The 62,361-nt window shown below is 32.7% G+C and overlaps 5 protein-coding genes and 2 pseudogenes across 7 annotated transcripts; 3 read left to right on the plus strand and 4 right to left on the minus strand.

Moving 5' to 3' along the window:
* The first annotated feature begins 7,187 nt into the window (after positions 1-7,187).
* On the plus strand, positions 7,188-11,388 carry LOC129309745 (acetate--CoA ligase CCL3-like). Its single transcript, XM_054951439.1, has 3 exons — positions 7,188-7,493; positions 9,483-10,070; positions 10,358-11,388. Exons 1-3 carry the CDS (start codon positions 7,281-7,283, stop codon positions 11,252-11,254), a joined length of 1,698 nt encoding a protein of 565 aa, XP_054807414.1. The 5' UTR covers positions 7,188-7,280; the 3' UTR covers positions 11,255-11,388.
* A 10,815-nt stretch (positions 11,389-22,203) lies between these two features.
* On the plus strand, positions 22,204-27,729 carry LOC129308767 (beta-D-xylosidase 1). Its single transcript, XM_054950116.1, has 6 exons — positions 22,204-22,674; positions 24,585-24,866; positions 25,262-25,431; positions 25,681-26,129; positions 26,209-26,622; positions 26,720-27,729. Exons 1-6 carry the CDS (start codon positions 22,264-22,266, stop codon positions 27,316-27,318), a joined length of 2,325 nt encoding a protein of 774 aa, XP_054806091.1. The 5' UTR covers positions 22,204-22,263; the 3' UTR covers positions 27,319-27,729.
* Positions 27,730-33,271: 5,542 nt separating this feature from the next.
* Positions 33,272-36,046, plus strand: LOC129309616 (uncharacterized). 3 transcript variants are annotated; one of them, XM_054951256.1, is made up of 7 exons: positions 33,272-33,469; positions 33,790-33,849; positions 35,247-35,309; positions 35,455-35,502; positions 35,606-35,668; positions 35,745-35,799; positions 35,895-36,046. In XM_054951256.1, the coding sequence occupies exons 1-7, from the start codon at positions 33,287-33,289 to the stop codon at positions 35,912-35,914; spliced, it is 492 nt and encodes a 163-aa protein (XP_054807231.1). In that variant the 5' UTR covers positions 33,272-33,286; the 3' UTR covers positions 35,915-36,046. The 3 variants fall into 3 exon arrangements, with proteins under 3 accessions (XP_054807231.1, XP_054807233.1, XP_054807232.1); XM_054951258.1 differs by having other exon boundaries at positions 33,331-33,469; positions 33,702-33,849; XM_054951257.1 differs by lacking the exon at positions 33,272-33,469 and adding an exon at positions 33,579-33,689.
* A 7,481-nt stretch (positions 36,047-43,527) lies between these two features.
* On the minus strand, positions 43,528-45,042 carry LOC129309866 (3-oxo-Delta(4,5)-steroid 5-beta-reductase-like; annotated as a pseudogene).
* A 7,131-nt stretch (positions 45,043-52,173) lies between these two features.
* Positions 52,174-55,447, minus strand: LOC129308461 ((S)-8-oxocitronellyl enol synthase CYC2-like; annotated as a pseudogene).
* Positions 55,448-55,701: 254 nt separating this feature from the next.
* On the minus strand, positions 55,702-58,773 carry LOC129308319 (protein trichome birefringence-like 4). Its single transcript, XM_054949397.1, has 5 exons — positions 58,040-58,773; positions 57,753-57,945; positions 57,460-57,665; positions 56,384-56,542; positions 55,702-56,308 (listed from the first exon to the last, which is right to left on the minus strand). The coding sequence occupies exons 1-5, from the start codon at positions 58,465-58,467 to the stop codon at positions 55,957-55,959; spliced, it is 1,338 nt and encodes a 445-aa protein (XP_054805372.1). The 5' UTR covers positions 58,468-58,773; the 3' UTR covers positions 55,702-55,956.
* Positions 58,774-59,425: 652 nt separating this feature from the next.
* On the minus strand, positions 59,426-60,628 carry LOC129310085 (uncharacterized). Its single transcript, XM_054951923.1, has 4 exons — positions 60,496-60,628; positions 60,137-60,417; positions 59,829-60,054; positions 59,426-59,706 (listed from the first exon to the last, which is right to left on the minus strand). Exons 1-4 carry the CDS (start codon positions 60,575-60,577, stop codon positions 59,582-59,584), a joined length of 714 nt encoding a protein of 237 aa, XP_054807898.1. The 5' UTR covers positions 60,578-60,628; the 3' UTR covers positions 59,426-59,581.
* Between the last annotated feature and the right edge of the window lie 1,733 nt (positions 60,629-62,361).

A 62,361-nucleotide genomic window follows, 5' to 3' on the forward strand; every position in this document is an offset into this window, starting at 1 on the left:
GTCACCAAACTCTTTTAATCTTCATAAAGATTATAAAGACTAAAATTTTAAAATAGTTTTAATTTTTATAATTTTATTAGGGACTGATATCTTAAATGGTTAAAATTATAAGAATTGAGTTATAAGAATTAAAATTTAGGGATGAATTATGATCAAGTAAAATTATAACATTGAGTTACAATGAGTTAAAATTTAGAGATTGTATTATAATTAGATTAAAATTACAGGATTTAATGATTAATTATTTCCTTATATCTTCAAACATCTTATCTTAGAAAAAAGGCCTCATTTTTTTGAATGGAGAGAGAATATGCTCACATATAAAATTTGATATTATGTCACTAAAAATATAATTATAATTTCACATTGTAAACAATAAGTTATTTAGTATAATTAAATAGAAAATATTTTGAAATTTGAGTACTATTATCTTTTTGTAGTTTTATTACTTATTTATGTGATTGCTATTTTTTAACAATTTAGTTTATTTTTAGAAACCTTATGTTGTCTTAGAAATTTTGAATCTTTAGGAAATCCGAAATTGGGTTTCCTGATTTCAAGCTAAGAATGCAAAATTGACAAGGCATCTATATTTAAAAAATTTCTTACGAACAAGAAAATGGAAACCCAATTCAATTGTCATCTTGTGGATGGCTTTGTAAGTTCACGGGCGTTCCCTAGACAAGTGGAGATGCGCCGCAATGATGGACGCTAAGCACTCAAAGCAAAATGCCAAAAATACGTAATGCGGAAAAAGATTGTAATTATTAATTAATCATATACAGTGATATTAATTTAAACACATCTTATGATGAAAAATTTCAATGACTCTTAAAAAAATCTAATGCAATATAATTTAAAATTTTAATTAAAATAATTCCAATTCAAAATTTTTAATCATAAAAATTAAAAACTTAAAACATACTTTTAATCCTTTAATTTTATATGAGATTTTAATTTAATTATTTAATTTTATAAAATATTTTTTTGGTCTCATAATTCTAACACCGTTCATGAGACTAACGGACATGCTGATTTTGCAATTTTAAATGCTTGCAAAGTATTCTCAAATACTTAATTATAAATTTAAAATACATGAACATTAAAAAATTGTTTAGAATCGTTGGCAAAAAAAAAATTAAAATAAACCATAAGACGTCAACAGAATCGATATCAAAAACTTCCATTGGAACTCTCATCTCTACAAACTGTTCTACATGTTCTTTTGACATCCACAGCTTTCATCTCTGTGAAGATCAGTCATCGGTGTTTAGAATCGTTGGCAATATATATAGATATATATATATATGTATATATATTTAAATAAACCATAAGACGCCACTCATGTGGCTCGGAATTTTTTTAAAATTTTTATTTTAAAATGTAAAAAAATTATATTAAAATAGTATGCTTTGTTTAGGTAAAAAGAATAAGAAAAAATTGTCAGCCAGAATTGCGTAATCAGCATGACGGTCATCATTTTCTGTTATTATAATTAACGATGTTAAATTTATAAGACTAAAAGGATGGTTTTTAAAAATAAATGATTAAATTAAAATCTCTTATAAAATTAAAAAAATTAAAATTATTTTCAACTCATCCCAAGCCTTTTGAAGAGCTGTCCTTGATTAAAATTTTCTTTTATCCACGATTGAGGATGAGACTCGAAGATTTGCTGGCAAGATTTTCAAATTATCAAGGGCACGTTTGGATATTCCTCTAGAATTAACTATGAAGTCCAAAATCATAGTTTTGAAAAAAACAAATTTATCTAAACACTCTTAATTTTCTTAAATTTTATTTAGTTTTTGAAACTTTATTTTGTAGAAGCTAACCAGATACCCCCATTTTTTCTAAACTCTATTTGGTCCCTGAAATTCCATTTTGCTGAAACTAATTAATTTTTTAGCAGTATTTAAAAATCTTTTGGTTCTATCTATTCTAATAATACCAATAATAATATTATTTGTTCATGGCTTTGCAATTGGTGACCCTAGGGATCTGTTTTCGTTACTGTTTTATAAAAAGCATCATAATACTTATTATTATTTATTATTGTTATTATTTTACTCTTTTAATTGTGAAGTGCCACTGTCCTGTTATTTTGTTTACTTTATTGGAGTACGTATGGAATCATTCGCTTAAATGATAAAGCATGTGTTTTTCATTCCTCTGCAGTAGCACTTATCTTCTTATTCTTTTCTTTTTTTTTTGGGGGGTGGGGGGGGAATTCTGCAGTAGCACTTATCAATGCATGTCCTCTCCCCGCATTGCAAGAGATGCAGGCAAAGGCATAGGAAATCAACATCAATACCAATATCAAGTTAGCATGCTTGCATGGGTGTGTAATTGTATTACGTTATGTTATTTACAAATTATAAGTAATAATGAGATTTATATTTTCAGAGACATTATGGGACTTATGATCTAATATACCACAAATTTTTAAAGAAACTGCCCTTAATTTTGTGCGTGGAACAAATTTGGTTGGGCTACTTTATCACTGAAGAGTGAACATATATTTTTGTTTTTAAATTCGCCAACGTTGTGAATAGAAAACCCAATACTTAAATTATGTTTAATGCAAGAGATTTACATGGTGAAAAAAAAAACAGTCATCAAGAAACGAGACAAACATATTATGATGCCTATTTTGTTTATACTTTTTGATTGATTGGTGTTTTCTTTTTTTTTCCAATTGTATCAATCAGGAAAGCAAGCAAAATAAAATCTAGGAAAAATTATATCTGTAATATTTAGATTAAGATATTTTAAAGCAACAGCTAGGATTACAATTATTAGAAATCTTGCAATATTTTTTTATGACCAGACATATTTCCTTATATCATATAGAATCCGGCGTGAAGCACATTGTAAATTATTTGAAAATAATAAGAATTTCTCAAATTTTAAATTCAATATAAATAATTTATATTTTTTAAAATAATGACACCTCCATTTATTGTTATAGGTGACATTATTATCATTTTTATAATAGTAAAAGGATTTTTAACTGTTTTTTGTATGAAAAACTTATATATTTTGGTTGGTGTATTTAAGGTATTATTGTTAATCAAATAATGGGCTTTTCTTATAATTTTTTTTACTCTATAACAAATTTCAATCATTAATATCATAAATATTTCATAATTTATTTGTTTTAATTTAATTGGATAAGCATATATCCCTTTCAAATCACAATATAGGTCATTGCTAATTAATTTATGGTTCTAAAAAAATTAATAGTTAAAGTCTTGATTCTTTAAAATTTTTCACATACTCCTTAAGTGGAATAAATTTAATACTCTCTGCATTTAAAATTATAATATATTTTTAGATAAAATCATACATGCCAATAAATCATATTAAATAATTTACATCTTTATTTTTAAAAAATAAAAATATAAACTTTTAAAAATACTTTCATTTAATATTCTATTTATGAAATAATATTGAAAAGAGAGAATATAATGAGAAGGATAATATTGAAAAAAATTTTTTAACGAAACCTTATTTTTATCAATGTATCTTATATTTTAAAAGTTAATTTTTTTTAAAAAGTATTTTATATTTTATGACGGAGGTAGTGGTTTTTTTTTTTTTTAATAACAAAGAAGGCTAGTTACAAAATTAGAAAAAACCAAGCCAAAAAGTTAAGTCCATCTGATCAGAGCCTCTCCCCTGACTTTGTCCTATGAAAATAAATTAATACAACCAACATGTCCTTCATGAAGAAGAGATACGTGATGAGGTGTTTCCCGAGCCAATTTGGCCAAAAAATCTACACACAGATTTGCTTCCTGTGGAGCATAACATAATTTCAGATCCTGCTATTCACAAACATAATTTTGTAAATCCACAATATTTGAGTAAAAATAATTATCAACATGCTGTTCCTCTATATATCAAATCTGGAGCTTCCTTATAATCTGATGCCAGAATGATGTTTCCATCGTGCACTTGTTTACATACTTCCAATCCATGCTTGATAGCTTTAATTTCAACAATTGTAATTGGAATATTTCCCAAATTACAGGTAAACCCAATTACCCAATCCCCATTTGAATCACTTAGTACACCACCACACGCAACATTATTCTGATGGTTTAGTAAGGCATTCACATCCATTCTAAGAGTCCCTAGAGTGAATCTTGTCCCATCATTTGGTCTGTAAGATTGAATTTTAGCTGATGCAAATCTCTTTCCTCTATTAATTGCCTTCTACAGGTTGAGATGATGTTATCCCTAGAGTGATATGTATTCTAAACAATGCTACTGCAACGGGGAGTCTATAAAAACCAGTAGATGTTTCCAAAGACTTTGATCCAAGGCCAAGATTGAAAATAACGTCCCCTTCCATGCCACCTAATCTTGCAAGTTGCAATAAAAAAAACCTATTATGAAAATTAACAAATATAATTTTCTCCCATATTTCTCTTACTTTCTCACAATCTCTCAATATGTGTATAACACTCTCCTCCCTATCACACTCAAAAGGGCGTGAGGCATCATTCGTAATTCCTCTCTGAGGTTTGAGAAGATTGCTTTGTAATTGCTCAGGCAGGGCTTACCAAATGAAAAACTTAATCTTTTTTTTTTTGTAAAGGCCATTTTCATAAATTGGTCCAGATTTGATGTTGACCAACAGGAACCCCATTATCAAGGAAATTATAAGCTGATCTGGCAGAGAATCTACCGTCACTTGCAGGCCTCTAGTAGAACTCATCATTTATGGCTAGTGGCGGGACAAGAGACCTTAATTCTTTCAGCCTTTGGAAGATAACACTCAACTTTGTATATCCCAACTTCCAAATTCTAGAACAAAACTAGCAACTTTAGCAAAAGCATTCAATATATCACCATTGTTCAACTTGTAATGTATCAAGGGCTTCTCCAAGGGTGCTCAATTGTCCCACCAAAAACTATTGTTTTTTTCCATTATTGACTTTTTTACTCACACCCTGAAGAAAAGTGCCTCAGACTTTAACAATGTTATTCCAAGTGTGGGAGGCAATTTTTTTCTTTACCACAGTAGGATTATCACCCTCTCCACATTTATAATTGGCTTTTAAACAAGTTACCTAAGGGGCTTTAGAGTCATTTAAAAGACCCCAACATTGCTTCATCAGAAAAGCTTGGTTTTGAATGTGGAGATTCTTAATCCTAACACCACCTCTTTTCTTACTTTCTTGGATAATTTTCCAGAAAATTAAATGCATTTTCTTTTAATCATTAACAATTCCTATAGGGATATGCATGGTTTGCATAAGGTAGGAAGGAAGAGCAAAAATCACAGCCTTAATAAGAACATTTCTGCTAGCCATGTTTAAAAAGGTACTTTTCTAGGATAATAGTCTAGAGTGAACTTTTTGAATAAGAGGAAGAAACATACCTTTTGAAGTACGTTTATGAAGAAGGGGAACTCCCAAGTACTTCTCAAGATTAGAAGTAAAGCCTACTCTAAGATTTTGACTAATCTTAAGAACACGTTGATAATTGACTCCTTTAGAATAGAGGAGCTTGGTTTTCCTTAGAATCATTCTATGACCTGAAGCCAAACAAAAATTAGCCATGACCTCTTTAATCAAGTTGATTTGCTTTACGGAAGCTTTAAAGAAGAGTATGAGATCATCCACAAAGAAAAGATGAGAAATAAAAGGCTTGAAGTTAGATAGCTTTAGGGGTTTTCATTTATGTTTTGCATAGAGTTCATGTATTTTCATACCTAATCTTTCCATGCAAAGTACAAAAATATAAGGACTAACAGGATCTCTCTATTTGATTCCCCTTGAAGGTTGACATTCCTCAGATTCCTCTACATTCCTTAAAACTTTCCTTGAAGTTGTAGCAATGCAACTTATGATGATATTGGGACGTGGGTCTATGCGCTATTGATCAAGCTCTAAAGGCTGACTCTCTTGTGAAGCAATATTTGGAAGTGGCACCAAGTTTCTATCCTCTGGCACCACGCGTGCTTAGTTTCCTGGATTATTTGAACGTCCCTTAAGCCCTCTCTCCGGTGTCCTCTTACTTTCCTTTATTGCTTTCATTCTTGTTTTGCTTTTTGCTTCCTCTGTATATAAAAAAATAAAAAATATTTTTATTATTTCAAAATATAATTAATATATTTTTTTAAATATCCTCAATAAATGAATAATTTTATATCAATAAATGAATAATTTTATATTTATTGTTACATAAAATACCCTATTAAATAAATATAAATATGAAACAATTGCGTCATTTTAAAATAATTAACTAATTTATTAGAGATAAATTTAATTTAAAATATTTTACATTTTTAAATGGAATGACCAGTAAAAGAGTATGTATTTTGGGCCAACGATGCCTTTTGGTATAACATGTTACAAATACCTTATTCTTTTTAATAAACGGAGGCATATGGAACTACAAATACCTTATTTTTTTTTAATAAACGGAGGCATATGGAACTACAAATACCTAATTCAAAGGGCTTGTCTGGTTTCTTTTCTCATTTTTTATTTTTAAATTTTTTTATAATACAGTTTTAAAAAATATTTTTCAAAACATAATAAAATAAAAATTCATTTGATTATGCCAATTAAAAAATAGTTTTATAATTAAAAAATAAACTAATAGTCATAATCATAGATAGTTGATGGTGGTGATAAATAATAAAAATTGATCAAAGTAATTATAATTTTTAATAATCAAATGTAGTGTATTTTAAAAACAAGAAACATAAAACAAAAACAACTTAAAATTATTTTTATTTTTTATTTTTAAAAACAAAAAATGAAAATAATTAAATAAAAATATTTATCCAAATGAATTTTTAAATATTTTTATTTTTAAAAATATAAAACAAACAAGTCCTCATTCTTCATATTTCGAGAAAAAAGTATTTATAGGAGAATGAGATTAGTGACAATGCATTTTATTTTTCACATTTAGTGCAATGTACCAAGAGCCTCGATGGCTAGACTTGATCAAGTTAAGGTCCAATTTAGTTTACATTTCTAAAATTTTAAAATGATCAACACTAACGGCTGACACACCGAGGAAGATAATGACGCCAAATTCGGAACACAGGAAAAAAAATGAAAATGAAAGGGAATTTTGCTTCGTCAGGCATTAACAGCCGTTGGATCAGCGTACAAGTTATCCGAGGCCTGCTATATATTCGCACTGGCGCTCTCACATTCATCGAGCTCAGTCGCAGCGTGAGGCAAAACAGAAATTCACAGACAGACAGACACAGAGAGAGAGAGAGAGAGGAGAAGCAGCAGCAGTAGACGATGGTGGGGCGCGACATCGACGATCTGCCAAAGAACGCGGCGAACTACACCGCTTTGACGCCGTTGTGGTTTCTAGAAAGAGCAGCTCAGGTGCATCCCGCCAGAAGATCGGTGGTCCATGGATCCCGCCACTACACCTGGCTTCAGACGTACCAGCGTTGCCGCCGATTGGCCTCTGCTCTTTCTCTGCGTTCCATCGGTGTCGGCTCCACGGTACCTCTCTTTCACCGTTAGTGTCCTTTTTTGTGATTTTATTACAGCAGCAACCGATGGAAGCTTGGACGTTTATCTGAATTAGCTTACTTCGTTTTTTTGAGTAAATGATTCATTGACTTTGTGGATACAATTTCTCTTTCATTAATCATTATACAAGTATAGATATAAATTTTGTAGGCTGAAGTATGATCATGTGGCTCTATGGCAGTAGGCTAGCCCCAGTGTCGTGGTATGTTTGCTGCGGCAGATTCGATCACCCCAAAGTCCACTTCTTTCGCTCCATCCTTTGATCCCTCTTTATTCTCTATTCTCTTCCTGTTTCTACAAAATGAATTTTTTTATATAATATTATTAAAAAATTAAAATTCCAATTTATTTATTTTTTTTAAAAAATAATTGCTCTTTTTAATCACATATATATTAAATATTATTTTTTTTTGTCGAAATTAATTTATTTGGATTTTTGTTCTGGGGACATTTTTGAATTTTAAGCGAGTGTGTTTAAAATTGCTTAGTCTAGGACTTACTGGCAGAAATATGGAGCTTATTTGTTGCTTGTTGATTTTATTTGATTTTTTTTTTTTTTTCTGCGGGAGGAAAGATCAGTTTAGTTTTATGGGGAAGAGTTGTGAATTGATGCTCATAAGCCGGACTGGCACAGCTCTCACCGGTTTAGCCAATTAGCCGGTAGTAAAAAAAATAATTAAATAAAAAATAATATATGTATGTATATGTATATATGTATATGTATATGTATATGTATATGTAATATAAATTGGTCAAAACGGTCTTGAGTTTTGCGTTTTTCTCCAAGTTTTCAAGGTCCACCCAGGTTAAAGCGGGCCAGTCAGAACAGGCCGAAAGGTTGTACCCAACATTTTTCTTTTTCGGGTAACAGTCCATCCGGGTCTAGTATATTATGATTTTTTTTTGGGCACGTGTATTATGATTTATGATTTTTAATGCTGAGAGTATTTGTTGTTTGTAAATTTAAGAATTTTTTTTTTTTTTTTTTGGGTGAGGTTTGTATTTGTTGGTGGGAAAATTTAAGATGCTTTCAATTTTTAATACGCCATATAAATTTCTTCCCTTTTAGGCCTTAAAGAAGCTTTTGAATATACCATATTATCTGTTGCCATATAAACTTTTTTCCCTTAAACCTTTGAAAGAATCTGACTGGAGTTCTTGTTTTTTTTTTTTTTTTCCGTCCCTAATGGATTCGACTAGAGACAAATCGCCGAATACAAATTCCTTTCTTCATTCATATATCTATTCATATATCTCCTTTGCTACGACTTCTTGGTGATTTTATCATTTGACTGACAATGAATGGCTTCGTTGTTGCTTTTCAATTTGATTGTTCATTCCAAAGTTCTTCGTGGGTCGTTAATGCCTAATGGAATCTAATCTAGTGTTTTCTTTGGATAAGACCGCCAAATCCTTATCGAGCTAAATTAAAGTAAGCAAGACTTGGTTTTCGCTGACTTAAGTTTATGTTACGTAATTTTGTAAAATTCCTTGGTACCATGTCATCTGACAAATAAAGGGGAAAAAAAAACTATTAAAGTAACATCGATAATCGATAAGTTTTGTCCCACGTATGCTATGACTTTTCAATTTTATTTCATAACAAAAGAAGAAATTAGATTCTCAAAGGGAGGAGAAAGTATAAAGGCAGATATAAGAATTCTTCCACTGTTTGGTGAGTAACAATAAAATCACTACCATTTAGCAATCGATCGCCTTCAGGCACGTCAGTTTCTGAATAAAATGACTCCCATGAAGTAATTTATGCGTGGAAAAATTTGCAGTTGTACTTGGGGACCTGTTACTTCACAATTTAGTGAAAAGATCTTGTTCAAATCCTTTGGGGCTTCTTTCTAGTCTGTTTACCTGTGTTAACTTTCAATACGATGGTCTTGGTACCCTGTCATGTTGTACTAGAGTGTGTTCAGAATTAATGTAATTTTCTTTTCCTCCCAACAGGTAGCAGTTATAGCACCCAACATTCCTGCCCTCTATGAAGCTCACTTTGGAATTCCCATGGCAGGAGCTGTACTGAATCCTGTTAACATTCGACTAAATGCATCAACAATAGCTTTTCTTCTAGGTCATTCAGCTGCAGCAGTTGTAATGGTTGATCAAGAGTTCTTTTCCTTGGCAGAGGAAGCTTTGAAAATCTGGTCTGAGAAAAGCAAAAATTTTAAGCCTCCAATTTTAATAGTCATTGGTGATGAAAATTGTGATCCCAAGGCATTCAGGTATGGTTTGGCCAAAGGAGCTATCGACTATGAGAAATTTCTAGAAAGTGGTGACCCTGAATATGCTTGGAAACCTCCAGAGGATGAGTGGCAGAGCATTGCTTTGGGTTATACATCTGGAACTACTGCTAGTCCTAAGGGTGTGGTATTACATCACCGAGGGGCATATCTCATGTCTCTAAGTGGAGCTCTCATTTGGGGAATGAATGAAGGAGCTATTTATCTATGGACTCTACCCATGTTTCATTGCAATGGTTGGTGCTACGCTTGGACACTTGCTGCTCTCTGCGGGACAAATATATGCCTTCGCCAGGTAAATCAATGGATTTGTTCTTGTTCTGCATTTCGTTGAGAGACTGAACAAATTATTGTTGACTTGTTATCCTTATTGTGTGATATGCCGGACATGCCTTGTTGAACTTTATATTGACCTTAATATTTTGCCTCGAGCTGCATTACTCCTGGATAGTATACTCATTGCAAAGCATGGTAGATGTAATCTTTTGTTATATTTCAAGTGACCAGTTCTTTGATTGCTATGAGAAGCAAAAGTCTCTATGTATGATTCTCTTGTTAATTAATGGATACTTTAATTTACAGGTTACAGCAAGGGCAGTATATGAAGCCATTGCCAAGTATAAAGTGACGCATTTTTGTGCAGCACCAGTGGTACTCAACTCAATAGTTAATGCCCGACCTGAGGAAACCATTCTTCCTCTTCCCCATGTTGTGAATGTGAATACAGCAGGGGCTGCTCCTCCTCCTTCTGTTCTTTCTGCCATGGCACAGCGAGGATTTCGTGTCACTCACACTTATGGTCTCTCAGAAACCTACGGCCCCTCCACAGTATGTGTCTGGAAGCCGGAGTGGGAATCGCTTCCCCCCGAAACACAAGCCCGGCTCCATGCAAGGCAAGGCGTTCGCTACATAGCTTTGGAAGGTCTTGATGTTATAAACCCGAAAACGATGCAACCTGTTCCTGCTAATGGAACTACCATAGGAGAGATTATGATGAGAGGTAATGCTGTGATGAAAGGCTACTTGAAGAACCCGAAAGCCAACGAAGAAACCTTTGCTAACGGATGGTTTCACTCGGGGGATCTTGCTGTGAAGCACCCTGATGGATACATAGAAATCAAAGACAGGTCAAAGGATATCATCATCTCCGGGGCTGAAAATATCAGTAGTGTTGAAATTGAGAATACTCTGTACTCTCACCCTGCAATACTTGAGGCTTCAGTGGTGGCAAGGCCAGATGAGAAATGGGGCGAGTCTCCTTGCGCGTTCGTGACATTAAAGCCGGACGTGGATAGTTCCAATGAGCAGCGTCTTGCTGAAGATATAATGAAGTTCTGTAGAGAAAAGATGCCTGCTTATTGGATTCCCAAATCAGTGTTCTTTGGACCATTACCAAAGACAGCCACTGGGAAGATTCAGAAGCATATATTGAGGGCCAGGGCAAAGGAGATGGGTCCACTCAAGTTGAGCAAGTTGTAATTTTATTTGCTAATTGTAGTGATCGGACTAAAAGGTTGCTTTATATGAGGTTTCTTTCCTTGTTGCACTGTTTGTTTAAGCTTGCGCTGTACTCGCATGTTTATATTTATTAAGAGGTTGGTGGGAATTTAATACTGGCAGCGACCTTAATCCTTCATCGAAAACTCTAGTTAGCTTGGGTTTCTTGTTGGGATTTTACTAATTAATTTTAATCACTTCATGGCAATTGGTGGTTGCTAATTTGGTCACAGGTCCATCCATTGTGGGGGTTTTTTTTTTTTTAAATCTATTTTTCCCTTGTTGGGTTTTTTGGGATCTGTCATTTTATATGTAGAATTCGTCGAGAATAAATGTGTCAAAATATAGGTATCCTTGTTTAGCATTTACGGTATAATTATATTAAAAAGTTCTGTGTTTCTTTAAGTAAAGTGATGATGACTCATGAATTTTAAAACATTCATTTATAATAGGCAATAGATCTTAATGCACACAACATGATCCCGAGTTAAGTGCATGTAACATGGTTGCCTAAAATTATTTGACATTTCCTTGACAACAATTGCCTACAATTATTATTGCAGGAAAGTCAATATTGTAGATAATCTAATAGGGTCCCAAATCATTTGTTTACAAAATCACGACTAAATAGTCACTTTTAATTATGTCATTGAAAAATTAATAAATATATGGATTGATTTATTCATCATGAGTATCTATTATTATAGAACCTCCATAAACTGAAGGATATTTTGATTATGAATGACTTGGTTTTTTTTTTTCCCCTTTCGACAGGATCTCATTGTCATTATTTTCGGTACATCAAGCAATTACAACAGAGTTATCTAAATGTAGCCCAGAAAGTAGACTTGAAAACCTTAATAATATTGAAGTATAAAGGCGAGGCGAGTTAAGACTTCTCAAAAGGCCCAAATGACTAAGTTTGATCTGAATTCATTTAGGCTTCAAGCGAATTGAATACCCATATTTTTTTTAATTGCTTTTAATTTTATTTTTTTACTTTAAAACTAATTATTTTTATTTTATAAAAAATATAGAATATATTTTTTGGATACCTCAACAATGATAGGACTCAAATTTTATATGGGTCTTAAAATCTAAAAATGAATATTAAAATATATTTTAAATATTATTTTGAAGTATTTTATAGATGAAAAATAATAAAAAATATGATAAAATAGATATTCTTAATTTTTTAAAAAATATTTATAATAATGAAATCAAATATATAGTATTTTAGTATAAAATGACTTAAAACTTAAATTTTTTTAAAAAATATAGTTTTTTGTATTTGGATTTTTGTGCCTATTTAAGTTAGCCCGAATTTGCCTGCACAATAAAAACTTATTATCTTGCTGGTCTTAAATATTTTTAGATTTATTTAGATTAGCCTATTGAATTTAACTTGAATTATTGACTTTATTCTTATCCTATGACATCAATCATGATCTTATTATCGCAACCTTTATTTAAAAGGTCACTCACGTGTGGACTGCTAATATTAAAATTATATAATTAATATTTAATCTTTTTATATTTTTTACTTTAATAATTGTTAAATATAAAATATAAATAACTTTATAATGTTCACCTTTTTTAAAAAAATGAACTTGTCATTTTTAAAAACATATTTACAAAATTAAATTTAAATCTTTCAAATTAATAGTAAATCTCTAATATTTCTTCTCGACTATGAGCATCAAATCCAAACCAATTGTGACTACCTAAAGCTGGAAAAACAAGCTAGCCTACAAGATGCATGTTGGCCATGATGCGTTGCAAGTTGGCAGCCACAAATTTGAACGGTTAACTTTCCTGGTGAGCTGGAATTTTCACAACTTAACCCACTTGTTTTTTTTTTTTATTATATGCATGCATGTATGTATGTGTATATGTATGTATGTATTACCAGCAGTGGTTTGTGGTTGGGAAGTAATGATTATCGGAGGATCCTAACTAGGCGAGGTCCTTTTGAGAAGGTAGGATTTATTTGCCCATTAAAAGATAAATATTAAGTCCAAAATAAATTTTAAATAGAATAAAATCAATGATCATTGATATCAGCTTGGTTATTTACCAGGCCGGCGTTTGGGTTGTTTTGTTTTCTCTTGGCTGTGATATTTCAATTTGTCTCACATATCTTCACGTATTTGCATTGATATCATTTGCAATTCTGATATTCATCAATCCTTTTTTATTTGTATCAGTAAAATATTGAAATATTATTTTTAATTTTAAAAAATAATTTTTAATATATATATATATATGATATTTTTTAATTGTGAATTGGTACTTTAAAGCTGATATTTTAAAATTATTTTTAAAAAATTAAATTTTGTTAAATATTGTGATATTAATTTTTGTTTGTTCCTCTTATATTTTTGTGGCTTGCTTTTAAAGTCAAATATTATATTTTCATTAAAAATAAAGTTTAGATATAATAAAAAGATAAAAATTATATTTTTTAAATTAAAAAAAGGTAGGAATAATATTTTTGGCATATAAACCCTACGTAGGGAAATATAAATATTAGCAAAGATAATATGGTAGCCAATTAAATAGAGGTGGAATAAAAGTACAATTAACGATTATCATGTTTTGTTTGGTATTACTATAAAGGACAACATATAGATGCTAGTTTGGATATTTTTTGAATTAAAATTATATTTTCAATATTTGTATGATTTAATATATATATATATATATATATGAATGCAATATTTTTAAAATAAAATTATTGACGTATATGCAACTCAGTATCTGTACATCACAAAAAAACCTCACTGCACTAACGAAAAAAAAATTAGAATATTCAATTTTAAGGTGAGCAGATGGTGGATTTGGATCCTCTCATTTTCTTCTCCTCGTCCCATCCTCACCCTTGATTTAAAAATTAAATGATTAAGATTTAATGTTTTATAAAACTACTGTAATAAAAAAACAAACAAATAGATAAACAGGTCTAAACTGTTAAAATCTGATCTAAGCAGTTTACAACTATAAAATAATTATAGATTATAATTAAAATAAATTAATTGATTTGATTAAATCTCAACCATTGAATTTTTAATTTAAATGTAAGGGTGGGATGAGGATAAAAAAAGTTGAGAGAAAGGATGATGAAAAATCCAAATTCGCATAGGGCTATGATCCAGATCACCTAAAGAATCATCCCACGATGTGTGTGCTAGTGTACCTGCCGATACTGATGCTGGCTCATGACTATATAAATTTTTGGGCCAACAATGCAAACACATCGTTGGTCCACGAAACATTGGGCTTGTGCCCATCTGAGTGTGGATCAACAGAGGTCCAGTAAAGATAGATGGATAACCAATGTTTTTATCTCCCCCAGAAAAAAAATTCTTGATCAGCCATGCCGACCATTAACTAGCAAATATTGATTCAACCGGTAAGAATTTGATTCATAACATGAAAAATCATGAGATCAAGTTTCGCTACCAGTGTGAGGAACTTGTTGATAGGTTCAATTTTTCTAATGAACACCCAAAACCTAACTCATCTATATTTTTTTGTAATAATTAAAAAAAATATATGACACCAACACCGTCGTTTTCCGTTTTGCAAGTGGTGGTCAAATTATACCTACCAAAATAAAAGGTGAGAGATTGATCATGATGAAAGTATCAAACATTAGCATCTATCTTAACAGTCGAACAGTGACGTGAAAAGTCAATTCACTGAACGCCTTGTGGAGGCGACAAAGCAAAGCAACTTGTTGCTTACATCCAAAAAACACCATTAATTATATCAGTGTCTAAAGTAGAAGAACCATTGAATCGAGAGTTTTTCACTGTTAATCTTGATTTGTCTTGGTGATTAGACTAATGACGACGTGTAACGTCTAGAAGCTCGGGCATGTTGATAGCCATTTTAAAGGGGCATAGCAGAAAATCAAACAACGTAACCTCTCTAATCAATGCAGATAAGCCTCCTGGCTTGTTGTGCAAACTATATATTCTTTCATATCTTGTGTGTAAATCACTTTTAAACACTTTATCAAAATCAAGAATAAATAGTTAAATTAAATTATTGATATCATTTAGAAAATAAAAAAATATTTTACCTTTAATAAATGCATCATCTTTAAAAACATGTTTTCCTTCTTACATGTAACATTTTATTCTATTAGTAGAAAATATCGAAATAAAAAAATTGAAAAAAAGTAATAAAAAATGCATCTTTTTATGTAAATTAATAGCTTATGAAAAAGTCAATCAATTATTACTAGAAGGTGGCTTATATATAACAATAGAAGGAGTGTATGTCTATATATATTTATCCTCCATAGGAACTTTCATTGATGTGATTTGACCGACGCTTTGAAACCAGATTGCTTGCAATTTTGGTTTTGAATTTTTCATGAACAAGGACCCCACTGTATACGCTTCAGGATTTAGAAGCAACTCCAATATTCATTATAATCTTCAATCTTGGATATGTCGTATTTACATTTATACTCAACAAGAGTAGTTGGACTGGTTATTGGTATGATTTGGAAAATGGGGCAAACCGTTCTTTAAGAGAGAGAGAGAGAGAGAGAGACTAAAAACCAAGAAAATTGGTGGTTAAATCGGCTCAAAATGTCAATTTTTAAATTTTATTTTTAAATTAAAATAGTATTTTAAATAAAAGGGTTAGTTAATACTTTAAAAATGAACATTATCAATTTCCAATCAAAACAATTTTTTGTCTTGTTGGCAAAAAAATCTTATCTTAATTAGATCAAATTACAACCACTTGAATTATTAGTTGAAACATATAGCATATAATAAAAGTCCATATGATGATTCCTGTTGTCCGAAGAAAAAAGGCCCATATTATGATTTGAACTTGTTCAAGTGTCATTTTCTTCAACGCTATTATATGGCCTACTTTTTAATGAAATTATCATTTTGAGTGTGGTTTAAATGAAAGGGTTTTATTATTTCTTTAACTATGCAAATATAATTTTTTATTACAAGCAATCTTGTTAGAGTTAGGAGTAATGGAAGCTTTTTTCACTAGACTCAACAATGTGGGTGAAAGAGTTTTATTTTTGGACAAATGAATTTAGGAAAACTCAGCTAGATTTTGAAAATTTTAAGTATAAATTTAGTCTAAACCAAAAGAATGAAGTAATTCCAACATAAAAGATTCTAAATTACTTTATCTCGTCCACACTTTTCTGGTTGAAGATATAATATTCAGATATCTCGTGTAAGAATGACCAAAAGAAAATATCCCGTGTAAGATTTTTCTATTGTAGTTTTTTGAGAATTAAAAAAAGTGGGAGATATTGCTAGCTCCGTTCACAGTGAATTGTGTGCGTGCGTGTGTTGGAAAGCATAAATTATTGGACGTTGGGCAAAACAAACTGATTGGAACGTAAGTGTCGTCTAAGATAAGAATGTTATGTTATGGCTCATCGTCAAGGCCCATACACAGAGCATGCCCCTGTTTGTTGTATCTCACTGTCTCCTAAAGAGCAGCTTCGTATTTCTAATTTCTTCTCATTTTGTTCTCATCCCTACGAGTTTGTTTATTTTGATCAGGCCGGTTTAATTTCCAAAACCTGATTTCCTCAGATCAACTTTCCTTTTTGCCATTTACAAAACCTCGTTTTAATTTCATAATATTCTATTGAGCAAAAATATGATTTAAAATCCCCCAAACAAACATATCAAAACTAAGCTTTTCAATAGTCAAACGCACATTGCCCATCTCAAAACAATGAATTTGTTTTCGGAGAAAACTTATATATTTAATGTGCTTATTTTTAATTAAATCAAGAAATATTTATCTTTTATACATAAATTACTTATTCTATAATAAATTCTTATTTTTAATTTTACTAAAATGTTGAGATCATTAGTATTGTGCAATTTATATAGTTAATCCCATCTAAAAAAAATAAAACTTCTCGTCGTCGATGTTGTATATTTGGTTTCAAACCAAATATACTATTATGGTTTTTAAACACATAGTACAGTTTTTTTGTGTAATTATAAATTTTTACATTAGATTGAATGAGATTGAAGTAGACTTGTACGGATAGGCACGAGCCCGTTGCTGGCAAATAAAGTTGGAGATGATTTAAGTTGAGGCAAGCATCCAAAACAGATAGGAATGTTATGATCCAAAGTTGCCAAGAGAGATGGAATTTGTGGTGTGGACCCATTTCTTCTATCCTCCTCTCTTCATCAATATCTACATCCTCTCTCTCTCTCTCTCTCTCTCTCTCTCTCTCTCTCTACATACACACACTTAGAACCAGAGACGTCGTGCTTGAAGGCTATGTCACACTCAAAGTAGATAGCCTCCAGGTTGGCATTCCCACAAGATATATCTTATTCTTACGTGTAAATTCAATCACACTTTTTCTCTTTACACACACCAACGTCATTACAATTTGAGCATCTTAAGTTTACATAGATAACTTAAATATCATGACTAAGACCAAATGGTGAAGTTGATATGAGTGGTATTGAGCTATCGTTACTCATTAAGCAAGTGATTGGATATTCAAGTCATGTTTTTTATACATGTTGCAATTTAATTGGGAAGAGTATATCATTTATTCTTAGTATTTTGTAAGAGAAAATCTCTAATATTATCTTTAGTCATGGGTGAGTTTGAAATTTTATAAAACCATCTAAAGTTCTTATTTGATGAGTATTCATTTTTAAACATTAAAGAAGATCCCCTAAACAGCAGGAGCTAAGGATGAATTATTCAAGAAGATTGGTTTAATTTATTATTAGTATTTGTATCATTATATTAAGATAGGATGGTGTACTAGAACACCCCAGTACTTATCACCCTCGGACAAAAGGTAGATTGATTGTTTGTCTTTGTAATACTGATCGTTTTTATAAATATCAGTTCTCCTAGTTTCATAGTTAGTGTTTGTTTGCTCAGTGAATTTTTGATCAAGTTAGCAAGATAAATTGCGATTTGGGTAATCAAACTGGTGCAATAATATTCTAAATGGGCCTCTGTGAGTCTCCCCAACATGCCAATGTCATTTTGGCCGGGCCTTCTACTGCTTATTCTCAGCCAAATAAAAGAAAAAGGAAAAAAAATGAAATAAAGTTTGCTTATAATAAGAGAGGCATTTGGCAGTTAACAATATACCCAAAACTACCATTATTTGAAGATAGCAATAAATTCAAGTCAGACAAGCAAAAAGAGATCCCAAATTGTCACCAACAAGTTACAATGAAACCGCATCAGTAATCACATCGATAAGCTTATGTTATGTCCGATGTTGAGTCAATATAAAATCTGTTACATTGTCTCTGTGAATTCCGTTAAAACGACACTGGGTCCCACAGACATCTACCAAACAGAGCAGATCAGATCACCTACGAGTTTGATCCTCCAAGGAAAGTACAACCCCAACATGCTCACCAAATTCAAACATTTTTCAACTATTTAAAGTTTAAATTTTTGTTAGGAATCGCTTTTCATAGGAGGGCATTGTCAGCAAAAAAAAAATTTTTTTAATTAAACTTTATTTACATCAATCAATTAATAAAAATTACTGAACATGAACATGTGTGTTTGTACGTATGTCTGCCACTAAAAATAACCCCAGCTTTTATCTCGTAAAAGTTATATGCTCGTAGTTTTTATTTAACCCAAAGATTAATGGTTAATTGATTTGGGCTATTCGTTGAGAGTTTGAAATCTTGGATTCATTGTACTGTTTAACGATCAAATTTCCTTCGAATAATAAGTCAATTGGTATTTAAAAAAAAAAGAATCAAATTTGTCTGAGACAATTATTTGAGACTGAACTGATGGATTTATTTCAAGATAGTGCGTGGCATATATAAAAAAGGGTTCTATCACATTAATTGATGCTTCGAGTTTAAGTTTTGTCCCAAAAATTGGTTGGTGCTCCTTTCATATTATGCCCAAGTTTGTCCTCATTCACCCAATTATACCTTCATGATTGGTGCTTAACTAAAAATTGAAAACAACACTGTATATAATAGCTACCTGTTTAGAAGCCCCCCCCCCCCCCAAAAAAAATGGAACTACTCTGTCTGGACAAAATGCCAGGTAAATGACTTAAATAATTAGTTCTATTTAAAAAATGGTGAAAACTAAAGAAAAAAATTCTTCTAATGACGTTGTACTTAGTGATTCAATAGCTAGTTAGCAGGTCCTATCTCAAAATATTCCATTAATTTTGATTGTCAGTCCTTCCAATTATTGCGATTAATAATCAGCAGAAAGTGGGCAAATCCCTATTTCTAGCTAATTTTATATAAGAAATTTTTAAATAAATTCAGTGCACCATGTCATTCATGGTTTATTTGATAAAATTACACTTATTCAATCAAATAAAATTTTATACATCATTAATTTAAATGTATTTGTTTTCATAATAAAATACTTATTTAATTTCTTATATTTTTTCTTTCTATCATCATTAATGTTAGAATCAATATATATTTAATGTCATATGAATTAATGGACTAAATATGAATTAATGGACTATGTATGACATAATATACCAAGTTCAGCTAAGAATTTTCCCTCGTGATAATCAATAATAAGTCCAAAATCATGAGTCATAAATTAATTTATATTTCTTGTACTAAAGAAGGGTTTCGCCCTAATATTGAGGATTTGGAGAAAGGGAAACCACCACGAGTTTTTCTCAATTTGCGATTATCATTTATTTAAAAATGACCTTACAATTTTAGTCGTTCTCCTTAAAAATGTTGATACACATACTTTGTCTGATCCCTAGCTATATCATACTATATTCTGTATATTTAAATTTATATATTGATATCTGAGTATTTTTATTTATGATTTTTTTGTCGTCAATAGTGTAACTCAGTTAGATGACAAAAAACTTAGTTAAATTATAAAATATATTGTTATGCCTAAAAATATCTAAATAACATCTCATGTTTTTCTTTGAGAGAAAGTAGTGAATATATATAGTAGCACTCTGAATTATATATGGTTTACTAAATTTACAATAATTTTTTTTAAAGGATCCAATCTCTATCTATTTTTCTTTTTTTAAAAAATAATTATTTGATGGAGCTTAGATTTTTGAGAGTTATGGTTGCAAAATCACGTAGAATCTAGAGTGAGAAGAAAGAAAGACTATTGATTGTTAAAGAGACAGAAGAATATGAATTTTGCACGAACTTTTACAATTTATTTAATTTTTTAACCCTGTATATATAAGAACTTTACAATAAATATTTATAACAATTAAAACTCTACAATCAATAACTTGAGAGGATTTTTACGTCATGGAAAAAATATTAGACCAGAACCAGACCAGAGTGGCCATGTACTCTGGTGTTGACAAAGTTTATGAAAAAAAGAAAAACCAAACCATTGCGTATACTCGTCTCACTTTTTCGTGATTTAATCATATCTCACGTAGCCGTCACTAAAATAAATATATATTGGATCGAAATTGTGTAGCCTTAATTTATTTTGAAATATTTCTTATAGCACATGAAAAGATATACAAAATGGATATCTTATGCTTTGCCACCCTTATCCAGTCATGCATTTGTGTTTATCTTATAATTCGTCTACTTTCTCAATCAAAGCTTGTGTGGACCCTCTAAGAAAAGTGGCCCAGATTCTTTTGAATAAATGAACATGTACATGTATTTGTCCATAAAATACGCAAATATAAATAAATAAATATATATATATATATATATATTTCTGATATTTGTGAGCTAGGCAACTTGACAGGAAAAAAAAAAGATATAGATCTAAAGGACAATATATACAACTTAATTAAATTCTCATTTCTCAACTTATATTCAAATCAGAACTCGTATATAGATTATTGGGTTAGCCAAATAGTTTTTCGATCAGTCGGTTTCACTTTCAACTTACATTACATCATGTACGAAATTGGTAGTCTGGGTCATTGGCAAACACCAAAAAGTGATTTTTATTGGTGTCTGAAACTCGAAAGTCTCTGTATTTGGTGAGAGGGAATTAAGTTCTCAGAAATCGTCAGGTATTTGGACTTTCATTGGCTCTTTCACTTCGTATTTAATTTTCTCCTCCTAACTTGACGGTTTTTCCCCTTATTTAATAATTAAGATATCGAGAATCAGGACGAAGAGTATTATTAACAATAAGACCAATAGCAGCTTGTGATAATAATATAAACATGTTTCCCGTCCACACAAAAAAAAAGAGCATCTTGGTTGAATTGTTTAATAAACGCCGCACATGACTCAGCCAGCTGTGCTATATTGAAAATATCGTTCAAATTCAAACCCTTTGTTTCTTGTTCCTTCTGTTTTGTTTCTTTTTAACTGATACGAGTCATGGCGTATACTATATAATAATAGAAGGCACTAGGTAGCTAGCTCTCACAAGTTTCAGATCAGCTAAGCTACTAAACTATTCAAATTTAGATCACCACGAATAATAAAGTAGAACGAATTTCAATCTGCAGGCAAAAAATCAACGTTTAACTGATGTAAATAAGAACATATTGCAGCTATAGGTATAAGGTGATTCATGTTTAATTGCTCCAGATGTTAAATTCTTCTGAGTCAGATTTAAAAAGGCACTTTTAATATCTTGGGTCACCCGCAAGAAAACGAACTAGAATGGGTAGGAGAGGCACGAACCATATCCAACCCACTGAGCCTAACTGCGTGTTACACTGATAAACTCAGTCTAAAAGTAAATAACAACAACAACAATTAATAATAATAATAATATATACCTGAGTTTGGGATTTTAGTTTCTGAGTCGTTGTAAAACTGCATCGACGTGGAAATCTAATCATGGATATATTCAACTCACTCTTCCCTCTATATTATTCTATCTCTACCCAAACCCAAACCCAACCAAACTCATCTACTTCCAGACGCAACTTTCATATCCCCTGTGCATATATATATATATAGCTATAGCTGTCACCATATCCTTCAATGCTCTCTATCCCACTCTCCTTCATTTGATGATAGAATATGGGTGATAACAATAAGAGAGGCGTGTCTTTCTTCTTCCTCCTGGTTCTGGTTCTGTGGTGTTCGTCGTCGTTTGGGTTGGGGAGGGTTCCGTTTGCATGCGACCCAAAGAACGGGTTGACGAGGAGCTTGAAGTTTTGTAGGACGAACGTGCCGATCCATGTGAGAGTGCAGGACCTGATCGGAAGGCTGACATTGCCGGAGAAGATAAGGCTGGTGGTGAATAATGCGATTGCGGTGCCGAGGCTGGGAATTCAGGGATACGAGTGGTGGTCGGAGGCGCTTCACGGCGTCTCCAATGTGGGCCCAGGCACCAAGTTCGGTGGGGCCTTCCCTGGCGCCACCAGCTTCCCTCAGGTCATCACCACCGCTGCTTCTTTCAACCAATCTCTCTGGCGCGAAATCGGACGGGTAAGATTTCTCTCCCTCTCCCAAAAAAGAGCAATTAAAAATAAAAAACGGAAGATATTCCTTCCACTCCATTGGCCGCTCCTTCTTCTTCTCTTTTTTCTAATCCAAATATTCGTCCTTTTCTTTTCAGCCATACATAATTTATTAATTATCCATTAATAAATATGCATCATATTCCCATTGAATGCATGCACTAGAACCAGATGGCAACGATTTTCCCCTTTGACTACTATATAGATGTGTGTGAAAAATTGTATTTTTATTATATGTTTACAGTTTAACATTTTATATATGATTGAATTGTTCAAGTTCAGAATTTTGTTTTTGTCAATATATTTGTTAAATATGTGGCTAGTTTTACTTCGTTACTTATATTTAGAATACTAGCTAGGACAACATTTAATTAATTAAATCAATAAAAATTGGTAGAATATTCTCAAAATTTTAATTGTATAATTTAAAAATAACATTGATAAAAAAGATCCAGTTATAGTGACTTTAAAAATGAAATGAAATTATGGCTAGAGGTCCAAACACTCACACACAGTGTTAATAATAAGCGGCATATTAAATTTAAGCATGAAGACTACCTTGAGGTGTAAATTTAATTTTTAGAGTAGTTTTTAAACACTGAATCAGAGATAAAACCTAAAAGCAACTTTCATGAATGTGCGCGTGAAAATGAAATAAAATGAAAGGTTGTTAATTAATATTTCGTTCCATCCCATCCCCACGTGTGATGTGAGCCATGCACATATAGGAGAAAATTGATTGCGAGATTGTTGTAACTTTTTTTTTAATTTAATTTCTAGGGTTTTAATAAAAAAACGAGATTAGAGGTTGAAAGTCTATCAACGCAACAATAAAAATAACAAAAGCAATCAAAAACAAGACAACAAAGTATGCGTGGGACGGTTAGTCTAGGTTCGTGTGTGTTTACAGTACACTCACTTGTCCTTTCTGTTCAATTTCTTGGGTGGTTTGGTCTCTCGTGACATCATTACATTTATTATATAATTGATTGACGTCTTAAGAATGGTATAATACTAAGCTATAGGTGTACATGCTTATACATGCCTTCCTTTCTTATTTCATTACAGAGCTGTGGCGATACAGACAAGGTTCCCCCTTGGTTTATTATTTATCATTTATTAGCAAACTATTAAAATAAACCACGTCATGTGCAACCAACCAAGTTGTTGAAGTTTGAGCTCAAGATGCTTATATGAATTATTTAAATATCTCCTCACAGTTAATGATCATTTCTCTAACAATCAGGCATACTGCTGTACTGAACATTTTTATATACCCTCTCGATTTATTAACTGTGAGGAGATAATTTTTTTTTTGTTTTCATATCTTTTTTATTACGGGAAAGTCTTCAAGTTGCCCACTCAACTTGCAAAAAAAAAAAAAAACATTTGAATTATACGGTTTCCTTTGGAGATGTTTACGTCAGGCCATCAATATTATGGATCCTCTTTTTTCCTACATAATGTTATTTTGTTGAAAATCTATGATTGAACAGTGTAAGCCTTTTATGTATATATAAATATATATTTCCAATAAAGTGGAGTCATGACTGTGATATTCTTAAAAGTGATTTTGGTTGCCTTTGCTTCAAACGAGCTACAGCCACTAATAAGCTTATCACTTCCCCTGAAAGATGAGATGTATATAGTTATTGGCCAATCGGAACTTCTTTCTCAAACAAAAGGATAAATAATTATTGGAGGGACGTCAATATATATTCTGTAGCTGGAGAGGTATTATTAAGAAACACGCACGTTTTCACATTAACAAACACAAGAAGTTTCTTTACAAAATATTCGGGCGTTTGGCTAGACGACAATGAAAGGAAATGAGAAGAGAAGGTTGACCGTTGACGAAGACTCTGATGGATGTCGCAGGTTGTATCTGATGAGGCGAGAGCAATGTACAACGGAGGAATGGCTGGCTTGACATACTGGAGCCCTAATGTGAACATATTCCGGGACCCACGGTGGGGCCGCGGCCAAGAGACTCCCGGCGAGGACCCCACTCTCGCCGCCAAGTACGCCACCAACTATGTCCGAGGACTCCAGGACGACGGCCCCGGCAACCGGCTGAAGGTTGCGGCCTGCTGCAAGCACTACACTGCTTATGATCTTGATAACTGGAAAGGCATTGACCGCTTCCACTTCAATGCCAAGGTATGCGTACGTACCTACATATGTATAACGTATTCAAGCGCCGTGCCTTTTTTCTTTCTAATAAACTTGAAATGCATCTAGATGTATGCTCTGTGTGTGTGTTTAAAAGAAAAAGGGAAATGGGTTTATTATGTTTTCTCATCATGACACGGCTTGTGCAAGTTGTTGAAAGGGATGTTGGCCCACAAAACTTTTGAGTGTCGTTTTGTGCGAATTTGATGGCTTGGGAGGGATGGCGTCTACTTGAAAATGTTAATGAAGTTTTTTTACTTTGAATTTGGAGAAATAATGAAGCACAAGTTGGGGCGAGGGACGTTGAATTATGGTCCCGATGAAAATTCAACGATGGAAATTATGGTAATATGGAGTGTGGGGTGGTGCGTGATGTGATGCAGGTGAGCAAGCAAGACTTAGCGGAGACATACGACGTGCCGTTTAAAGCATGTGTTGTGGATGGAGGAGTGGCCAGTGTGATGTGCTCCTACAATCAAGTGAATGGGAAGCCCACTTGCGCCGACCCTGATCTCCTACGCAACACCATCCGTGGCCAGTGGAAACTCAATGGGTCAGCCCAATTCTAACTTGCCCATTTTATTATTTTAAATATTAATTAATTAATAATAATTTTTGCGTAATTGTGCTCATGAGAGATCTTTGCAAATTTTAATAATGGATTGATAAAAAAAATTAAAATTAAAATTTAAGTCTTGAAAAATCAAGAAAACGTTGTATAATTAATAATAATTATGGGTAGGCCATAAGTTTAGAAATGACATTATAGGATATGCTTGACATTATCTTACCTCACGATCAGGTACATAGTTTCGGATTGTGATTCAGTTGGGGTTTTATATGACACCCAACATTACACACAAACGCCCGAGCAAGCAGCCGCTGGTGCAATCAAAGCGGGCTTGGACTTGGATTGTGGGCCTTTCTTGGCACTTCACACAGCAGATGCCATTAAATTGGGCCACATCTCAGAGAATGATCTCAACCTTGCCTTGGCAAACCTTCTTACAGTCCAAATGAGACTGGGTATGTTCGATGGCGAACCCTCGACCCAACCCTACGGACACTTAGGCCCAAGAGATGTTTGCACCCCGGCCCATCAACAACTTGCCCTTGAAGCTGCTAGGCAAGGCATAGTTCTCCTACAAAACAAGGGCAACACTCTGCCACTATCCCCTACGCGTCACCGCACCGTAGCAGTTATTGGGCCCAACTCTGACGTCACTACTACTATGATAGGAAACTATGCCGGTAAGAAAGTAAAGTTAATCCAATTAAGTCGAGAACATATAAAATGCATACATATAACTTAACACATGGTTTAATGTAGGTGTGGCATGCGGCTACACGACGCCATTGCAAGGGATTGCAAGATATGTTAAGACTGTTCATCAAGGAGGATGCAGGGATGTGATGTGTAAAGGAAACCAGCTGTTCGGGTCAGCGGAGATAGCAGCAAGGCATACGGATGCGACAGTCCTAATAATGGGCCTCGACCAATCCATAGAAGCCGAGTTCAGGGATAGAGTTGGGCTTCTCCTGCCAGGCCACCAACAAGAGCTTGTTTTAAGAGTGGCCCAAGCTTCCAAAGGCCCAGTTATCTTGGTCCTCATGTGTGGTGGGCCTATCGATGTCACTTTTGCCAAAAATAACCCCAAGATCGGTGCCATTTTGTGGGTGGGCTATCCCGGTCAAGCCGGAGGAACTGCCATAGCCGATGTCCTATTTGGCACAACAAACCCAGGTACAGTATTAGCTAAGAACCAATTATACTTAAATATTTTTTTGAGTTTTGAAATTGATTATATAGTTATGAGGTCTTTATTTATTTATTATTTTAGGAGGGAAGCTTCCCATGACATGGTACCCAGAGCAGTATGTGGCGAAAGTGCCAATGACAATAATGGACATGAGGCCGAACCCATCAAGGGGGTACCCGGGTAGGACCTACAGATTCTACAAGGGCCCAGTGGTGTTCCCTTTTGGGCATGGGCTAAGCTACACCAGATTCAGCCACTCCCTATCCTTTGCTCCCAGTCAAGTGTCTGTTCCCTTGGCCAGCCCACAGGCTCTTACAAACTCGAGCACCGTTTCAAGCAATGCATTGAGGGTCAGCCATGCGAATTGTGATTCCCTGGAATTAGGATTCCACGTGGATGTGAAAAATGAAGGTGAAATGGATGGGACTCACACTGTTCTTGTATACTCGAAGCCACCTCCTGGGAAATGGTCTGACATGAAGCAGTTAGTAGGGTTCCACAAGGTTAATGTTCCTGCTGGGTCCAAGCAAAGAGTCAAGGTTGGAGTCCACGTGTGCGAGCATCTTAGTGTTGTGGACGAGTTTGGGATTCGAAGAATCCCAATAGGCGACCACGAGCTTCACATTGGTGATCTCAAACATTCCATTTCTGTCCAAACTTCCCAAGAAACCAACCCTTGAAACAAAAACACTACATTTGTCAACCCAACTGTTGATAAAGTTCTTACATGTTATTCCAGATTTGAAATGCCAAAAATAAATGTCATTCTCAAGTGTAGCATAGTGTATATGTGGCAGTTTGCAAGCAGTTTGTAAGATGGTCAAGTACGATGTCCACCAATAAAAAAAGAAAAGAAAAGAAAAGAAAGCGTGGACAGGTGTTGTTATTGTTATGTGCAGGTGAAGTAAGTCAAAGTATTTTTACTGCAAATGTAAAATAGGGGAAAAGAAGGTAAGTTTGTGAGCCAATAATGATGCAACAAATTGCATTATTGGCAAGTTGATGTGTTGATGAGTATTGATTGTATTTCAATTGCACTTGTGTATGCCGAAGCCCAAACAAATTAACAAGGCTGGGTTTTTCTTTCGCTATCTTGCATCCTTATTCTTGGACATCTGAACTTTCCTCTGCAAACCACGGCCAATAATGTGAGCACTTTCCCCCATGGCTAGAAATTGTACAATGTACTCATTAAGTCATTCTTATAGAGTGTTTTATAGAAATAAAAAGTGATCTCAATTATGAAGTGTCTTATAAAAATATGAAACAATGTTCCATTTTTTCCCGTTAGTTCTAATAGTACTCTTGAAACTTAAGAAAGCATAATAGCCTTATGCAAATATAGCAGTGTGTCTTTTTCATGTTTTAATTAGTAAGTGTCTTTTTACCCCTTTTTTTTTATAATAAAGTATTTATATCCCTTTAATTAATAAGAGTATGGTTGAAAAGTTTTAGTTTTTTGACCAATAAAACAGCACAATAACTTTTCATAATTTGCGCGAAAATTGATTTGAACACTTTAGGAGTACATGGGAGGATAACCAAGGTGAAATTAGTAAGTTGACCCTTAAATAAATGACTGTACTCCTTTTAATCTTATATATCAATCACTCCCTCAAATAATTTAATATTTTTGTATACTAGTGGTTTTGGCTGGTATTTGAGATGGAAGGACTATTCTATTATCTTCAATCTTATCCCTCGCACACTTTAAAATGTTAAACTTGTAGGTCACGTCATTTATTCATCTTGATTGGTTGTTTTGGCCACTTAATGTTTTCCCCCTTATGGGATTGTTCGCTTGTCCATCTTTCCATCTCAATTATTTGATTTTTTTTTTTTAAAGAGGACAGTCGTCCAATAATACTTATTCACCCACCCACATTTGTATTCTTTTTTCACGGAAAGAAAATCTACGCATTTTTCACAAGTTGTCCACTCTGAGCTCGAACGTGTGCCTCCTTTACTATAAGAGGAGTGTTGGTGCCACTGTAACACAAGGCCACTGGCTATCTCAATTATTTGAGGGCAAATTTAGACGAGAGAACATCGGAGAGGATAGTGTCATGATGCCAACTTGCCCAATTGGCACCAGTTGATTGGCTTATATGGTGTCCAACTAAGCTAATCTATCATGGAGAGTTTAAAATCTTTTCACTACAAGTGAATGTTTGATTTGACAATTTGATGCCTTCTTTTTGGGCCAACGTCCTTCGACTAGATCACTATAAACAGTTAAAATTTACAACCTCTAAGATGGACCGTTTGATATATATATATATATATATATATTTGTTTATATATTTGAGGGCAGTGCTCGTAATGGAACTGCGGCTTCACATGAGAGTTGTCATCCTCATTGTTGTACCTAATTTAACCTTGGTTAAAAAAGTAAATTGATCTTGAATTACTCATCAGTCAACGTCTAAGATTTTGTGTAATTTTTTCTTTTAATTTTTGAATATGATATAATATGACCTTTATTGTTAATAAAATATTAACTTTGACTGTTAATTAATTAAAAAAATACAAACAATGACCTCAAAATTTATAGAAAAAATATCAATAAATTTTTCTTAATTCTTTTTTATAATTGTTTATCCTTATCTGTAATTTTTGAGTGCTTTATTATAATTTTTTGTTATTTTCTGTAATCTTTGAGTCATTTTTTGTTATATTTTAGTCAACTAATGGTTAGTTAATTTTTTTAATGGTAGGAGCTAGATTATATTATTTTTAAAAATTAAAAAAAATATATTACATAAAAAATGAGTATAAGATTTTAGATATTTCTAGATTGATAGTTTAGGGGTTAATTTATTCTTTTAAGTTTCATCCTTTAACCTACATTATTTAAAGTTTTCAAAGTTTAACATTAACTTGAGTGATTTACTATGAAGGGGAAAAAAATAGCTGGATCAAGTCATGTCCAACTTACGTTACTGACTTGAACCTCACTTAAAATTTATTAAATATTTTCTTTAAGGTATTTGATGCTCGAAATATCTCGATATATTATTTTTTTTTTTTGTACGTATCTTTTTCTGGCCAACAACTTTATGTATCTTGTTGTTAAGCATGATTGTCACTTTTCGGATACTTCATTAATTGAGAAGATGAGAGTCCATGAAAACTTAAATCTATTTTTGTTTTTTTGGGCCATACTTTGTGTTTTAAGTGTCGGTCATCTTTCTCCCCAATGTGAATGTCTGCCCTCGCAATACAGGAGGACCTTGTTCTTCAATATTGTGCTCACGTCTTTCCAGCTCATGATTATGACATAAATAAAATATAACAATAAATCTGTGAACGGTTATGATCCAGTATGATCAGGAAATACTCAAGCTCTATTCTAATTCCCATCTCTTAATTATGATAAAAACATTATTTTTATTTTTTTCTATTTTCAATCTCTTAATTATGATTAAAAAACATGGTTTTTGTTAATTTTTTCTATTTTTGATTCTGAAAGCACATTAAAATAAAACAGCTTAGAGTATAAAGAGTTTTATTATTAAAAATAGTGACACTTATTTTAAATTCTGTGTTTTATGTGACTCACTAGTTGTTTTAAATTTGTTTAGCTCATACTACCCAAAAAAATTTGTTCATTTGATAAAAATTGAACTTGCACTGTTCTTAGTTTTTTAAATTATTTTTTTAGTGTCAAACTTAGGACCTCTAAATTAAATCCTCAAAGATTTATCATGAAGATGACATTTGTTGGTCGTTTTTTAAATTGTTTTGATCACGAAGGTATGTTAAAGGTATATTCTTAATTGTTTTTGTAAGAATAAGTCCATATATAGTATAGAATAGATAAATTATTCTTAATTGTTAACAATAAAGATGAAATTGCACCGTTTTCAAATGCTAAAAAAAATACTATATTAAAAATGAGTTTAGAATTTTATAAACTCTTAGACTCATAGCTTATGAATCAAATTGCCCTTTAACCTTGATGTCATGGATATTGGTTTTTAACAAGGTCATCATAAACATTGAGTCCAACATCAAAATAGATATATCTTAAAATTATGAAATGCTAACAACAAAACAAGGAAAAAAGTACGCATATAAAAGTACAAATTAATTAGAGTCGGTTTGGATTACATGGGTAAGATAAAATTACAAATCAATTAGAGTCAGTTTGGGTTACATGAGTTAGCTTGAATGACAAGTCGCAAGAGTTAAGTTGGGTTGGAAAAAAAAGTGATCCAAATAAAAATAATTTTTCCCCCCAAACCATATAACTTGTAAATCATATGGGTTAACTCTGATGGGTTATTGTTGGCTTGTTTAACTCATTATTTTTTAAAAAATGAAAAAAAGAGGAAAATTTTGTCACCAAAAGGGGGCATAAATCATATGAGGCATGGCTTGCTTAGCTGGCTTAATTCATATATTTTGTATAAATATTATGGGTTAATATTTTGAAAGAATTTCAACTAACAATCAGGGATATAATTTAATTACTAATGGGTTTTAAAAAAATCTAAAATTTCAGTTTAATATAGGAGGACTAAAATGAAAAAAAATTGATAGTAAAAAAATCAAAATATTCTTTACTTGTTATATAAAATTATTAATTGTTAACTTTCTTATTTCAATTGTTAATTTACCAATATGTGTTATAAATTAAATTAGTTTGTCAGATAAGCAGTAATATTAGTTGTTAATTTGCTAATTTTATTTATTAATTTACTAACATTAGCTATAAATCACAATGTTTGTTAACAAGTAAACTTAGCAAATTAACAACTAATATTGTTGCTTGTAATTAAACAATTCATGTCAAGTCTTGAATAATTATTAACATGTCAATTCATGAAATTTACAACCTATTTTAGTAAATTAATAAGTGAAATAAAAAAATTAATAATTTTGTATAATGAGTGAAGGGTGCTATGATTTTTTTTTTATTGTTGAACTTTCATATTTTTTGGAGATCAACTAGTAATTAAATCACATCCCCGATCCTTGATTAAAATTCTCCCAAATATTTTAATGTACTTTTAATAAATCATGAAAAAATACCATATTAAAACTCATCATTTAAATATATTTTTTAAAAAAATTCATAAAAAATAAATTAAAAAAGAAATAAATGAGTTGGTGAATTACTCATTTAATCCATCAATCCTCAAAAGTTAGGTTAAAACTTTTTTTTTTTTTGTAATGCATGTAAAGATAAATTGAATCTAACTCAATTCAAATTTTCCTTAATTTATATGATTTGAGTTGGTTCGTATGTACGACTCTAAAATCAACTATGAGGCAAATGGAGTGTGCTCGAGTTATAACAATGACACGGCTCCGTAGTCCGTAATCATTTGGGGATGCTCATGTAAATATGTGATCTTCATGTGGGCAACATCCTAACTCTACACGCAAAACACATGCTCGGGCCAGCATTATTGCATGCTGTACAATGTACATAAATAATTGAATAAACGTAAATACACCAACATGCATGTACTCATTGGAATCTTTAATATAGGGTAAATTTTGACATTTTTTAAACTTTTACTATATGAGGTAGGGAATTATTTTTTTTGTGGGGGGGGGGGGAAGATACTATGGGCAAGGTTAAAGTAATCAATATTTTTTTAAATTTTAGTGCTTATTTATTTACTATCATTTGAATTATATTACAATAATTTATTATAGTTATTAATCATAAATAAAAAATAAAAAAGTATATATTTTTTAATAATTTTAATAATATAATTATTACTTTTTAATATACATGAAATTAGTTAAACTTATATTGTATTAAAAATCAACATGAGTCCTTACATACAAGAGCTGAAAATTTACACAAATAAGCAGTTGTGAATTGTGAACGAGCGAATGTATGGCAGTGGGGACAGAAGAGATAAAAAAAAAAATCAAAAAATAAGGCTTATATAGACAATTAAAATTTGTTTTTGAAAATTAATATGTAATTGTAAATCTAAAACATTGCATATTGCAGACAAAGTAAGAGATAATTTATAAGTATTCATATTTAACACGCCTTCAGGTAAGACTATCTTCAATAACAAGAAGACACGCGTACGTGGGAAAAAAAAAAAGAGAAAGATAATTACTGATGGGAAAAGAGGAATAAGTGGGCGTGTTAATAAAAAAGAGGGAACTTGGAAGTGTCGGTAGCGGGATGATTGGCATGTGTGAGGATGTACGGTGCAGGCTAGGCCACGGACCAGCCGATGTTGATATCCTAACGGCTCTTTTCATCTCTCCTCCAATTCCAATCCTTTTTTATACAATATAAAAATTCAAGTTAATCCATGGGCAAACTATTAAATTAATATTTTATTTATAATTAATTTAATTATAGTTTAATTATAATTTTTAATCAACTCTTAAATTAATATTTTAATTAATTTGATAATTGATCTGGTTTTCAGTAACTATTTTTACCCTCTTCCCCCATTCTCTTTCTGTTTTTTATAAATTCAATTCTAGTTTCATTTTTCTTCTGCCCAGTTACAAACAAATTTTTTGAATAATAATAATAACAATAATTAAAAATAGGATTATAGAAGTCTATACTATACTGTCCACTGGAAATCTTCCACCTAACTCCTAAAACGCTTGCAAGATTGGATTTGTGTTGATAATATCCAGTCTTAAATATTTAATATGCAGAGTATTAATGCAAGTCCATTCCCGTTTCTCAATAGCTACTTAATACATTCAGGATTCATTCATATTCTTGTCTTACCATCTTACTCAACCTCCCCTCCTTCTCCTTCCTCTTCTTTCTTCTTTCTTTCACTTTCTCTCTCTTGCTCTGCATCTCAGATTCCTTCCTCTAACTCCAAGGTAATTTATCAACATCCTTTCTTTATGCTTCTTCTCCTTTTCTTATCTTTTATGTGATTCCCAATTCCTCTCTCTCTATCTTCCCCCTCTTATAAAAGCAATCACTTCCTGCTATTGTTTATTCCTTTCTTCATCGGGACTGCTTTGCTCTGTTCTGCTCTGTTCTTTCTGAGATTTTTTATTCCCACTTGCCGTTGCTTTTTACTCATCCATTTCCGAGGTTGTCTTTCAGGGATATATTGTAATCACAGAATTGAAAATTAGGGGGAATTTCTGAGCGTTTTGTTCTGGTAAAGCCTGATCGTTCGTTACTTCCACAGGTAAACGCTGAGATGGCAGGCTACAACAGAGACGAGTTTTTTGCTTCACAGGACCCTGAGGTACCACAACCCAATGCTCTCTGATCTTTCTTTTTTAATCCCATTACGCACATTCTCTAAATGGCTCACATGAAAATGATTAAATCTCCAGACCATGAGAAAGAAACAATCTTTGGCATTGAAATGAGGGTTCATTTTGCAAACTTTCAATTATGTTTTTGCGTACTTTGTTTTTAATTTTTTGGCCTGAATTCTTCATTTTATATATATTTCATCATAAATGATGTATCTTTAAAAATAATTAGATTCGTTTAACTTCGACAAAATTAAAAGAAGAAAAAAATCATGTGATTTATTCTTAGAATAATTACCAAAAACTAGACATCACCGACGGAGTGTGGGGATTAGGAACATAAAGTTCCAATACTCAGCGGAAAAAGGAAGTTTGGTTTTGTTTGGTTTGTCACGTTTGTAGCAATGCAGGCTACCACACGTTTTTTAGATTTTTTTTTTCCGCCACGTTTTATAGGGACACGGATGTTATTTGATATTATAATTTTAGTTTAGCCTATTAATTCATTTCAAATTATTAAATAAACATTCACTGTGTTTTATTCGGCACAATATGACTTTGTTTCCTCAAGTAGATGAGCAGTGCAGGGAAACGTTTTGAAATTGAAAATATATAAATAAGCAGAAAGCAGTTATGGGGTCGTTTAAAATATTATTTTACTCTGTTTTTCTTTTTTCAAAAGGTAAGTAATGCCCAAGTTAATTAAACATTTAAATTCTTGTCATATGGCCTGGTCCTAGGAATTAGTCATATGCAAACATTTGATTACAATTTAGAAGAATTTCAGCAAAAATAAAATAAAATAAGTGAAAGTCGCGCCCACCAATAACGTGGGAATTGATTCGGTCCGATTCCATGGACCAGGAAAAATGATCATCGAGGTCGAGAAAATAATTTTGAATTCTCTAACTTAATTTATCAAAACAAGGAAAAAAAAGAAAAAGAAAATCATTAATCAATTTCGATAAAAATCAAATTAACATGATGAGGGGAAGAATCACATCGTCATGTTCTTCGTCTCCCTTCGGAGATATTATAGATACTTTTTTTGTTGCATTATACTCCAAAGAAGATTGTTTTTTATGTAGATTTTTCTTTTTTTAGTAGGTGTTGTAGATTTTCTTTTGGAAAAAAAATCAAATTATTATGTTAATTTTATTTTTGCGGGGTAGATTGTCTTGAAAACTTCTAGAATGTTGATGTTGCAGTGTCGTGTTCTCCTTCTCCCACAGTTCAAGACAAAAAGCATGGCATGCGCAAATTAGTTGAACGTTATGATTTCAAAATTGAACTAAAAAGGCATAGCGTACCAATCATTGTATTTTTGAACTAATTTTATTAAATTAATTGATATTAATTTATGTTGGTGCTGAACAAATGGCAGGAAACGTCCACGGGAAACAAGTACGGTGGTCTTACTCCCAAGAAGAAGCCTTTAATTTCCAAAGTAAGCCAAATACCACGTTCTCATTCCTTATCAGCTCCCGTGCCATGCACGCGACGCCAACATTATAATATAATATTTTAAAATAGTTTTGAAATGTAGAGAAGATACTGATTAAATTTAAATGGTGTGGTTATTGTGGATAAAGGATCACGAACGAGCATTTTTTGACTCGGCAGACTGGGCATTATGCAAGGTTTGCCAATCTTCTATCTAACTGAAATTCTTTTTTTTTTTAATATTTACCTCTCATATTTTGACCATGAAAAAAGGAATGATTTTAATATTTTAAAAAACAGCAAGGCGCTGGAGTGAATAAAAAATCCACAGCAGCCATAGAGACGTTACGACCGAAACTACAGGTTCGAATTTTAAACTGCTTTAATCCTTAGATGTTCTTCATTCTTTATTTATTTGCTTACTATTGGACTTTTGCAGAGGACACCTCACCAGCAGCTTCCTCCGAGAAGACCAGCCTGTACCTCTGGACCAGGTAATATGGTGATCTTTAATTTATTAGTCGATTTGATTATTGATAGTAATTAAGAATGTTGTGAGTTAAGACGTGTTTTAATTTGCGATGATCAGGGGGAGTAGAGGAGACCTGAGAAGAAGTCAAGAGGAGCTGGTGAATGCGGTTGATGACGTGGCTAATCTCTGTGTTTTTGTGGATGAAATCATGTGCGTACATTTCCCATTGGGGCTTCCATGCTTTCAATAATCTTACTAGTTTCGACGAACTCCATCCTTTTTGCCTTTCCAGCCAATATAAACACTGACACGACCATTTTTAATCTCCCGGGCTTATATCTTAATCACTTCATCGAGTAATGACCTAAGACAAGATCAAAATTAGTAATCGGCTGCCCAAATAAATAAATAAATAAATAAGTAAAAACTAAAAAGTAATGGCCTGAGAAAACAACAACCAGGTGGAGGGGTAAGAGGGAATCGTAAGGCCCACACAACTACTTAGCCCACGGAATATATCGCAATTTGTTTACCAAAACAAAACTGTTTTCCTTGATACAATTGTTGTAGCACCAGAAAAATTGAGATAGTCATTAACTTTTCCCCCTGATCTGTTATGCATATCATGTATTTAGTTTTTTATTGTCGTTGTGTGGGAACTTGGCTTACTGATGCATGTTTGGATAAGGAGAAATATTTTTCATGACGGAAAGAAAAAAAATTATCAAGAAACATATGAAATAATAAATATGAGCGTGTTTGAAATTATTCTTATTTTATTATTTCTAAGAACTGATATTTTATATAATATGTTTTGAGAATAAAATAATAAAAATCAGTATTTTTTTTATTTTTTTCTTTCAAAACATTTTTGAAAACATATTACTAAACTAATTTTTTACTTTTTTAAATATAAAACTATTCTCAAAACAATTATCAAACATATCCTATATTTCTCTCTGTTTTTTTTTTGGAAAACACTTTTCTATTTACTGAATATTAAATACATTAGTATTGTCATGGTGTTTTAGTATTGTTATAGTGTTTGATTTTGATTTTGTTTTACGATGTTCAGCAGGGTGTTGTAGTCGGACCAGTTCTGTGTATTTTTACCTTTTACACTTTGTTCATAGGTAAGTGTGTGTTTAGTTTTTAATTTATTAAAAATTAATTTAATGAAAATTTATTTGTAAAAATTAGTTTGATGAAATAAGTTATTATAACAAAATTTATATTTGAATATATTTCTTAAAAAATTAATTTGACAAATTGAAAGTTATTTGAATTAATAAAAATTTGTGCTTTTGAAATATACTTTTTAATATGTAATAATCAAAAAGATATTAGTTTATGATAATTTATAATTTTTATTATACAAATATAATATATTAGAAATGTTTAAAAAAAGTGAAACAAATTTAAAATAACATAAATTTAAAAAAATATTGACTACTTTGAATTTTAAATTTGAAAAAATAAAATAAAAATCTCCTAATTGATATTTCATTTAAATTAATTTTATAACAAATAGACAATGATATTTTATTGTAACTTATACTAATATTTTAAAGGTTCAAAGTTTGAAACCTTCTTAGCAATAGGTTGATTTTGTTTTGTTTTAATAATGAAGAAATTATCAAGATGCTCTTACCTTTTATGATGTAAAAAGAAAATTTTGGAAACTTCTCTATAATTTTTTCAATTGTTTTTTGTTCAGATCTTTTTTCCCTTAAGTGACACGCACACAGACAAGAGAGAATGAGGTGTTCTGAAAAGCACACTAAGCAAGCCGAGCACGAGAAGACAAAACTAACGAGGGGGGTATCATAGTCAATTAAAATAATAGGTATCAATAATTAATGCATGTTGTCTAAATTTTTACAAATCTAGCTTTTGAATTTCTCCATTACAAGCTCATTCTCAAAGGCCATATTTGGTACGATGGAAAGTTTTTCAAATGGAATCAGAATCGGAATCGAAATCGGAATCGGATTTGGAATTGGAATTGAATAGAATTGGATTTAAAAGTGTGTTTGATTGATGATGGAATCCTGATATAATTTTAATAATAGAAGTACTTAAAATAAGAAAAGACTAAAGTGTCTTTTAAATTAAAAAAAATTATATTGGAGGAGAGAGAAGGGGCAAGTGGAGAAAAGGACCATGATTGGATTCCTGATGATGTGATAGAATTAAATTCTGCCAAATTTTCTTGAATCCTGATTCCAAAGAATCATAATTATTGCTACCAAACCACAATGTTAACAGATTTTATGTCCAATTTTTTTCTTTCTCCATGATTCCAAGCTACCAACGGGCCAAAGTTTTTTTTAGAAGTCAATTCTATGTGATTTTTAATTTCAAAACAACATTTAACTTTTTAAAAGTAAAAAGCAACTTTTAAATGCTAAAAGCAGTGAAACCAAATGTACCCTGAGTCTTGTTCGTTGACACCAAGCATCTCATAGATATTCATTAATCAGGGAAGTTAGACTAATTAGCTCTCATGGCTATAAGCATGACCACGACACTACCTTACCCAATAAAATGTCAGTCGATTAGTGAGAGTTGGTCTAGCAACTATCTAATCTTTCTGTGTTTAGAAGAAGTGTTAGCATTTAATATATGATAGTATCTCAAATAAAATTATCTTTAATAAGAGAGTACCTATACACATTTATAAAAAAATACCACATCTTACAAATTAAACAAATCAACCTAATCATACATGCTCAGTAATTAGAAAATCTTGTGTGGTAGTACCTCAAAAATAAAATTGTCTCTAATAAGATAATACTCACACACATTTAAAAAAAAAATATCAAGTCTTGCAAATTAAAAACAAATCAGCCTAATTATACATGCTCAGTAATTAGAAAATATTGTGCATGGCATGCGTGACCAGCCTAATTATATAATTTTTTAAAATAATATTTAGATAGAGAGAACATGATCTGAATTAAATTTAATTCGTTGTTATATGTTGTGGACCATGGCCACAAACCCATCCCTCTTTTCCCCCCCTCTGCTTGGTATTTTGGATCTGGAAACTCTATCACGTTTGTTGTGTGCGCGGTTGGATGCTTTTAATTAATAATTAGTATTGTTTGGATTGAAAATAATTTATTGGGCCAGATTAAAATGGAAATATGAAAAGAAGCCCAACTCGACAGGTTCCTAGAAGCACATTCTCTCGCTCAGGGTGGGATGAATTCACCAAACATTCTAGAGGTATCTAAGTTGTACCTTTTGTAGTACTGGATCTTGGATTCCATCTTTTGCTCTTCAGGTGCCATGCCTGCCCTTAAAAAAAAAAATCCAAATAATCGACTGGCTAACGGCAGTTAACGATCATCGACATGTCCATTTTTGCAAACCAGAGAGACATCCGTTTCATTAATTTCATTTCTCTATGCTTAAGTGTCATTCACAAAATATTTAACATTATACGTGTTCATTCTTACCCACGATAAATGGATCCATCTTAGGTGCTCATCAGTGTAATATAATTTGGACCCAGATTTTTAAAAAATTAATTTAATTTTTTATTTATATTTTTTTAAATAATTTTTTAAATAAATATAACAAAGTTTTAATAATTCTTTTCACGTCTAATCTAGTCCATATTGGATCTGGAAAGGTTCAATTTGATATTACATTTTTATATTTTTTTATATATTAACTATTTAGATGTATTCTTTATATTTCAGATTAAAATTTTTGACTTGTAATTTTTTAAAAAAGTTATAGTTAAAATATTATATATTTTATTTTTTAGCACTGTATTTATTAAAATAAAAAAATAAAACTTTAAATTTGGACCTTGCAGATAAAAATTAACATTAAATCTAATTGTTCAGAATATATAAAATAATCAATTTAAAGAAATTATAATATTAAATTAGATCATCTAAATCAGATAAGCAATATTCAAATTAATGATGAGAGCATATTTATAAAAATTATAAATTTTTATTTTAATAAATATAAAATTTAAATTTAAAAAATTAGGAATCTGGATGAACCCACTTGTTTCGATTGATGAGCGCCTCACCGAAGATGGACTCACATATATAATATATTGTCTGGTCAAACAACATCCCTTCTCTGTGTTTGGTTTCAGTACTTATCAAGTCATGAACATCTAAAAAATTTGGACGATTTTTAAATTTAATTATATATTTTTAAAATATAAAATATAAAATTTTAATAAATATTTTATCATTAATCTAAATAATATAGGTTTAACTTGAATGGTTTCATTTAATATAATTTTTTTTAAATTTTTATAAATTAATTATTTAAAATATATCTGAATAGTGAATTTATAAATTTTTTTAAAAAAATTAATATTAAATTAATTAATTATATTTATTAAATTTGTATTGGTAAGATTGATAATAAATAAATTTATTAAAATTTTACATTTTATATTTTAATAAAATATAAAAGTAAAGTTGATAAATCTTGGCGGTCCAGATTTTTCAGACTGCTCTCCTCTCGTGCTAATCACCGAAACCGAACGCCGATAACCATCAGCAATGGCTCCCACACGGCACAATTTGATTCGTTCTCACCACGCTGCCCCCGCAGGCTCATTTTGTCTATTTTCCTGGCCAAGAATCAAGATTCCATCACGCGCCAACAATACAAGATAATTTGAGATAAGCTAATACATATAATATAGTTTAATAATGATATTTTATAAATTAAACTTATTTTTTAAATAAAATAAACTTATAAAAATGATCTTCATTAAATATAATTTTAAATCTATACAGTTAATTATTATATTATAATTATTTTAAATCTATTTATTTAAAGGATACTATTAAACAAATACTATTAATGAAATTTTTTTTTTATCAAATTATTTTTATATTTGGAATAATCAAATACTTTAAAAAATATTTTATAATTTAGGATGCAATGACTAATGAGCTTATAGGATTAAAAAGTCGCAGGCAATTTTAGTTACTTTTCAGAGGACTATGAACATGAGTATCACTACTACAGAATATATCTTTAGGTGCGATATTTAGAAGTGTTTCTTTAAAAAGTGCTCTAAAAATGTGAATGCAAATTTATCAGAGTACTTTTCTAAATAAGCGCTCATATATGTCAAGGTTTCTCATAAGATAACGCTCCTAATTAATATAAATAAAATATTATAAAAAATTAAAAAGACCTTTGGGAGCGCTCGTAGTTAAGCTCTCCGGAAGAAACTATCTTCCGGAGCGCTCTTGGAGAGCCCTCCGGAAGAGAGATATAGGGCGCTCCGAAAGAGGTGGTCTTTTATTTATCTACCTCCCATAAGTTCTCTTTTCCCTATTCATGAGTTTCTTTCAAATCTCTCTCTCATTTGCTGAGGCCGTGCGTTCCCAACGAGTTCCAGATCGTCGCTGTATCAATCTATCTTTCGCCATTGTTCACTGTTCCAAATCGTCGCTTGATGCTGTTCGCTATTCCAGATCAGTGTCTGCCGCTGTTCGTTTATTTTTGTGTCATGTTGCACCATCTGTCTCTATTTTTGCACAGCCATCACCGTCACTGCCATCTCCTGCGTCACTGTTCTAGATCTACATCTCTGTTCTAGATTTGCATTGCTGTTCCAGATTTGCATTGCTGCTGTACACTGGAGGAAGCGACGCCATGAAGACCTCTATTGCAGCTATGTGTCGTTGCTGTACAGCTGAGGAAGCAATGTCGCAGAGACCTTTGTTGCTGCCGTGAAGACCGCCGTTTTCCACCATGAAGACTACACTATGAAGGTATTTTTAATAATTAATTTATAATGTAATATATTGATATATTTTTATATTTGAGAATAAATTTCATATATATATTTTTAATAATCAATATTATAGATATATATGAATTGAAGTTATTTATCTTAGAATTATGGAGTATTTGTAGTTAATAATTTAGATTAAAGTTGAGGAAACTACTTGAACATTTATTATTTTTTTATAAAATATACTTTTAAGGGAGATTATTATTAATTAAATTACAATTGATTGACAGAATTTAGATGCATTATGCTACTAAATTTTTTTTGATAAATTAATTTTTTTAGTTTAAATGTATTGTGTTGTGAAATTTGATTGTTTGATCATTTGAAAGGTTCTTCTTTTAAGGAAGATGCTGTTGATTTTTTTTAGAAATCTAAGTTTTTTGTTTATTGAATTCTGATAATCATATTAGTGATATGGATCGTAAGTGGATGTCGGTTATCGACTATCGAGAGAATATTGGGATGGTGTGGATGAATTCATTGAATATGCATTTTGTCGTGATCAAGACCCCTGTGAGTCATATGTCATTGTTTGAAATGTTGTTATGAAAAAAGAGTAAGCTAATAGAATTAAAAGATCAGTTAATTTATAATCGGATTGATCCACCTTATACTTATTGGACCATGCATGGGGAGACAAGGAATAATGCAAATGATTGGAGGGATAGTGCGAGCTACTCAACATTTGTTTATAATAGTGGGACATATGATGTTTGATGAAATGATTCATATATATAACTTTATCGCTGAAGTATTTTAAATTAAGTTAGAATTTATTTCTACTATATTTGATAATGACATCTTTTATTATTTTATAGATACCTATACAATTATAAAGTTGGGAGTGTGGATACTATGTTATGAAATTTATGAGAGAAGTAATCACACAACAAGAGTTGATCATTCCTAAAAATATAAGTCAAAAGCTTTGAAATTAAGTTGATATAATGTTAATTACTTATATATTATTTCATATCTTGTATAGTATTTTGTTGGAGCAAGATATTTGCATTTTACTATGGAACAAATAAAAAATTTAGTTGAAGAGTTGTCAGAATATATTATTGGCTGTTTGTGATAGGAAGTTAGATTTCAATATTAGAAAAATAACAATAGTTTCACTTGTTAGGCTTGTTAGAAGTTAAGCTAGGTTAGTTAGAAAATCAAAATTATTGTATCAGTTTCAAATTCTTTTCTTGTATATAAATGTTTATGTTGATATTATTTTTAAATTAGTTTTTGATATTATAATTTGTTATTATTAAAGAGACGTAGCCATTGTTAAAGAGATGTAAAAGGAGAAATTTTAAAAAATTAAAATAATATACTGGAGCGCTAAAATAATATACTGGAGCGCTCATTGAAGAGTGCTCCTGTAAAGTAACATACAGGAGCACTCTTCCAAAAAGTGCTCCTATATGGTTCATACGAGAGCGCTCTTTAATAGAGTGCTTCGGTATGATCGAACATACGGGAGCGCTCTCTCGAGAGCGCTCCCGTGTGTGATGTGTGGGAGCTCCATTACGGAGTGCTTTTCGGAAAGCGCTCTTGTATGTTTTTTAAGCACTCCTATACATTTCAAATTTTGTAACTTATTTTGTTTAATATAATTTTAAATCTATACAGTTAATTATTATATTATAATTATTTTAAATTTATTTATAAAGGATAATATTAAACAAATACTATTGATGAAATTTTATTTTTATCAAATTATTTTGTATTTTGAAATAATCAAATACTTTAAAAAATTTTTTTATAATTAGGATGCAATGACTATGAGCTTATAGGATTAAAAAGTCGCAGGCGATTTTAGTTCCTTTTCAGAGGACATATGAACATGAGTATGACGATCACTTAAATGGATAGTTTCCCGATCAAATCTATTTATGGGTTAAAATTGTAAATTTAAAACTTGAAATCTGGACTGTCTGAAATGAATTTAAACGGTGCGGATACCATCACAGGAGGGCTCATCGAAGCAGGACCTCTTTGCAAATCAGTATCTGTAAACCCTAGACTACCTGGGATTAAGCTGAACAATAACGTTATTTTTTGCAACATCAGAAAGATAAAACATGCGTACTCATTTTGCAGAAACACAAGCTATGAATGGTCTGCAGATCAGCAATATAATGAAACGGGAATCCAATCTAAGGGATGATTTTCATTCTGCCTGGCCTTGCGACCCACATCCTGACGCTCTTGAAACTATCAATCAGCAAATCCGAAGAACCCATACTCCCTGCTCTTATTCATACTGGAAACGTGCTGGAACTTGAAATTCGCCACCCCGCTTAAACGGAGGATAGCAAGCTATCTCCTCCAGTTTGGTCTTGTAAAGCCCATGCTTTTCTCCACTATCTCGTCCCAAACCTCACCTTTCTGCCTCATCATCTCTACTATATCAAACTCTTCCTCTTCCTTGTATCCACAAACTCCACCTTAAACTCTTCACTCAGCACCTTCCACATCCTCTTCCACGTAAGAAATCTCCGTTCGTGCAGTTGAACGCCTCTCGTTTTTTGCCTTCGCCGTCACCGCCGCCCACACGTGTTGCTCCCGCCAGCACCCCCGCGTCAATCATATCGCAGAAATGCTCCCAAGTGTACCTCGGTCCCTGGGTACCGGAACGGCAGCCCTTCGTGGCGGCAGACCGCCGCGTAAGCCGCAAGCATAAGCAGGCAGTTGTGTGTGCTCCTCGATGACGCGCCTATGATGATGGTGGCACGGTGAACGAGTAGGTGAGGGACGGCTCGTAGGAGGCGACAAGGTCTTCCAGAGCGTAGTAGAAGTTCGGGTAGGGAAGGCGGGGCATGCACTCGTGGAAGGGCGGGTCGTGAGAGGCGAGTTGGGCGAGAACGGATTGGGTCGTTGATGGGGCCCATGTAGTGCTTGGTGCCGGTTTGGACCGTCACGTGGTTAAGCCGAGACGAAGAGATGACTTGAGGATGTTGAGGACGTTGGTCAACATGATTCCGTTCAAGGCGACGTTGGTTTCTTCTTCGTCGTCTCGGATCTGGAAGGTGACCCAGAAAACATGGGTGATCTCGTGGGCAATTGGAGAGAGCTTGGCCCGCGTGTTTTCGGCGTCGAGAACGTCCAAGGTAAGGTAATGGTGGAGAAGGGAGGGAGGGAACCAGGAGGGGAGGGGGCGCCGAGCAACACCGTAAACTTTCCAGGTCCGCCGAGACAATCAGGGCGGCGCAAGGTTTCGGCTAGACTGAGGCCAGTCAATCCGGTGACGCCGGCTATGAGTGCTACGAAATTGTTGTTGTGAGGCTGTAGGTGCAGGTCCATGCTGAGAATTCGGGACGACTGGCCGGCCGACACACTCTCGAACACAGACAGTAGGAGTGGGAGAGGATGATGCTCTTCGTGGGTCAAATTAGTGGGTTTGGGTTTCGAGCACCGGGGGTGCTCAACACCAATTGACACGGAGCCGGTTTCGGTGCTCATCGTCCAGCAAGATCTGTCCGGATTTTTTTAATTTTTAATTTTATATTCTATAAAAATAAAATTTATATTTTTTATAAAATATTCATTATGACAGCATTGATTCAATTTAAGACTGAGTAATTTAATTTAATATTATAATTTTTATAAACTGACTATCTAATGTACTCTCGATAATACATATTATTAAATTTTTTAATAATTTTTTATTTTATTAAATTTTTAATATTTTTTATTTTAATAAATATAAAAACAAAAAGAAAAATAAAAGCTTTAAATCTAGACTTTGTTGATAAAATTTAATATTAAATTTGAATTATCTAGAATACATTTAAATAGTCAATTTATAAAAATTATAATATTAAACTGAACCATCTAAATTAAATTAGTATTATCTAGATTGATAATGAATATATTTATCAAAAATTTATAACTTTATTTTTAATAAAATATAAATTAAATTTAAAAAATCTGGGCCATCCGGATAAATTAAATGCCCCAGATCTTACTGAATGATGCGCACCACGATTCCCACTTGACACCTGCCATTGTAGTGTTAATTTTTTAAAACCCCCAAAATGATGATGATGATGAAACACTATTTTACTATTTAAGAAATAAATAAATTTAACTCGTTAAAATTGATCTAAACAGTTTAAATAAAAATTTTTGGTTTTGAACTGTTAAGAATTGTACTGAAAAAATTAAAAAACTGACAAACATAGAGAGTTTAAAATAAAGGTTGAATTAATAAAATAAGCTTTTTATTAAATTTTTAATATTTTTATATTTTAATAAATATAAAACAAAAGAAAAATAAAAGCTTTAAATCTAGACCTTGTTGATAAAAATTTAATATTAAATTTGAATTATCTAGAATACATTTAAATAGTCAATTTATAAAAATTATAATATTAAACTGAACCATCTAAATTAAATTAGTATTATCTAGATTGATGATGAATATATTTATCAAAAAAATTTATAAACTTTATTTTTATAAATATAAAATTAAAATTTAAAAAATCTGGGCCATCCGGATTAAAATTTAAATGACCCAGATCTTACTGAATGATGAGCACCAGTTCCCACTTGACACTGCCATTGTAGTGTTAATTTTTTAAAACCACAAAATGATGATTGATGAAACAACTATTTTACTATTTAAGAAATAAATAAATTTAACTCGTTAAAATTGATCTAAATAGTTTAAATAAAATTTTGGTTTTGAACTGTTAAGAATTGTACTGAAAAAATTAAAAAAATGACAAACATAGAGAGTTTAAAATAAGGTTGAATTTAATAAAATAGCTAATTTCTCATAATACAATAAATCAATGTTTGAATTTTTATTAAGAGAAGTGCTTATATTTAATACTTAACTGTATCTTAAATGATATTATCTCTCATAAACAACAGCTGTTCAAAATTAATAAAATAAATGTTTTATAAAACATTTTTAATTATAGTTCTAATTCTTTTAGTACAGTTTAGACTAGAATTATATATGAATTATTCAGATTAAATGTTAATGAGTTAAAATTTATTTATTTATTAAATATTAAAATAATAATTTTATCATATTTATTTATTATTATAATAATAATTTTTTGTTATTTAAAAAAAAAGAAAAATTAACACTGCAACGGCAGTGTTCTCATCAACCGAATCCAAATTAGTGATGATTGTTTTGAAATCTTGGAGGTGGGTAATTTTTAAATATCAATAAAATATACTCTTTTTATTAAAAAATATAAGAATATTTTAATTAATTTTACCTCTTAATAAAATAGTTACTTAATTTAAACTAACTTTATTTTTTTATATTTATTTTATTAATACCTTATAATAAATATAAAATTATTATTAATAGGGATATTAAAAAAATAATAATTATATCTTAAAAAATTAAAAATATTTTATATTTTTAAATATTTATTTTTTTAAAAAATATTTTATATTTTTAAACGAAAGAAGTATTATTATAATTCACACATTCATTCAATGATTGGAGTAACATCAGTTACTGTTTGGTCAAAAAGAAAAAAAAAAAAACCCACTTGCTGAATCCTAACACTCACAATGTCTAGAAAGTGTTCCGTCCTTACATGGTAATTAATACGTTAATTTCGTGTAACTTGGACAGAGAAGACAAACGACCGTACTGGACGCCAAATACAGTGTAGAATTGCACAATATGGGGGCTCCGCCGCTCTGGGGAAGGGGGCTCTCCTTTTCTTTATCTTATTTTCTCTGCACTTCTCTAACATCTAAATTATTTATTTTTTTTATTAAATAATTTTTTAAAATTATAAAATTAGTGAATGATTAAGATAGAAAAAGTTGGGAAGAAAGAGGTAAAGAAAAGGAGATAATACTTTCCGGTCAATCTCTTTTGCTTATTTTTTAGTTTTGTTGCTTTTTCGGCCGTCCATGGGCAAGTGAAGTGGGTGCGTGAAACTTAATTTAAACGGAAGTGGGAGAGGGTGATGTTCTTTGTCGCTGCATAGGCAAGTCCACATATAATATAATGCAGACTAAATATTCCTCCTTATCCTCGAGCATATTCTGTTTTATAATAAAGCAGGGAGAATGACATAGAGATATCAAGGACACCAAATTTTAAGTTCAATTCTTAATTTTATAATTTTATTATGATAAATTTATAACTTGTACTCTAAATTTTAATAAAAAACATTTATTTATTCTTTTAGTTATGTTAAAATTTTAAAAAAAATTACAAATTTATTATAATGAAGTTGGAAATTAAAAGATAAATTTGCAAATTTTTAAAGTTTAGGATTTGAGACTAAGTTGAATTAATTGAGGACCTCTCTGTCATTCTCCTGATAACTGACACTTACTAATATAATAAGGGTTACAGTATAAAAATACCCTCGATATTTCCCTTCAAGTGCACCTTATATTCTAAACTATTTTTTTGACACAATTTCAGCTTCAATGTATTCTTTCTATGTATAATGTCACCCTCCTATTAAGTTTCATCTAATTTGACTGTTTTCTTTCAGATTTTGACCATTTTTCTTCCACTTGGATTGTTAGCTCATCATCCACACAGGGCAATCAAGTCTTCATGATTTCACCATAACCCCTTTCACGGCTTCCTCCTCCTCCAAACTAACCAATGAAAGAATCAAGGAGCATATCTATCAGCTAAAATACCTGATGCCCTTATTACTCCTCCCTTCATGCTTACCTATTAAGTATATTAATTCTCTTTGGCTCCTAATAGTTTCATTAGACCCTCACATCAATAGCCTCCCAGCTGAACCTAACCACCATAATAAATGACATTTTCAGCCAGTAATGCATCCATAACCACCAAAACATGTAAACCCATTATCCTTAAGTTTAAATGCCTCAACAAATCTCATTAACTTTATTTAAGTCAATGTGTATGAATTGAAAAATATCTCCCGTTATCAAACATTAACCAAAACTTACGAAAGTAGCTTGGAAAGAAAGAAGAATAAGTTAAGAGATTTACCCTTAGGATTTAGTAGCTTCAAAATTCCTCTAATCTTCTTGGAATTAAAGCCCTAATAGGGCTCTCTTGGTTCTATTTGCTTTCTCTTTCTCTTTTCTCTCTGTTTTTTGAGTTAGTTTGCTTCTCTCTCTCTCTCTTTTGCAGAAAATACAATCATGCACCGCGGCATATAGTACAGAGAGGGATCTTTGCGTTTTGAAGGCTCATGCATCACGGCATGGGACACAGAATCATTTCTCTTTGTTTTTCTCACTTTTTTATGTTTGGGTGGCCTGACTTTATTTCGGACTCAATGTTAAGACTGGAATCACAATCTAAAACATCCATTAGCTTTTTACAACCACACACCACGTTAACTTTAGCCTTCATTAACTATTCACTAACTCCATTTAACAATTATAATTATTCCTTTCTTCTAATTATTAATAATTATTTTTCTAAATCCAATCTCTCTCACTTCTCTCCTCCTAAACTCAAATTGCATAATATTCTCAAATCACCGTTTCTCCTTCCTCATCCCATGCCATATCACAAACCACCGTTTCTCCTTCCTCATCCCAAATCGCACAGAAGCACCATCGCAAACTCTCATCCTCATCCTCACCCTCACATCTAAAATTTCTGAAGGTCTCAACCTTGTCCTTATCAACGCTGCATCAGGCTGCTTGTTCAGTCATCCTTCACCGTACTCGTCTTCGGCATTCTCTCTTCCTCCATTCCTGAACTCCATCTCCCCATATCACAATGTCAGACCATTCTCATCGATGTCACTGCTTAGACCTGACACATAGGAGAGCAACGAGCGATCAACGGTGCAAGGAAAAGAGCAGTGATGGGAGTTGAAGGTAATAAGCAGGAGAGAGAAGAACATGACAACGCCTAATGTTCCACAACGCTCGTTGAAAAACTCTTGGGGATAGCTTCGAATAGAATGCTCGTTAAATTTTTTTATATTCAAACATGATTTTAAATCTGTTAATGAGCTTTTGTATCATTAACTGAGGTTAGAGTCCCTCCAAACCTCAGTTAGAGGCTAATCCAAACATACCCGTAGTAAAAGACAAAAGTATTTGATGCCAATGACACTATAGCATGTGGGGCTTTGCTAATTGGTTGCAGACTCGTGGCGCTCAGGGGTGTCGTCTTATGCGCTACTCATCATCATCAAGGTCATATAAGCACCATATGATGAATCTGTGACGAGCACAAGTCTAAAGGAGAGCTCATCCCAAAAGACTAGCCTGTTGGGTGGGAGAGCCCCTCACACTTATAAACCTCACAATACTTGTGAGGCTCTCCGATGTGGGACTCGTGACAATGCCACCCCGTCAAGAGCCGACATCCCTGGCGGTTTCACTCCACGGCACTTCATTCAGCCTTCTACCGATCAGAACCCTCCGTGGGTAGCTCTTTCCGTGACACCAAACTCTCAATGAAAGCACCAATGTGACGAGCACAAGCCTAAAGGGAGAGTCCATCCTAAAAGACTAGCTTATTGGGTAGGAGAGCCCCTCACACTTATAAACCTCACAATAATTGTGAGGCTTCCCGATGTGGGACTCGTGACAAAATCATCATCTCTGGCCATTCAATTTTTGTTTTGAATGAAGGGTGCATACAAACCAAAAGTTTACATTTTAGAATTAATGCTTTTAATTTATATTCTTATAAAATTTATTTTTTAAACCTAAACCATCTAAATAAAATATAAATATCTCAAATTTTATGAGAGGTGATCAATGAAGATGATTCCATGGTCCTTGTCGTCAATTGGTCCATAATCAATGGTCGGAGCTAGGACTTGCAAGTGAAAGGTGCAAAATCTTAAAACTCAAGACATGGAGTGGAAAAATTGTAAAATTTAGAGGGTATAAAAACAACATATTAAAACTTAACACTAAATTTACAATTTCCCCCAAAGTGAAGGGTGCATTGCACTAATGTGATTACAATCCAAAATAGAAGTGCTCTTTTACAATCCAGAATAGAAGTGCTCTTTTATGAGAGAGAAAAATACTTATTTTAATTTTATTTGCAGAGTATTTTAATAAATTGTATTCATTCTTATCCTTTTTCCCTATTAAATGTTTGGAATAATGTTATTAAAGGTTAGAGCATTTTATTTTTAAAGTATGTATATTTAATATAAGTAAAAAATTTAAAAACTTGTTGAATTTTTAAAATAGAATTAATGAAATTTAATATTTTTCTTGATTCAATAGATATGCTGCCCATAAGTATAACTAGGCCGGATCAAGGATTAATGTTAAATAGTTTTTATTTACTGAGGTTGCAACTTGCAACATCGACAAAGCTAGATATGCCTACTTTACAGTTTGCAACAAAAAAAAAAAAAAAGAACTAATATAACTCTTAAAATTTAACTCTTTATAATATTTTTCCCCAATCTATCTAACTTTTCTATAGGTTCAGCTAACAACACTCCCGACTAACTACCTCACACGCCCATCTAAAATGGTCCACCCATTTATAATATTTAATGTCTTTGGATAACGATAAATTCTAGCTATAGCATTCTCTTAACAAACCCAAATTGTGCCTAATTCTTTATACGCCCTTCTCGGTTGGGAGCAGAGGAATCCGATTACTTCATGGAGGCGAAGAAGAGGTCTACCGAAAAACCAAATTCATTTGCCGTCAATAATTTGATTGCCTTTTGTATTCATAGTTCATAAACGTCCCCAAAAAAAAAAAAAAAACATGCACGACAGCACGGTCATTTGTCTTCTACTTCTCCTGGCCCTCATGTTCTGCTGCATTTCGACAATGCGAAAAATCTCAGGTGCTTTTGTGTATCTCTAGATGTTACCTGGAATTAAACCGAAAGATTGTGCTTTTACGATGCATATGAGATACACAAAGTATGGATGCTCTTAGAAACGCCGAAACATGCAAGCTCATTTGCAGATACACAAAGTATGGATAAATCTGCGGAGGAATAAAATAACATGAGTCTGGTTATGATGCTAAGCAGCTTGTTGAGCACCGCGGTGCTCATCATAAAAAAGAATCTGGGTCATCCAGATTTTAACTTGGATGGTCCAGATTTTTCAATTTTTATTTTAATTTTAATTTTATAAAAATATTCAGATTTTTTTAATTTTAATTTTATAAAAATAAAATTAATAATTTTTTGATAAATATATTCATAATCAATTTGAACAGTACTAATTCAATTTGAGACTTTAAATGGTTCAATTTAATATTATAATTTTTATAAACTGATTATCTAGATGTACTCTGGACAAGACAGATTTAATATTAAATTTTTTAATAAATTTTTATTTTAATAAATAAAATAAAAACAAAAACTTTAAGTCTAGGCCTTGTATATAAAAATTTAATGTTAAATCTGAACTATTTAGAATACATCCAGATAGTTAATTTATGAAAATTATAACATTAAATTGAACCATCTAAATTTAGTCATTACTGTCTAGATTGATGATGAATATATCCAGATTGATGATAAATATATTTATCAAAAAAATTTATAAATTTTATTTTTATAAAATTAAAATTAAAATTGAAAAAATCTGTACCATCCAAATTAAAATCTGGATGGTCCAGATCCTTTTTTACGACGAGCAATTCGGTGCTCAGCAGCGAAACCGGACTCAATATAATATGATATAATCAACGTGGAGTTTTAATTCAAGGGATGATGAAACTATCAGCAATCCGAAGAACCCATACTCTCCACTCTTATTCATGCTGGACAGGTGCCGGAACTTGAAATTTGACACAACTCTGAAAGGAAGATAGCTGGCTATCTCTTCCAATTTGGTCTCGCAAAGCCCATGCTTCTCCACTATCTCTTCCCAAACCTCACCTTTCTTGCTCATCATCTCTACTATATCAAACTCTTCTTCCTTATATTCCACAAACTCCACCTTTAAACTCTTCGCTCAGCACCTTTCACATCCTCTTCCACGTAAAGAAATCCCCGTTGGTGCAGTTAAACGCTTCGTTTTTTGCATTCGCCGTCACCGCCGCCTACACGTGTTGCTTGTAACACACCAAAATTTTTTTTTTAAATAATTTAACTCAACCATAGTTGGGTTACAGCCACCCAACACATTTTTATATCAATAATTTCGATATAAAATATTTTATAATTGGCTTCAACTCACACACTATAACATTTCAGATAAATTTTTACCTCCCACATGCCATTAGGCTAAATCACATTTGTCCATCCTTATACTCCCAACAAGTAAACTAAATCACATTTGTCCATCCTTATACTCCCAACAAGTAAAATAAGCAATTTAGTCAATTTTCAATACAAGCCAGTTATTTGGCCTTATAATCATGCCATTTTAACCAATCCAAAGTAAACCAAATATTAAAATTACAGTCATCCAAATTGTACCAAAAATAGAAATAGTTTGAAAGGCATGATTACATTTATATATTCATATAATTGACAATAAACAAAAAGCCCTAATATTGGCAATATAACACATTATAAATCATAAATTAAATACCCAAAAGAGACAGTGGATCTATACCACTAAGCCTCTAGGACTCTTCCACGTGTCACTCGTGGCTCTTTTCCTGAAAATTGTTAACCACATAATGAGACTCAAAAGTCCCAGTAACCAAAGCCAATTTATGATAGTGTATACAAACAGTTAAGTGTGTACTTATTAAGTGAAAATTAAAAATAATATAATTCCAACAAATATAAGAAATATTACAATACACACAAACAACCATCTTTATATCCCTCCATTAACCTTGAGCCGTAGCCCTCACTCGGTGCTAAATTACCCTGCCAAAGGTAGATTAGCCCGAACCCTTACAAGCCACCTATTGAGCTCCAATAGGGGCGTACCACGTGGCACATAAATACAATAATAATAGCAAGTCTCCAAACACCTCCCACAATAATTAAACAAATTCATAATAATATTGCACAATTATACAATATTACAAAATTCATAATTTTCTCAATAATCACCCAATTAACAAGAAGTAACACTAATCACAAATTAAAAGCATGGTTACCTTGTGGCTTTTTCAATAAATTATTCCTTAAAATTTCTCTCTCACCACAATCTTCACCAGTAATACAATCTATAAATAACATATTATTTATAAATATTAGTTTCAATTTTTGAAATTAATAAAATAATTCTAATAATAGAATTAAAAATATAACATAATTCCTAATCTCAATCTTAATACAAATCTAGAGTCAATACTATTAAGTAAAATTTTTAACTCCTCTTTTAATTATCAATAAACATTAATAATCTAAAAATCAACTTCTAAACTAATTTTTATTATCAAAATTTTCTTTTATTTCATAAATTCGTACCTAAAATATCCAAAAATTAAAAATTAAGTCTCTAACTTAGAATTATAATCCTATAGCCATAGTAATTCATTTCTCATCCCAAATAATCATCTAAACCTCAATAAATCAACATATATTTTCAGATCTAGTCTAGAATTTGATCCATAAGCTACAAATTCAAAGATCACCAATAAATTTATACTCTAGAATATTTATTATACTACTAACAACCTCAAAAACCATATTTATTCAACATAAATTCATCCCTCTTTCAGATCTTAAATTTTCTACCACTATAAAATCAGAAACCAAAGAAGAAGGATGACTAAGAAAAAAAATTTTAGAACACTTACTTAGTCTTAAAAAGCTTAAAATCACATCCTAAATATCCTATTAAAAACTCTTACCTTAAAAACTCAGATCTCCCACACCGGTGAAACTAGACGCTCTTTCAGTCTCAGCTCACGCACACGAAGAATGAAGAAACGAAAGGAAACGGGTGAGTTTTTATAAAATTCAGTGGGTCCCACACATTTTTTTTATTCTTTTCTCTCTCTTCTTTCTTCTTCTTCTTTTTTTTTATTATTTTATTTTACTATTGTTACTATTGAGGCGGCGGCCGAAAGCATTCACGTTTTCTTCCTTTTTTTTGCAAACCTTTTCCTTTTTTTTATTATAATAATAATTTAATAATATTTTTTTTTTTTTTTAATTATTTTTTTTAAATTTTTTTTAGAATTATATCCTAAATTAGATTTAATAATCATCTCTTATTAATTTTCTTACCTCTAAATATTATTTTTTTTATTTTTATTAACTTAAATTAATTATTAAAATTTAAATTGGATGTTACGTTGCTCCGCCAGAACCGCCGCGTCCGTCATGTCGCAGAAATGCTCCCACGTGTACCTGTTCCCCGGGTACCGAAACGGCAGCCCTTCGTGGCAGCAGACTGCCGCGTAAGCCGCCAGCAAAACTAGAGCGTTGTGTGCGCTCCTTGTTGACGCGCCTATGATGATGGAGGCACGGTGAACGGAGTAGGTGAGAGACGGCCCGTAGGAGGCGACGAGGTCTTCCAGCGCGTAGAAGAAGTTCGGGTAGGGGAGGCGGGGCATGTACTCGTTGAACGGCGGGTTGTGAGAGTCGAGGTGGTGAGAATGGACTGGGTCGTAGATGGGACCCATGTAATGCTTGGTGCCGGTTTGGACGGTCACGTGGTTGAGGCGCGACGAAGGAGAGGACCTGAGAACGTTGAGCACGTTGCCTAACATGGTTCTGTTCAAGGTTTCGTTGGTTTCTTCATCGGCGCGGAGCTGACGGGGGATCCAGAAAACATGAGTGATCTCGTTGGCCACGGGGGAGAGCTTGAGGCGTGTGTCTTCGATGTCGAGGGCGTCAAAGGTGATGAAATGGTGGAGGACGGAGGGCGGGAACCAGGTTGGAAGGGGACGCCGCGCCGGGCCGTAGACTTTCCAGGGGCCGCCGAGACAATCAGGGCGGCTCAAGGTTTCGGCTAGGCTGACACCAGTCAATCCGGTAACGCCCACGATGAGTGTTGCGAAGTTGTTGTGAGCTGATAGCTCCATGCCGAGAATTTTGCAAAACTGGATGACCCACTCTGACACAGAAGGGGGAGAGGATATGATGATGGCCTTTTGTAGTGGTGTTGATATTCTCTGTTTTAAAAACTCGCTAACTTAACAAACAACCTTTTCTTTTAACGTTACGTCTTATCTTACTTATTTTCAGCAATTCGCCGGCAGGTTAGTTCAGAGTTCCTCTCATCCTCGAGAGTTTTCATGTCAATAATCATGTGAGGTCGAAGTAGAAGACAAATGACCGTCCTTACGTGTTATTAGTTGTGTTGCTTGGTCCGCCGGTCCGCCGGTCCACAATGTACGTAGAATATTTTAGTTATATATTTTTCAGTCGTTAGCTTTAATCATGTTAGTTTACAGGTTGCAACGACATGACATATTGGGAAATTCATATTGGGGCATATATTTGGAAGCTTTGTATATCTAATTTATACACAGAAACTGCAACGGGAAATGCTTCCAAAAAGAGAACAAGGCATGGTGAAAGCGTTAAGTATCTAATCGTTGGAAGAAGCCGGAAGATGATGATGAGGAAGAAGGGTTGAATAGAGGAGGTGATTCCAGGAATCCGGAATGCCAGGAAGGCACCAATGGCTGCAATCTTGTACCATCGTCCTGGGAGCAGTAAGTGGCGAAGGAGGAGGACTCACGCCTCTGTACAAGGAAGGATGGCCATCTTTTCTGTACTCTGTCATCCTGGAAATGTTGAGGTAAAACACAGGCGTCTTCATCTCTGTCATCACACTCTCCAGAATTCTCATTGTCCATGGATACTCACCAACATAGCTCTCATTCCTTATTGGCTCTCTCTCCCCATCGCATTTCCCTCCTGACTTCCATTGCCCCCCTCTGCAACTTAATCATAAGTACTACATCTCAATTTTGTTGAAATTGACAAGGTTCTTCATGGACTCGTCCATTTACCTGTAGTGAGAAGATGAAAATCCAGTGAAAAACACCCTTGTGCGCGAGCTGTCAACTTTGGAGTCGATCCATTTAGCCCAAGTCTTGAGGGCTTTGTTCAGTGCTTCCTTCACGTCTAGTCTGTCGTAGACGTGGCTTCCTTCTTGAAAGTAGTTTCTTCTGCGAAAGCAATCATAATATTATTAGTCTAGGTTTATGAAGCATTGATAAACCTATATGATTAAAGCATTTTATTTGACATATTGCGATCAGATTACTATTAGCAGTTTTCAAATATGATCAAGAATTAACCATGTACAAGAAATTATTAGAAAGTTACTTTTTGGGCTTTTACCATTATACCTTGCGACGTGGCTAAGACTTGGTCGCACACAAGGGGAAAGTCGATTTTTTCTGGAACATAAACCCCATAGAGAATGTTTTTGGTATAGTCTCCTAATTGCTTTTTAGAAGACGATATATTTTCATGTTTTAAATCCTACCTGCAGAATTAAGAATTAGTGTCTTTTAGACAAGAAGAGACAGCTAGGGTATAACAACGGAGAATTTGTACTTTTAACCTAATTCATAACTCACACATGTAATAAAACAAGTAGTTTAGTCGAAACCTTTTATGCCCCTGATATAACATTACTTTAATCCAAGGTGGTTCAACATAATACTGTACCACTAACATTACTTAAATTTAATCCAAAAGGGATTAACATAAATTTGTATGACCGGAGATATGATAAAATATTGAAAGTTATGCTCTCATCATGCATTAGTGGTTGATATGCTCTTGTCAAGTCGATTGTCCTTCGCGAGCTTTCTTCCATGTAGAGAAAGCAAAACTTGCTTTGTGATCTGTACAGTAGTCATCTACCAGAATTCTAAGGACATAATTACTAGTTTGATATTTGGTGTGATGAATAGAGGAAAGAGCGCAGATAGAATGAATGAAAATACTATAAGGAACTTGGTAATGGATTAGTGATTCAGCTTTTTCAGTTAAACTCGTGATCCAACTATATATGCTGTGGAAAGCTGAATCATCATAATCAGAGTTAAATTAAATTGGATTAGCTGATTCTCACCCATTTCTAGTCTTATGGTGATTCCACCAGTGGCCCGTGTTGAATATGATGATATCAGCATCATGGTACTGAGACTTGGATGTTTGCATCATATCGAGCCTCAGAGTTTCTCCACGAGGAGGCCCCTCCTTAAAATCGGTAGAAGAATTCTTCCATTCTTGGACAAGAAACGGTGATTTTATAAAGTCTATAGAGCATCCATAGTCCTACCATTGTATTATCAGGTATGTCAGAGAGATGTATGCATGCTAGCTACAATTAATAGGAATAGTTTGCTGCTATGGTAAACTCACTTTAAATCTGAAAGAGTGTAGACCTTGAGTTCTCAGCTCTCGCCGGGCTGAAACCAGAGAAACTCTGGTCTTATCCTTGAGAGATTGCCTCAAGGAACACACGAGAGACTGCCACATGTTCCTGTTCAAGGAGTCCCCGACAAACACCATCCTTTTCCCTCTCAACAACCTCAACATTCTCAGCCCGTCAAATCTATACAATGCAAGAAAATGAAACTAAGCGAAGTACAGTATCATAAGCAGCGAGAGATTCAGTTAGCTAATTGATGATTATTATATTTATGAACCTTGGAATGCCGCATCCATGAGGCTTCCACTGGTACTCGAGATAATCCGAATCTGGGCGTCGATTCTTGAAGCAGTTGAAGGCGTCGTCGAGAAAGGGGCAGGAGCCAGGTGGATAAGGAGGTCGTGCACGGTGGTCAAGAACCCAAGCTCCGTCAAAGATGTCGCAAGAAGCGAGGTTGTTGGATGGGAGCGCTGCCGCATCAACTGAAGAGAAGGCATCGGAAGAAAGAAGGAAGCGAGAAGCAGCGCCGGTGACGGCGGTGGCTGTGGAGGGGGGGCGATCGTAATCATAGGAGTATGATCTGGAGAGGAGAAAGAGTGAAAGAAGAAGGAAGACGGTGAGAATGTGGGCTCTTGGGCGACAGAGAGGCTGTAAAGTTCTTGGGAATTCCTTGAGAGTGAAGAATAGGTTCTTGAATCCCGCCATCAGTCATCTCAAAATGAATTTTATTTTGATTATTGCAGTAGAAATTTGTACTCTTTTTATACGCAGAGCGAAAATCTCAGTTTCATGCAGCAGCTTACTATGACGAATCTAGAAACTCTGCCACTGAGAAATAGGACGATCAATTTCTCACCGGTAGAAACTAGAAGCAGTGAATTCTCCTCCTACTTGATTGATGCTTTGTTGAGTCCTACATCTAGAAAGTGCTTGAGAACATGACTATCTTATATGAAGGCCTTTCAGTTCATCGTATTAATACTACTTGTGATCCAATCAGTCCGTTTGATAGCATAACAGACTACATTGATTTGCCCAACAAAATAATATAACAAGTGTTGGTAAAACGTATATTTTGCTTTTTTTAATTTTTAAAATATATATTTCAAATTGAATTTATGTTTAAATAAAATATTTTCTGTTAACTTTTTTTAAATGTTAAATTCACGTTAACAAAGGTCATTATTTCAAATGAAAAATTAAACTAAAAGTGAATAACATAATTTTCTTTATTTCCCTTTTTTTTTCGATTATACATATTGAACCTAAAATATTTTTTTATGATTTTAATTTATAAAGAATATATATAATTTATTCGTAATATTAATGTTTGTGTATGGGGAGCGATTATGGCTGCGATTGCAAAATGGCTGAAAGAGGATATTTAATATTTCTAACATGAAACTTAAATTTACTTACTCAATAAGCTTCTAAGTAGAATTATTGAATTTCATCAACACATAAAAATTATAAAGATATACATTTTTTTTCTAATTCCCTTTAAAAATTTGAAATTTGATGTTTTGTGAGTATCATATGACAAGATCTTTATTATATTATTGTGACACATGAGACATTAAGCGAGTAAGTTTGTGCTGCTGACCATATTTAAACCCAAACATCTACATCTTGTCTTTTAATTTTTATGTCAAGTACATGACGATGAGTATATAAATACCCTCTTTAATTTCTATTAATAGACTAGAATATCTCAAGATTTAAAGTTAAAAAAAAATTGAATCATGCATTATAATAGCCAGCACACACCAAATGACCAAATTAATTAACAAGCTCTCTGGCAAACTAATTGACAAGTGTATCAGCAGTTGAGCACCATGATGATGAAGCAAATCACCCATATTAGTATTATAACTTGAACAGTGGAGGCCCTGCGTCCGCTGCTTCCTTCATAATTCTGAATGTGCTCGACCACATTGAAGTCTCCTTCACACACATAACATAAACACAGTTACACAACACATGCTCTGCTGTCTCATACATCATCATCGTTGATTAATAATATAATCTTTGACCACATTGATTATATTAATGTAGTTAGTAGTTACCTCTTTCAGGGCCATACCCACATCCTGCTTTGACAGTTGCCTCCACGTCGTTTATGGTCGCCTTGTTGGCGAACAAGAAGTCACTGAATATTTTTTGGATGCAGTGCAGGACCAAGCTTGTCTCCGACGCGCATGGCCCTTCACAGAACTCTTCTGTCTTCTCCGGTGGCACGTTCAGGTACCCTTTCTCGTTCAATCTCCATGATTCTTCACACCTACTATATATCTGTTTCATAATTTTATTTTTCTCCTTAGATACTGTAATCTCTTTTCACTACTCATTTACTTAAAAACTTTTGCGTACTTACGTATTTATCATTGAAACACAGCAAGGCTTCGGAGGCTATTTTCCCAGGGTCACCTACTCCACCACCAGCGCCGCCGCCGCCGCCGCCGCCGCCAAACCCAGCCCCACCACCTCCAAACCCAGCTCCACTGCGTCCACCAACTCCAGCTCCGGCGGCTCCCCCAAACCCAGCCGCACCACCTCCGGAACCGGCGCCAGCTCCCCCAAACCCAGCCCCACCAACTCCGGAACCGGCGCCAGCACCCCCAAATCCGGCCCCTTCATCATCGTCGGCGTAAATTCCTGTCAAACGAATGCTGGTCAACATCATCAAAAAACAACATCCAAATTAATCAAACAGAACGTTTTCTGGATATTCACCGTTGATTTTAGAGAATAGGGAGACGTTAAGAAGAGCTAAAGCTAGAATCCAGAGTCTCACTCTCCCTTTGAATGCCATCATGGATCGAAGCTTGTGTGGGATGCTCTCAATTCATGATGAAAAAGAGTGTTGAATTGGATCACAATATATACGTAATCAACTGTGGTTTTCCCCATGTTAGCAGTTTGGTTAGTTAATTAGGTGTTAATTTCCAATTCAATTCAATTCAAAGCCACCAACAATATTACCTACCAGGACCTTTTTGTTTACATAATATAATCAAAATCAATACGCTTAAATTTGAGAATGTCTAAATTTTGAAGGCTGTTGACGATCTAATATGATTCAAGACATATTAAATATGTTGACACATACAGAGTGTTAAGGCATGGTTGGAGAATTCGCTGCGTAATTGAGTACCGCACTGAGATTGAGAAGGACGGGCAGTTGAAGGGCAAGCCACCAACATATTGTCACCTGAGTCCAATAAATCAAACCTAATTAAAGTTTTGATTTGTTTAATTTTACTTTTCTTATGAAACAAGTTCGTATTTCTTACCGTGGAGGAATTAACAGACCCACCGTGTCAGTTTCTTTGTTGAATTACTTGCTTCCTTTAGTGCTATCGGTCATGGTGCTGGGCTTCATTGGTATTTTCTTTTAATATTTGGGCGGAGTAGTGTCAAGATAATCACCTTTGCGTAATGAACCCTGTGCTTCAGGCTGCGCTAAATCGCAAGAAACATTCAGTGTTACACCAAACAAACAAGAGCAAAGCTGAGGAGCAAAGGAAAAACTTGGGCAAGGAATTTGATTCTTTTTTTTTTAATGAAAAGAGGCAAAGCCCAAACTATAATATTTAATTAGGAAAAGTTAATCATTTAATCTTTATAGTCTTGATCCATTTGTATTTAATCCTTGAATTTTGATTTATTGTAACTTGATTTTTATAGTTTTGACTTCGTTATAACTAAATTCTTAATTTTAACTTTTACAATTTAGTCTCTATAGTTTTAACCATTTAAATATTAATTCTTATATTTTTAAAAAATAAAATTATAAAAATTAAAAACATTTTAAAATTTTATAATTTTAATCTTGATAATCTTTATAAAGATTAAAGGATTTAGTAATTTAAAATATTATTCTTAAATTTTAACATAATTTTAATATTTATAATTTTATTTTTAAAATATAAAGACCAATATGTAAATGGTTAAAAATATAGAGCTTGAATTGCAAGAATCAAAGTTGAGGATTGAGTTAAAGCTGAGTTAAAACTATAAAAACTGAGTTACAATGAGTCAAAGTTCAAGGATTGATTTATCACTAATTTAAAATTTCAAGAATCAAATAATTAATTTTTTCATTTAATTATAAACAACCCAAGGTACAAAAAGCGCTTAACATCTCAATACAACTACTGCAAGTGTTCCCCAAGAGGTTCTAACAGAGCATTGCACTTCTATTATGATCTTGATTGATGTTGAATTTAACAAGCTAGTGAGCACAAGTATTGCTTTCTCTGTAAACGTGATTCACATTAATCATCCAGTCCTCGTTAATATATTTGAGAGCGTACTTCAACTGCCATTGTATAGAACTTTTCTGCTCAGTCACTTCCCTTCCATTATTGGCTTACGACCTTGGTAGATCGCTTTCCACTACAAGTTTGGTAAGGTTCAAACTCTTGGCCACTTTTAATCTTATAGTAGACACTCCATAATTCAACTTCCTGATCATTGCACCTACCTGGGTTACAAGCAAAGTCTCCAATCCATTCTTGCTTTGAAAATCCCTTCGCATCCACTTAAACTTCGGGCATCCTTGCGCCACTCCATGGCCTTCACTCAACCTTAAGGCGA

This window comes from Prosopis cineraria, unplaced genomic scaffold (assembly GCF_029017545.1).
Source record: "Prosopis cineraria cultivar Desert tree isolate PC_DT_omini unplaced genomic scaffold, ASM2901754v1 PC4, whole genome shotgun sequence".
NCBI classification, from domain to species: domain Eukaryota; kingdom Viridiplantae; phylum Streptophyta; class Magnoliopsida; order Fabales; family Fabaceae; genus Prosopis; species Prosopis cineraria.

Coding starts and splice junctions, on each gene's coding strand:
- LOC129309745 (XM_054951439.1), top strand. CDS start 7,281: ATGGTGGGGCGCGACATCGACGATCTGCCAAAGAACGCGGCGAACTAC. Junction 7,494..9,482: donor CCATCGGTGTCGGCTCCACG/GTACCTCTCTTT, acceptor TCCTCCCAACAG/GTAGCAGTTATAGCACCCAA. Junction 10,071..10,357: donor CAAATATATGCCTTCGCCAG/GTAAATCAATGG, acceptor TTTAATTTACAG/GTTACAGCAAGGGCAGTATA.
- LOC129308767 (XM_054950116.1), top strand. CDS start 22,264: ATGGGTGATAACAATAAGAGAGGCGTGTCTTTCTTCTTCCTCCTGGTT. Junction 22,675..24,584: donor TCTGGCGCGAAATCGGACGG/GTAAGATTTCTC, acceptor TGGATGTCGCAG/GTTGTATCTGATGAGGCGAG. Junction 26,130..26,208: donor TATGATAGGAAACTATGCCG/GTAAGAAAGTAA, acceptor GGTTTAATGTAG/GTGTGGCATGCGGCTACACG.
- LOC129309616 (XM_054951256.1), top strand. CDS start 33,287: ATGCAGAGTATTAATGCAAGTCCATTCCCGTTTCTCAATAGCTACTTA. Junction 35,503..35,605: donor CAGACTGGGCATTATGCAAG/GTTTGCCAATCT, acceptor TTTAAAAAACAG/CAAGGCGCTGGAGTGAATAA. Junction 35,669..35,744: donor CGTTACGACCGAAACTACAG/GTTCGAATTTTA, acceptor GGACTTTTGCAG/AGGACACCTCACCAGCAGCT.
- LOC129308319 (XM_054949397.1), bottom strand. CDS start 58,467: ATGGCGGGATTCAAGAACCTATTCTTCACTCTCAAGGAATTCCCAAGA. Junction 56,543..57,459: donor CACCATAAGACTAGAAATGG/GTGAGAATCAGC, acceptor TTGCTTTCGCAG/AAGAAACTACTTTCAAGAAG. Junction 56,309..56,383: donor TTTTCATCTTCTCACTACAG/GTAAATGGACGA, acceptor ATTAAGTTGCAG/AGGGGGGCAATGGAAGTCAG.
- LOC129310085 (XM_054951923.1), bottom strand. CDS start 60,577: ATGATGGCATTCAAAGGGAGAGTGAGACTCTGGATTCTAGCTTTAGCT. Junction 60,418..60,495: donor CCTATTCTCTAAAATCAACG/GTGAATATCCAG, acceptor TTCGTTTGACAG/GAATTTACGCCGACGATGAT. Junction 59,707..59,828: donor TGGGTATGGCCCTGAAAGAG/GTAACTACTAAC, acceptor ATGTGTGTGAAG/GAGACTTCAATGTGGTCGAG.